The following is a 72,089-nucleotide window of genomic DNA, read 5'->3' on the forward strand; positions in this document are numbered from 1 at the left end:
CATATGATGAAATAACAGAAGTTCAATCTGTGGAACAGTTACGTGTGTGTGTGTGTGCACATGCACGTGCACATTCACACTTGTATGTGTGGTCCAGACATAAGTATTGAGTTTATGTTGATCTCCTTCTGAGAAATAGAATAGCATGCTCTGCTCTGATTCACATTTTGACAGGACCACTCTGTCTCTATACTGATACAAAAGAAGTGTGAGCTGAAGATGAAAGCAGGGAAATATTAATTACATAGATGGTTATAAGCTGGAGGAAAATGAATATTACCTGAATCAGGATGATTCAAAAACTATAAAATACAATTATCCTCTTGGCTTTACCATATCTTTAAAGGTGAAGCCAATAAGATTTGATGGCATTACTTGGAAGGAATGGAACACCCTATCCCAAGATTTGGCCTGAGCTATATTCTATTCATAAAAGAATTTCAAAATTTAAAAGAAACTTAGAAACCTTACAGTCAAGCCTTTGATTCTTCAAAAGAATTCTTTCTACCACAGCTTGCTCCTGCTTGAGCACTTCTGTGACAAAACACTCACTATCTCATCCAGCACGCATCCTGTTTTTAATGAGTTCTGCTCTTTTCTTTATTCTGAGCCAAAGCTTGTTCTGTGATGGACACGTATGCTATCATCACATATAAAAAGAAATACATACTTGGTCTTCACCCTCATTTCTGACATAAAGCTCCTAAAACCCTTGAAAATTCATAAGTGATAAAAGCAATAAATATGTGTTGACATCCATAACAAACCCCTTTCAAACACACCGAGTTTATGATAATAAAGTGACTTTTGTAAAGCTTCTAAGAATGGGGGCTGGTCATGAGAGGAACGAGCTATGTGTTAGAGGGTTGGAATTTTGAGTCTCCTTCCTCCAACCTCTGGAGGGGGGAGAAGGCTGAAAATTTAGTTCAGTCATCACTGATCAATGATTTAATCCGTCCTGCCTTATAAGGCATTAAAAATCCAAAAGGTTGGGGTTTTGGGAACTTCCAGGTTGGTGAGCCAGAACACATCCACATGCCACCTTGTTTGAGCTCAAAACTCCATGGGGACACAAGATCCTGCATTCAGAATTTGGCCCTAGGTATCCCTTCATCTGACTGTTGATTCATATTCTTTAATATCCTTTGTAATAAACTGGTAGCCTAATGCAGGTATCTCCAATCTCTGGGGAGGCTGGCTGGGACCTCCTATCAAATCAGCAGCAGCATTAGATTGGAAATGAATAATAAATATAATATTCTTAAATCATCTCAAACCCCCTCCTTGCCTGCCAGGTTTGTGGAAAATCTGTCTTCCACAAAATTTGTCCTTGGTGCCAAAAGGTTGGAGACCACTGGTCTAGTGAGTAAACTGGTTTCCTGAGTTCTGTTGAGACAATCGAACAAACTAACTAAACCCAAAGGGGGTGCTTCTCAGGTAGCCCTAGTGGCAAAGAACCTGCCTGTCAATATAGGAGATGTAAGACATGTGGGTTCGATTCCTGGGGTGGGACGATCCTCTGGAGGGAGAGATGGCAACCCACTCCAGTATTCTTGCCTGGAGAATCCCATGGATAGAGGAGCCTAGTGGGCTACAGTCCATAGAGTTGCAAAGAGTTGGACACTACTGAAGCGACTTAGCATGCATTCAAAGGTGGGGGTGGGTGGGTTATAGGAACATCTAGTTTATAGCCGGTTGTTTAGAGGCACAGTTAACAATCTGGACTTGCAACTGGCACCTAAGGGGGGTGGGTGGTGGAATCTTTTGGGATCTGATGCTATCTCTGAGTAAATAGTGTTGGAATTGTTGGAACTGAGTTGAATTGTAGGACACCCAGATGATGTTGGAGAACTGCTTCATGTGGAAAAAAAATCCCACATATGGGAATTGGAGTTGGAGTGTAATAAGTGAACGATAAGAGATGAAATACCTGGTAGGAAGGTGGAAGAGAAAATGGTGGAGGAACACAACTTGTTTCTTCATAGTATGTCCCCAACACATAACATGGTACGTGTCATTAGGAATATAACAAATATTTTTCAATGAATAATTTGGAAGACTAGTATTGGGTCATAATCACCATAGGATAATAAATCATTATTTCTTAAGATTTAAAAGTAACATTAGAAAGTTTTCTCTGTCCACTATGCATGTTTCTTGTTGATTCAGTTAGTTTGTATGTGATAATGTTGGTTTTAAAGAAATGAAAAATACCTAGTGTTCTACTTTATGACTCCTTGAAAGTGAAAATCTCTCAGTCGTGTCCCACTCTTTGCGACCCTATGGACTATGAAGTCCATGGAATTCTCCAGGCCAGAATACTGGGAGTGGGTAGCCTTTCCCTTCTCCAGGGGATCTTCCCAAACCAGGGATCAAACCCAGGTCTCCTGCATTGCAGTCGGTTCTTTACCAGCTGAGCCACAAGGGAAGCCTAAGAATACTGGAGTGGGTAGCCTATCCCTTCTCCAGTGGATGTTCCCGATCCAGGAATCGAATTGGGGTCTCCTGCATTGCAGGAGGATTCTTTACCAACTGAGCTATCAGGGAAGCCTCTATGACTCCTCGGTGTCCTAAATCTAAGTTATATTTAAGCATACATGCCCTTCAATAAGGTGGTGGTGGTGGTTTAGTCTCTAAGTTGTGTCTGACTCTTGCAGCCCCATGGACTGTAGCCTGCCAGGCTCCTCTGTCCATGGGATTCTCCAGGCAAGAATACTGGAGTGGGTTGCCATTTCCTTCTCTGAGTGATCTATAAAATATAACCAGATACAGTTTGGCCACCAACTAATCAGAATAGATTCCAGTTTGCTTATCCAGCTATCAGCTTGCTTCAAACTAGGGGAGAATGACGCTATTCCAGTGCTGGGTTTAAATACTACACATCTCTATTTTGTCTTTATTGTAATGAAGAAACCCCATCTTGAGCTCCTGCTGTGCACTTTTGGAAGGTCTTCCATATGGTTGCTGCTAAGTATTTTGGCATTTTCCCAACTGTTACAATTGGGTCAGTGGGGGGGATTGTGTAGGAGTAATAAAACAAGGGTGACTGCAGCAGGGAAGAACAGGATCACTACACACATAACAGCTTATTGCCTCTCAGGCATTCAAGCACTACTCAATGCCATTCATTACAACAGGCACCCAGGGTAAACTGCCTCTTTGCCATAGAGCTTACTCCAGGAAAGGCCAGGCCTTGGATGCACAGACTGTGTCCTGCTTACCTTTTTTCCCATTTCTTTACGATTATGCTTTTCCTGAGAAAAGAAAGTTTTCCTGAGCAGATTCTCAGCTAAATTTTAGTAGCAACGGCAGGAAGAACAGTTAGCCCTGAGGGCTTTGATGTATCTGCTGCTGCTGCTGCTGCTAAGTCGCTTCAGTCATGTCCGACTCTGTGCAACCCCATAGATGGCAGCCCACCTGCCTCCCCCATCCCTGGGATTCTACAGGGGAATAAATGAGGAGGGCTTCCCTTGTGACTCAGCTAGTAAAGAATCTGCCTTCAATGCAGGAGGCCTGGGTTCAGTCCCTGGGTTGGGAAGATCCCCTGGAGAAGGGAAAGGCTACCCACTCCAGTATTCTGGCCTAGAGAATTCCTTGGACTGTATAGACCATGGGGTTGCAAAGAGTCGGGGAAATCTGACTACCTCAAATACTTAAAAATCCTTGAGACATAATTCATAAAACCAGAGGTGATTGATAATACTGATACTGTTATTGAGGTGTCTTCCTATCAGAAATCACATCTTTGGAAAAAAGTACTATTATTTTCATCCTGTGGAAGGCAGTGTTACTTAAAGCACTAATAGATTGGGAGAAAAAGTGTTCAATGCAAAATTAAAATTATAAATAGCAAAGTAATATATTAAACAGAGATGTGTACAAATACAAACACACAGAGACTGAAAGCGGGGGAAGGAGGGAGAGGGACACATACACACACAAAAATGAACAATGAATTTAAGATCTCGATCCAAACATAATATTTCCCATATTTATGCTTATACACAGAAGGATTCTTTAAATAATTCTTTATGCTTTTCCTTGTACATAATATAAAGCTTTTGTTCCACAGTGAACACCAATATACAGGTATGAAACATTCTAATAGGTTCACAGTGTAGCCATAAATTTTTCTTGATCAACTGCAAGAACTGAGATATTAAAAAACAGAGTTGGAGACATTTAAACCGGTGTACAACAAATGTGTGTGGATTTCTTTTTGTTTCCAGTCAAGAGCACTAAACAAAAAACACTGCATTAAGAAAGCTGCTCCCCACCCTTCTCCCGGCCACTTCCAAGCCTAGAAACCGGATCCCTGGAGACCCACACCGGGTGATAGGAGCCCCGGGCCCAGGGCCGCAGTGAGCGCCTTGGGTCCGGCAGGGGGCTGCGCGGGTGGGCGTCGGGGAGATTGCTGAGCCAGTCACCGCGGAAAACTCCCAAGACAAACACCACCAGGGCACGGACCTCAGCATTATCATCAGCCCCTGCACTTATGAAAGGCTTGATACAGACAGCAAGGGGATGGTCATTAATCAACTGGTTCCAGGACGACCCACGCTTGTCCTAGGATTCTGGGGACCCCTACTTCCAGCTTCTTGGTGGGCACGGAGAGCGCTAAGGATCATCTCTGTCTGCATTCAGCGTGGAACCCGGACCTAGAAGCCACCTGACCCTGCCCGCGATCCCCCAAGTACTGCTAACATCGCTAGCGGCGCATCACTCCTGGCGCCAGGACCCCAGCAAGCTGGAGAGTGGGCAGCCGCTGAAGTGAGGGCAGCGGCCGCGGCTTCAGGCGCCGCAGTGCGCAGGCGCATGCGCAAACCGCGCAGGCGCCGCCTAGAAGTGACTTCTCCAAAAAGTGTCTTAGTTCGCGGTCACCTGAGCTCCGGGCAACTCGGCTGCGGCAGGCTTCGCGGATACCCGCTCTCCGCGGGTCCTGACTGCAGACCCCGCCCTCTTCAATTGTCCATCCGCTCCGCCATCCCGAACCTTTCGAGGGTCTGTCATATCCCTCCTTGTTCTTTCTAACTCGCGGGCCGGATTGGGCCGAGCCGGGCTGCCCGGGTGCGGTCCCTGACCATGGCGTCCCTCTTCAAGAAGAAAACCGTGGATGGTGAGTTCCGTGCCTGGCTGAAAAGGCCTAGCTCTGCGTTTCCCAGGCTTATTTGGGGGACTTCCGGCCTTGACTCTTGTTGCTGTCCCTGGGGGCGGGGCTGGATCAAGTGGCCCCACAGGTGACCGCCTTCGTGCGTCACTTTTCCACTTCCCTGCCTCTTCGGACTCGCCCTACCTCAATCTCACCTGGGCAGTCTGGCTTCCTCTCTCTGATAACACAATCCTTAACAGCCCCGCCCCGTCCCCAGGTTTCTCCTTCAGCTGTGTCCTGAGCATTTCCTGGAGGCAGGATGCGGTTGACCCTTGCCTGTCATTAGATTTGGTGATTTGATGAATTTCTTGTTGGTTTCCTCTGAGTGTTTACTGCGCCTTCAGTTTGGAGCTGTACTACTTGGGAGCATCCAAACCGGAAACCTGTGTTGACGTGGGGGGAGGGTGTAATAGGCTCCAGTTACAAATGAACTTGGTCTGGACCGGTCTTGCCCTGGGAACACACCATCAACAGAGATGTGAAATAAATGCTTCTTGACTGACACCAGTAGAAAAATAAAAGAAATCCAAGGGAGGTACCTGGATTTCGTTTTCATAGTTGACTTCTGTCTCGTATAAATATCTTGCTGTCTAAAGTAAGAAATGTGGTTTGCATTATCTGCATAGACACTTACGTTTTAATATGCTTGCATTGCCCCAGACATTTAACTCAATGTCATTTTAAGGGGAAAAAGTGAATACAGGAATATACAAATTGGTGTTTGTAAGCAATGATTGTCATAAATGCTTATATAGCTGTTTAGTTAGCCTTGATATTTTCATTGACTTTACCAGGAATCAAATTCATTCAAATTATTTAGAAATCGTGTTTCTCATTACATGTTGAGTCTAGGTTGTTGCTGGTTCAATCAAAGAATCACTTCTTTGTAAGGGTCTAACTGCCACAAAAGGAGCAGTGGTAGCTAGACAGTGATTGGTACAAACAGGGTACTCAATCCAGACGTGGGGTAACTCCTTCGTTCCTTTGTATTGACTGTTCCAGTGCTGCCACAGTTATTTTTTGGAGGATGACAGAGATAGGATCTTTACCCTCCGCACTACCTTTTACTTCAGCACATGTCTTTTTACCCCTAATTTGTCACACAGCATAATACTGTGTGATACATAATAATAATTTTTGGTTATTCTGAGTGGGTGAAATTGACTTTTTATTAACTGAGAAATACCACTTAAAATACTTGCAATAACTATCAAGTTTGGATAGGAAGTAATACAATTATGTGAAATGAGTTTTGTGTGTATTTTACCTGAGAATGTTAATCTTTAACATGACACTTTATTTTTTCAGTGTTCAGTACCAACATTATGGTTTTCAGTTATTGTATAGTACTCCGGGGGGGGGCGGGGGGAGGTTTTTTTTTTTTTTTGGTTATTTAAGTCTCATAGAGTGAGAATTGTACAGAGGTAAAGGGTTGCATCTTCTTACTATGATATTACAAATTAAAATTTTAAAATTAACATTAAAAGCGAAACGTCCTAGCTCTAATTGCTTGATGTCTGTCAAATTACAAAGACATAAAAATCAGTTCTATATTCTCAGTGCTGTGCTTCCTGGTGCTTTTGGCAATCCAGTGACAATTGTACTTGAAGTATAGAGCAGAAAAAAAAAAAAGACAATGAGGATGTGCAGTGAGCATGTTTAACTGTATACTTATTTGGAGCTGAGTTAATTCATCCAAGAAATGATGTTTTTGCTAAATAGACTTACTTGCAAGAAAAAAATCTTAAGGACTTTTGGAAGGAACTATCTACTGACTTAAAGATCTGAGTGTGAAATTTCTGAATATAAATTTGGCCACTATGTACATTTCACTATAACCAGCAAACTGCATACTTGATGTTTTCTTAAATTATCATGTCAATTGAGATCACTTAATGACATCTTAATTGTAGATCTGTACTTTCATTATTTTGATCTGGAGATTTGCTGATGCTTTTATTCTTTATTTTCTCAGAAAAAAAAAAAAAGATGTTTTGTTTAAAAGGTGACAGCATTCATTTTAGCAGTAATGAGGCTATATATTTTGAAAGTGAACGTATTCTTATGCATATCTGCCAGATCCTCAGAATCGTTGATTATTGATCATAAGATCTTTTACTATATGCTGTCTTTTTACCTGTTTCAGCAGTAATGAAATTCTGATATATAAGAAAAATATGTAACTACTTATAGAGCTGGAGAATAATTGAATCTTTCTTGTCTCTTTGGATTGGCTAGAAGAGTTGCATACAATATCATTAAAGAATACTGCATATGTAAATTAAAAGGGGAGAAAACATTACAGCACTTATTACTATTCAGAGTTATGTTTAATTCATTTTTGACACAAAGATGAACAAGTCTCTGCAGTGTATACTTTGTTACAGAAATTAATGAGAATTGTAGCTCAGTGCTAAGGAAGAGAAAGATTCTTTTGAATTTGAAATTACAGTTGACTACTTGGTTTTCCTTTTACTGATTTATAAGATATATATATATATGTATACACACACACACACACACACACACACACACACACACACACACACACACACATTATATAGGCCTTCCCCAGTAGCTCAGCGGTAAAGAATCCGCCTGCAATGCAGAAGATGTGAGAGATGTGGGTTCGATCCCTGGGTCAGGAAGATCATCTGGAAGAGGTCATGGCAACCCACTCTGGTATTCTTGCCTGGAGAGACTCCATCAACAGAGGAGCCTGGCGGACTATGGCCCATAGGGTCATGAAGAGTCAGACACAACTGAAACTACTTGTATATATATATGTATATATATGTACATATACATGCATATATGTTTTTGTTTTGTTTTCCTTTTGTATTTTTTCCCTAAGTGGACTAATGGTGACCTATTTTTTTAATCTAATTATGAACCTGTAAGTCAAGATGCCATGAGGACTTGTGAATGCACAGCTAAATATGCCTGTTAAAAAGTGAAGGTCTTTAAGCGCGATACACTTTTTGTCTGTTATCCTCAACAAAGACAAATTTGAGGTGCTAGTCTAAGCCAGCACACTGTGTTAGCATATTGTATCTGTATCTTATTTAATTCTTAACAAAACCTATAAGCACTATTGTCATCTCCATTTTATAGATGAGGAAACTGAGACGCAAAGGACTAAGTAACTTGCCCAGGATCATTCAGCTACTAGGTGACAGAGACATGACTTTCTCTCTTTGAGCATTATCATTGTTGTTTGTTTCTTATTGAAAAGCCTGCGGCACAATTTAATTTTGCTGTTCTTGCTAAGTACAAGGAATTCTCAGCATTTGGTAGATACCATGTAAGGCATACCTTTTGTCTATAAGCCAAAATTTTCTTAGTGGAAATATTTTCCCTTAACCCAACGTTTTCTTAGGAAGTATTTTCCAATTCATTTTACTCTTCATCTAAATCTCTCAAAGGAGTGGTGATGTCTCCTATCCCCACTTCTCTACTTCTCTGACGTCCCCCCACCCACCATTGTACAGCAGTTTGATTTACGTCTCATGTAATAAATGAGATCTTGCTAAGATCATCAGTGACTTCTAGATCACTGAATCCCATTTTTAGTGATCATCTCTTAGGCTATGTTTTGCATTTGATTTTGATAATAATTTTTTCCTTGAAATTCTCTTTTGGTTTGCATGACATAACACTGTCTTCATTTTCCACAAATTCTTCTGACTACTCCTTTTCCTTTTATGTTTTTCTTTTCTTTCTTCCTTCTTTTCTTATTTTAACCTTGCCTTTAAATGTTAGTGTTTTGCTTGGTTCCATCTTGGATTACCATTATTCTAACCGTACATTTTCTCCCTACATGATCTTATCTAAACTCTTATTTTAGTTATAACCTAAGTGCTGATGTATCCCAATTGTGTATCTTTAGATATATTTTTCTGAGTTTCAGATCAGTATATCTAATAGTTTCCTAAGTATCTGCACCTTGATGTCCCAGAGTACCTCAAATTAAAAGAGGTCCCCAAAAGAATTCATCACCATCTCCTTCAAGTCAGTTCTTTTCCTGGGTTTTCATCTTCCGATGTGTAGCAGTCCTTGATTTTGCCCTCTACCTTTAATTAATTACCAAGTCCTCCTTTTGTCTCTTAAATGTTTGTCACATATGATCTTTCTTTTTCTCATTCAGGTCCCATTTATCTTAAACTTTCTTACATCATTTTTCTGCATTTCCTTCTTGTAGCTTCATAGCCTGTAAATCATTCATCTGTAAAGTTGCCTATGTGATTGATATATATATATGAACTCCAAATCTTACTATGCTGCTGCTAAGTCACTTCAGTCGTGTCTGACTCTGTGCGACCCCATAGACAGCAACCCACCAGGCTCCCCCGTCCCTGGGATTCTCCAGGCAAGAACACTGGAGTGGGTTGCCATTTCCTTCTCCAGTGCATGAAAGTGAAAAGTGAAAGTGAAGTTGCTCAGTCGTGCCTGACCCTCAGTGACCCCACGGACTGCAGCCTACCAGGCTCCTCCGTCCATGGGATTTTCCAGGCAAGAGTACTGGAGTGGGGTGGCATTACCTTCTCCCTTACCATGCTACTCCTCACTATGCTGCTCCTCACTGTAAATCCATTTATTGAGTCTCTAGCATGAAAGGATCGAGTGAGTGCCATGCTTGATCTGTTCCTTGTCTTCCTTACTAGCCATGTCATTTCACTAAGAACCCTTCTCATATTCATCTGTATATATCATACTCTTTCTCACTCTGATGTTTTTTTAGTTATGATACCTTTATGTGTAGAGTTCTCTTTTTTTCTTCCTGTAGCTAATTTGAACAGGTTTTTTTCTTTCTCTAGAAATTCTTCTTCAGTGCCACCTCAGTTCAGTTCAGTTCAGTCACTCAATCGTGTCCGACTCTTTGTGACCCCATGAACCACAGCACGCCAGGCCTTCCTGTCCATCACCAACTCCGGAGTTCACTCAAACCCATGTCCATCGAGTCGGTGATGCAATCCAACCATCTCATCCCCTGTTGTCCCCTTCTCCTCCTGCCCTCAATCTTTTCTAGCATCAAGGTCTTTTCAAATGAGTCAGCTCTTCATATCAGGTGGCCAAAGTATTGGAGTTTCAGCTTCAACATCAGTCCTTCCAATGAACATCCAGGACTGATCTCCTTTAGGATGGACTGGTTGGATCTCCTTGCAGTCCAAGGGACTCTCAACAGTCTTCTCCAACACCACAGTTCAAAAGCATCAATTCTTCGGTGTTCAGCTTTCTTTATAGTCCAACTCTCACAACCATACATGACCACTGGAAAAACCATAGCCTTGACTAGATGGACCTTTGTTGGCAAAGTAATGTCTCTGTTTTTGAATATGCTGTCTAGGTTGGTCATAACTTTCCTTCCACGGAGTAAGCGTCTTTTAATTTCATGGCAGCAGTCACCATCTGCAGTGATTTTGGAGCCCAGAAAAATAAAGTCAGCCACTGTTTCCACTGTTTCCCCATCTATTTACCATGAAGTGATGTGACCAGATTCCATGATCTTCATTTTCTAAATGTTGAGCTTTAAGCCAGCTTTTTCACTCTCCTCTTTCACTTTCATCAAGAGGCCCTTTAGTTCTTCTTGCTTTCTTCCATAAGGGTGGTGTCATCTGCATATCTGAGGTTGTTGATATTTCTACCGGCAATCTTGATTCCAGCTTGTGCTTCCTCCAGCCCAGAGTTTCTCATGATGTACTCTGCATAGAAGTTAAATAAGTAGAGTGACAGTATACAGCCTTGATGTATTCCTTTTCCTATTTGGAACCAGTCTGTTGTTCCATGTCCAACTCTAACTGTTGCTTCCTGACCTGCATACAGGTTTCTCAAGAGGCAGGTCATGTGGTCTCTTATTCCCATCTCTTTCAGAATTTTCCACAGTTTGTTGTGATCCACACAGTCAAAGGGTTTGGCATAGTCAGTAAAGCAGAAATAGATGTTTTTCTGGAACTCTTGCAAACTGTGTTAAATACCTCACTCCTTGTGCCCCCTCCCACTTTTTTTTTTTTTTAACATCTTCTTGTTTGTATTTTCCTGAATGAAAGTAGATCTTCACGAACTTCCAAAGTTGGATTATGCTTTTCTTAAGTTTTTCCACATTCCACATTTGGATGGTTGCAGAGTCTTCAGCATTAATGAGAATGACTCTACAGCAGTTTAGAGTTTAGAGACTAAATGCCAAAATAGTGGCATTTACTAACCAAGAGCGGTGTTCCCAGTATCCATATCCAGAGCATCCTGTAGTCTACATCTATATTATCACACCAACCCTGAACCTTACTGCAAGTTTAGAGATAATTTGAGAACTGTTACTGACAGTAGAGGAACAAAGCTTCTTAGGCTTTGCCTTATTGGGTGCTGTTTATGTATGCTGATTTTCCAGAGTTCAAAATTTGTGAAATTTTGACTAAGCTGGATAAATCTGTCAAGAGTCAGTTGTGATGCCACATTTTTGATAGCACAAGAGGGGATAAAATTTATCATCTACATAAATTAGATCCCTTTCAGAAATATCCGTGCCTTCTTCCAGATAAACTACAGCATTCTCATGGTGCTACCTACAGTACCCAGATCTTTCTTTGCATGGTATGTGTTCCCAGAATGATTATTATCCTGAATATTTAAAAACTCAAATTTTGCTTTCTGATTGGTTCCTAAATTCTTGGCACACCAAAGAAAAATAATTGAATAAGGAATTCACGAACACAGTACTCTTCTGAGCATTTTTCTGAGCAAAAGTATTACAACATTTTATTTATAGGAAATAGAGACTGTTTCTTTTCTGTTTTTTTGAACAATTTCGGATCTGAAGAAAAGTTGAAACGACACTATTCAGTGAATACCCATTTTCTCATTGCCTCAATATACCAATTATTAACATTATGCCACATTTGTTTTCTCTCCCTTTCTATGTGTGTATGTCTTTATGAGTACATTTGTACGCGTATGTGGGTTTCTGTTGTTGAATTATTTAGGGTAAGTTATAGACATCATGCAACTGTGACAATCCAGCAGATATTTCCCAGAATAGGATATTCACCTGTACAAACACAATGCCATTATGACTCTCAAAAAAGTTAATAGTGTACAGAAGTGAAAGTGACAGTGTAAGTCTCTCAGTCGTGTCTGACTGTTTGCGACCCCGTGGACTATAGCCCACCTGGCTCCTCTGTCCATGGGATTCTTCAGGCAAGAATACTGGAGTGGGTTGCCACGTCCTGCTCCAAGGGATCTTCTGGACCCAGGGATTGAAACTGTGTCTCTTATGTCTCCTGCATTGGCAGGCGTTTTTTTTCCCACTAGCACCACCTGGGAACTCCCAATAGCATTATTTAATATGGAGTGAAATTCCAAATTTCCTTAATTGTCCACCCTCCCCCCCAATTCATTACTGCAGTTTTTGTTGCTGTTGTTTGTGAGGGAAGTGATTACCTGGGTGATGAAAAGACTTTCCTACTTATGTGGCATTTGAGAGAAAAACACAGTGTTGAGAAAGAAATAGTTATGTGATGACCAGGTACCTGAGCCTTCTAGGCATAGAGAACAGTAAAGTAGGAAGCCCTTTCAGAAGCCCAGGAACAGATATTTCTGTATGAAATGTCTTTCCTTTACATTTCTCCATTCCAAACATGATACCAAAGGCTGGTATTTCCTTTCATGCTACCATTTTCTACCTTCAAGTCCATCCTGTGAGACTGTTCTTTCAAAGGATCTTTCACTCATTCCTTTACTTATCTAAGCTGAAAAACGCCCTTGGCAGTTTTCTGAAGCTGTTATTGATGAGCATGCTAAAGGCTGTGTCTTTGAGACCCACATGAGACCCAAAGATCTGCTGACAGGTGACATCTCAAAACCTTCCTTAAATTCCTGAAAACACTGATATTTTAACAATCATGAACAAATTCATTTCAATGAGTTCCTCAGGGCTTGAGTTACTTTTGAGACTTTCCTGGTGGGGGAAAAGCATTCCTTGTTGCTTCTTTTTATGCTACCATAGGGCTAGACTCCTAGTCTCTTCATAGTGTTCCACCTTTTCCTATCAAGTGAGTCCCGCTGAGATTTTCAACTTCAGCCTGGTTTTTAAGCAAATCCCTGGCTGTCTGGACCAAGTACAGAGTGGCATGATTCTCTACTCTCCTTTCTGTTTCCCATAGTTGTTTATTTTTGTTTTTTCTTCATCATGTATTAAAACTGGTTACTTAGGTGATACGTTTTCTTTCAGATTTCTGATGTACTATGTCCAAAGCCTGAGAAACAAGTTTGCTTTGCCTATCAAATTTTGATTTCTTCTCACCCACTCTCTCACTGTTATTGTCCTTCTGCCTCTGTAAATTTGATTTTCAAAGCCAGTATTCTCTAGGTACTGACCTCTAATATTAATATTTCTTTCTTAGCCCTTAACCTTTGAGTTTGTAGCATTTTTGCAGTTTTTTTTTTTTTTTTTTTCCCTCATCAACCTAAGGAGATGGTATATCCTCACATGGCCAGTACCCCATCCCCCTTTATTGTTCATTGTGGAGCTCCACATGCCAGCTTTAGCTGAACTCATGCTCCCAGCTCTTCTGTTCATAGCCATGATCAGAGTTTATCTAATACTCCTTCACCCACTCTACCAGTGCCACAGTGCCACTATTTCCTCTGATACTAGCTTGCAGACCTTGCACATAAAATACAAAGAGGACACTTGCTCTCCTCTTGGATCTTAATCCCCAGAAGCCAGTTCATGGAGATGGTAAAGCAGGACGTGGAAGCATTTTGTGCTCCTTTTTCAATCCATGTGATCGTCAGATTCAGGATAGGCAATACAGTTGCATAAATCAAAATGATTTTTCTCTGAAGAAACACATTTAAAAGCAGACAATATGGTAATGTTAAAAAATCCATCATGACCTTACAGTAAAGTGGCAAACCCAGTACATGGTAGAGCCGGTGCTGTCTAGGAGACCAGCTTAAACACAGCTGAGTGGTATAGTCTGTGAGTTGTGCCTTAGTGCTCCTGAGGCACAGTAATCCTGACTGCAAGCTTGAGCTCCCTCCCTTCTCTCAAAACATAGGCACTTGAAAGGATGAAAAAAAAAAAGAAAAAAGTGGGCTTTCCTGATAGTTCAGTTGGTAAAAAAAAATCCGCCTACAGTGCAGGAGACCCTGGCTCAATTCCTGGATGGGGAAGATTCGCTGGAGAAGGGATAGGCTACCTCCTCCAGTATTTTTGGGCTTCGCTTGTGGCTCAGCAAGTAAAGAATCCGCCTGCAATGCGGGAGATCTGGGTTTGATCCCTAGGTTCGGAAGATCCCCTGGAGAAGGGAAAGACAACCCACTCCAGTATTCTGGCCTAGAGAATTCCATGGACTGGAATAGTCCATGTGTAGTCAGTCCATGGGGTCGCAAAGAGTAGGACACGACTGAGCGACTTTTACTTTTCATATTTGCAGCTTGTAATGAGCGACTTTCACTTTTCATATTTGCAGCTTGTAATTTAATCCTCAGATGTGCAAACAGTATGGAAATGAGCAGAATCTAGAAATAATAACTATGATTCAAGTTGAGGCTTAGCCTCAAACCCAGTAGAAAATTCTAGTGAGCTAGATCACATGGGAGACCCTTTTATATTTCACTTTTTATTTTGGCGCTCTCTGTTTTTCTTTTCTTTGGTAATCAGATAGACCTTATTGACTGGGAACCAAAGAATGACCTTAGGTCTGTTTGTATCTTCTTAAGTCCAAAATTTAAGTCAGTGATCTTATCACTCTTATACATATGTGTTACTTTGTTCAATAAGAAGAGCCTGAAAGGCTTTAATGCCCTGGATGGAGCTGGCCTGAGTGGCCTTTTCTCAGTGTTGTGCTGGATGTGGGTGAGGAGAAGATGGTGGGTGGGGCAGCCCCTGGAACCTTCTGACATGTCCAAGTACTAACAGAGAGAGCATACCGTAGGCACATCCCTGCATATTCACAGTTTGGAAGTTCAGTACTCCATTTTTCCTTTGTAGAAAATGTCATAAAATCTGTCATAGCTCAGATTTTGCCATTGTTAAATTGTCAACCATCTTTCTTGATAACTAGTAGATTTTATTGTTAAATTATTAGTCATCTTTCTTGATAACCAATAAATTTTATTACATATTTTTAAAGAACCTGTTAAATTATGGCTATAAGATAAATCCTTTCACATTTTGGTATATATATGTTTGTATTCCCTTAGATTATAGTTAACTACTATATTGGTATAGTTGTTGATATGAAGTAAAATGAGAATACAAATAGGTAAATAAATAAAATATACTTCTTGCTCTTAAAGAGCTTGTAACCTTAGGAAGAAATCAGACCTACTAAGAAATAAATTTAATGGGAAATAAACTTTGACTTCAGAACATTAAGAATGTCTCCGAACCTTTCTCATGTTATTCCTTCTGAATTATTTGAAGATTAAATTATTAACTATGAGTTTAGTACAGGAATTGTTTTTAAAGAAAATTTGTTTTATAGGATACACCCATTATCTCATATGAAAAAAATATTTTACTGTCTTTTCCCTCTTACCTTAATATATTTTAAAGTGTTACAGTTTTGTTTTATACAATCTAGTGTATAACATTAGATGCTCTTGGATTATAGCTTAGAACTCTTTAAATATTAATAGGTCATTAACAACAGGCTGTGAAATATGCGGTAGTTAATTTTCTTTATTTTTCCTTCTCTAATATACAGTGACAGTTATGGTACACATAGTTACATAAAATTAAGAAAAGTGAAGTCAAACAATTTCGATTAAATTGTTTTATTAATGTATCATGTCATTAAAGTATCATGTCATAATACTTGTATTTCAACAAAGATGGCTATATCTATTCTTTACTCTGATTCTCTGACACCAAGTGGGTGTCTCCAGCACTTTAGTTCAATCCTAAGCAACAACTGTTTGGAGTTAGTACAGACCCCACAGGTTAAGGGCTCTGTCCACAAAACTGTCCTCACTTAAGAGGCCAGTCACAAGTCTTAGATTGCCACCAGTACTTCTGACTGACCGGCTGTAAACACTAGTGTCACCCCAACTCCCTCTTCAGATCTGAAAACACACTAGAACAACTCTCAGAACTCAGGAAAGTTCTTAGTATTACCAGTTTATTTGTAAGAATGCAACTCAGGAACAGCTAAGTGGAAGCAAGGTACTGTGCAGGGGGATGGGGTGAGGGGTGGTGCTCAGAGTATCTATGCCCTCTCTGGACATGTTACCTTCCCAGAATATCAGTATGTTCACCAACCTGGAAACTCTTCCAGTCTCTTTATTTATTTTTTTTAATTTAATTTTATTTTTAAACTTACAATATTGTATTAGTTTTGCCAAATATCGAAATGAATCCACCACAGGTATACCCACGTTCCCCATCCTGAACCCAGTCTCTTTAAGAATATTTATAACCCTGTCTCTGGCTCTACTCCCCTCCCCTGAGAGATGGGGCTGAAAGGCCTCACCTTCTAATCAAGAATTTGGACTTTCTGGTAAGCAGCCTCATCCTGAACTCTCCAGAGGTACACTTCCTTAGATCAAAAGACATATCTATCACTCAGGAAATTCCAAGAGTTTTGGGAGCTCTGTGCCAGGAACTCAAGACAAAGACCAAATATAAATTTTTCATTACATGACCTTAGTAATGAAAAAATGTATATTGATAACATTTTAGATCCAACAGTCAGTGCTTTCAGCAGTTGCTTTACACTGTGTCAATTACCTAGTCACAATTCAACTTATCAATATGGTGGCTTCTCTCTCAGCTCAGTACTTTTGTAACGTTAGAAGACCATCATCATTATCTTAATATTTCATCTTATCCTAGTTGAATTCAGGGAGTTTTTAGTGTGCAAAAGGATTGTATTCCAAAAGTTCACTTGTAATACTATAGTGTTAAATTTAGGGCATATTTTCTTTTGAAATAGTAGAATAAGTGGTCAGTGTTTTCATACCAATCCATTGTCTTGGGCAAGATAGGGGAACTATGTCCAAAAAATGGAAATTGAAAGGGTTTAAGTAGTGAAGATGAAAAAGCTGATGATTGTTTTGAAAGATGGGGAAATGAAAGCTTTCTTTGCTCTTTTGTTTAGTGTCAGTCTGTAGATTTCAGAGGAAAAAATCATGTGTGTAGACCTAATTAAATTTATGTCCACCTAAAATTCATATGTAGATGCCCCAACCCCTAATGTGACTGTATTTGGAGACAGGGTCTTTATAGAGATAACAGGTTAACTGAGGTCATGAAGGTGGAGCCCTAATCCAATAGGACCAGTGTTATCATAAGAAGAAGAAAAGATACAGAGAAAAGGCCATGTGAGGACACAAGAAGAAGGTGGCTATCTCATGTCAAGGGAGAGGGCTCAGAAAAAACCAACCCTGCCAGCACCTTAAAATTCTGTTGTTTCTGCCACCCAGTCTATGGTGTTTGTTGTAATAGCCCTAGCAAACTAACAAGTCATGTTTTTTAAGAATAGGATCCCAGCCAGTGCTCCATGAAACATTGCTACCCAAGAAATGCTAATAGAGGTTTCTTTAAAAGGATTCCTGGTTTAATGACTTCGGAGAATAACCGACCACATATTCTTCCCTTAAAGGTTAACAATGTACTTTTGTATATTAAATGTTCTTAGAAGCCTTGAAGCAAATAAATTGGTTTAAAATTTTTTCAACTTGAACATTTCCCAAATATATTTGCCTACAGACTATCCCCTTCTTTTTTAAGTGAAACATGTTTCCCATCTAGAAGAAAGTGAGTGAGGGGAGAGAGCTCCCTCTCTTCTCATCTCCTATATAGATATTGTATGGTTTCCTATTCCTGTGTGTAAGGAACATATAGAATGTATCTTTAGTAAATCCTGAGTGTGAGATGTCCACCAATATAACTTAATTGAGAAACAGAGTAAGTAAAGGAGGAGAAATAGATGTTTTGTAAGTAGGATATAGGAGCTCTGACATCTTATTTTTAACTTTTATTCAGTCATTGTAGTTGATTTTATATAATGACGTGAAATGTTGTTCATTCTGTTTAACAGTACTATTTGTTGATATCTGTCTCTATTTGTAAGGATTATGTCTCTGATAACTTTATTTTTTGTTTTCCTACAAGCTTCACAGTCAGAGGCTATTGAATCAGAGTGCCTGTGGGGTGAAGCCTAGCACTTTTTTCTCCCTTGTGCAGATTACCTCACCAAATACCAATTCCGGCCTCTGAAACAAGTGAAATAATAGTACCTACCTTTGGGGGTTGTTGTGAAGCACTTAATATACCTATTACTCAGTATAATTAGTTCTTTTTATTCTGAGTAAAGTTTCATTATAGTAAGAAATGTGTAGAATATAAGTTGTGATGCTCCATCACTACAAAAGATAATGGCTGCTGGCTTTGCTGTTATTTTAATGGAGTTGAAATTCACTTAACATTAATCACTTTAAAGTGAACAGGTCAGGAGCATTTAGTACATTCACAATGGTGTATAACCACCATCTCTAGTTCCAAAACATTTTCATCACCGTAAAATAAAGCCCTGTATCCATTAAGCAATGACTCACCAGTCCCCCGTCTCTCCAGTTCATGGACATTTGGGTTGTTTCCACCTTTTGACTATTTTAAATAGTGCTGAATTTGTGTAGAATAATGGTTTAGGTACTTTTTTTTTCAGTTCTTTTGGGTAAATAGGAGGGAAATTGTGAGATGAGTTGGTAATTTTATGTTCAACTTTTGAGGAACCACTGAACTTTTATCCACAATGGCTGAAATAATTTACATTCCTACTCACAAGAAGAACTAAAGAGCCTCTTGATGAAAGTGAAAGAGGAGAGTGAAAAAGTTGGCTTAAAACTCAACATTCAAAAAATTAAGAACATGGCATCCAGTCCCATCACTTCATGGCAAATAGATGGGGAAACATTGGAAACAGTGACAGACTTTATTTTGGGGGGCTCCAAAATCACTGCAGATGGTGACTGCAGCCATGAAATTAAAAGACGCTTGCTCCTTGGAAGAAAAGTTATGACCAACCTAGACAGCATATTAAAAAGCAGACACATTACTTTACCAACAGAGGTCCATCTAGTCAAAGCTATGGTTTTTCCAGTAGTCATGTATGGATGTGAGAGTTGGACTATAAAGAAAGCTGAGCACTGAAGAAGAGATGCTTTTGAGCTGTGGTGTTGAAGAAGACTCTTGGTTATAGCCATTTTGGCAGATGAGAAATGGTTTCTGATTTCCCTAATGAGTACTTTGTATCTTTTCCAAATATTTGTTGGCCGTTTATGTATTTTCTTTGGCAAAATGTCTGTGCAAGGTGTTCACTCATTTGTTGAGTTGTCCTTTGTTTTTGAATTGTAAGAGGTTTATACATACATACATACATATATATATATGTGTGTATATATATATATTCTGGCTTCTGACTCATATGTAATTGGCGAATATATTCTCCCATTTTCTACATTGTCTTTTCACTTGATAATTCCCTTTAGTCACAGTTTCTAGTTTTCATGGAGTCTGCTTTATCTATTTTTTTCTCTTGTTGCTTGTGCTTTTAGTGTCATATCTAAGAATCGATTGCCAAAACCCAAATCATGTAGATTTACTCCTATGTATTCTTCTAAGTCTTTTATGATTTTAGCTCTTATATTTGAGTCATTCTTCTCTTTTGAGTTAATTTTTATATATGGTGTGAGGCAGGAGTCCAATTTCTTTCTTTCTTTCTTTTTTCTCATGTAGCTGACTAGTTTTCCCAGTGCCATCTGATGAGGAGACTCTTCTATCTGTTGTAGTGGTGGTAGTTTTAAATTCTACCTCTTTACTGAAAAGGTACTCTAGTAAAATGATTAAGACCACTGATTCAGGAGACAAAACTTGCATCCAAATCTGGCATTACTACTTACTACCTTGTGACCTTGGGCACGTTATTTAAACTTATTAACACATATTTTCGGATACGTATAAAATAATAGAAAAACCAATTCCATGGCATTATTGCGAATGTTATACTGAATTGTTGTTTTTCAGTTACTAAGTCATGTCTGACTTTTTGCGACCCCATGGACTGGAGCACCCCAGGATCCTCTGTACTCCACTATCTCCCAGACTTTGCTCAAATTCATGTCCATTGAATCTGTGATGCTATCTAACCATCTCACCCTCTGTCGCCCTCTTCTCCTTTTGCCTTCCATCTTTTCCAGCATCAGGGTCTTTTCCAGTGAGTTGTCTCTTCATTTCAGGAGGCCAAAGTATTGGAGCTTCAGCTTCGGTAACAGTCCTTCCAATGAATATTCAGAGTTGATTTCCTTTAGGATTGACTGGTTTGATCTTCTTGCAATGCAAGGGAATCTGAAGACTCTTCTCCAGCACCACAACTCAAAAGCATCAATTCTTCGGTGCTCAGCCTTCATTATGGTCCAACTCTCACATCCATAAATGACTACTGGAAAAACCATAGCTTTGACTATATAGACCTTTGTCAGCAAAGTGATGTCTCTGCTTTTTAATGCACTGACTATGTTTGTCATAGTTTTCCTTTCAAGGAGCAAGTGTCTTTAATTTCATGGTTGCAGTCACTGCTTCCACTTTTTCCCCTTCTATTTGCCATGAAGTGATGAGACCAGATGTCATGACCTTAGTTTTTTGAATGTTGAGTTTTAAGCCAGCTTTTCACTCTTCTTTCACCCTTATCAAGAGGCTCTTTAGTTCCTTTTCACTTTCTGCCATTCAGTATCATCCTCATATATGGGGTTGTTATTTCCTCTTGCAGTCTTGATTCTAGCTTGTGATTCATGCAGCCCAGCATTTCTATTGATGATACTCTGTATAGAAGTTAAATAAGCAGGGTGACAATACATAGCCTTGTCATACTTCTTTCTCAGTTTTGAACCAGTCAGTTCCATGTAAGTTTCTAACTGTTGCTTCTTGACCTTCATACAGGTTTCTCAGGAGACAGGTAAGATGGTGTGGTACTCCATTTTCCACAGTTTGCTGTGATTCACACAGTCAAAGGCTCTAGTTTAGTCATTTAAGCAGAAGTACATGTTTTTCTGGAATCCCTTTGTTTTCTCTGATCCAATAGAATGTTGAGAATTTGATCTCTGGTTCCTCTGCCTTTCCTAAGTCCAGCTTTTACATCTGAAATTATTGGTTCACATACTATTGAAGCCTAGCTTGAAGGATTTTGAGCACAACCTTGCTAGGATGTAAAGTGAGTGCGATTGTGTGGTAGTTTGAACATTCTTTGGCTTTGGGATGAAGACATGTTTTCCAGTTGTGGCCACTGCTGAGTTTTCCAATTTTGCTGACATGCTGATTGTAGCACTTTAATAGCATCACCTTTTAGGATTTTAAATAGCTGACCACATTTCGTCAGAACTCTTCACTATGACTTGTCCCTCTTGGGTAGCCCAGCATGGCATTGTTCATAGCTTTATTGAGTTACACAAGCCCCTTTGCCATGACAAGGCTGTGTTCCATGAAGGGATCACATACATGTAAAGTACTTCGCAAGTTTCCTCACAGTGAGGAAACAGTTTGGCAAACATTACCATCCATATCTGTGATCTTTTGAAGTAATCACTATTTAGTAACAATTAATCTAAATTATAGTCAGTCAGTTAGACTAATACTTTAATTCTTCAAAAGGTAAGACTGATGGATCCTCATGAATTGAGATAAATGAGAAAGACATTAACAATGAATGGACACTTACAATATATCAGGTCATTGTGAATGTTATTTGCACCTTCATGATAATTTTTATAAGAAACTGAGGTTTAGAGTATTAACTGACTTTACAAGAAACCATCATATAATGATCCAGTAGCAGAGGTGTGATTCAAATCCCTGTCTGCTTCATTGGAAGTCTGGATGCTTCTCTTACTCTTTATGATGATGATGACATAGTGTAAAAAAAAGATTTAATAAACACATTGCCTGTCTTCCTTTTTGGAATTTCGTGTAATATTGAAGTAGGGAAGAGATGAAAAAGGTTGTGTGTGTGTGTGTGTGTGTGTGTGTGTGTGTTTGCTCAGTCACTCACATATATGTGACATATAATATATATGTCATAAAAGCAATGTATAATAATCAGTTCTCTAAGGGAGTATTTTAGTGTGATTTATATATTCTTTTGACTAAACCTCAGACTATATAGTGTATTTGTACTTCAGTGTTTTTTTATATAATCAATATTTATAATTCATTCTAACATTTGATTAATTTTTAGTATATTGAAACAAAAAAATTTAACATCTTGTAAAATTTTTTTAATTGAGGTTTCTAATTCCAGTATTTTAAGTGGTATTAAAGAAGATCTTACAATTCATACATTTAGGTTTCTTTTGTGATTCTCTTAGATGTAATAAAGGAACAGAATCGAGAGTTACGAGGTACACAGAGGGCTATAATCAGAGATCGGGCAGCTTTAGAGAAACAAGAAAAACAGCTGGTAAGTAGAACATTAAATTTCAGTTTAACTTTTCTAACAAATTTAGAAGTCAGTGTTGGAGTAATTAGCTAACTAGGAAAAAGACACATGGCAGGTGGTAAGTGATTTACTTTACTAAGAAATGGCATTTAATACCTTCCTGCAATTTCTGGTTACCTTTGTTTACTGTGTCATTCTCTTGATTTTTATCAGGAGTCTTTATTCTGCTGAATATAAAATCAAATTATTCTTCTGTTTGTGAAAGACATAAATGCCTAGGAAGAAATATTGCTCAAAACAGCCATCTTCTTCTCAATCAACAGCAAAGATAAAATAGTCCTAGAAAACAAGAGCCCTTCACAGTATTGTAAAGCAATTATCCTCCAGTTGAAAATAAGTAAATAAATTAAAAAAGAACAAAACAAGAGAGGGTTGCAAGAAAATAACTATGTTAACCAATGGGGTGTCTTACTTTATATTTTAACTGTTATTGACAATGTCTGTGATAATGAATATACTTTTAAAATAGATTGGCTATCTTTAAGTATTTTTCTGTTACGTTTTTAAATGTATATTGCTTAAAACATTTTTAAAAACCAACATGCTTGAGGTATAGTTGACATGCAATTGATTGTCCATGTTTAAAGCAAATAATTTTAACACATTTTGACATATGTATTAACTCATGAAACGATTACTACAGTCAAGGTAATGAACGTATCCATCATCCCCACAAGTTTTCTTATTCCCTTTATAATCGCTTCTACCCATTCCCTTTCTCCCTGTTTCCTCCTCAGTTAGGCAAACACTGGTCTGTCATTGTAGATTTTACATTTGCAAGAGTTTTATATAGATGAAATCGTAAAGTGATTTCATGTTTATATGGCTTCTTTCATTCATAATTATTTTGAGCTTAATCAGTGTCATTACATGTATCATCATTTTTACTGATAACTGTTATTCCATGTGTGGACATTGCAAAATTTGACTATCCGTTTACCAGCTAATGAACATTAGGGTCATTTCCCAGGTCATTTCAGGGTTATACTGATCCTGTGCTACTTTCATCATATTTCTGATACTTTTTGTTGCTGGTATATAGAAATACATTCATTTTTTTTTGGTACATTGATCTTTTATTCTGTAACCTTCCTAAACTCAGTCTAGTAGCCTTTTTGTAGATTCTATTAGATTTCTACATAGACAATCATGTCATCTGTGTAAATAAAATTTTTCTTCCTTTTGTCATTGTTTATTAGCTATAGGCTTTTTGTAGAGGCCCTTTCTCAGGTTGAAGTTCCTTTATCTAGTTGTTGAGAGTTTTTATCAGGAACTTATTTTGTCAAGTGCTGTCTTTTTTTGCATCTATTGAGATTATAATTATGTAGTTTTTCTTCTTTAGTCTGTTAGTATAGTGAATTACATAACTGATGATTTTCCAAAGTTGAATCAAACTTTTGCTATTGGGATAACTTCATTAGTAATGATGAACTTTTAAAAAAATATTTTATTTCAATTTGTTGAAATTTTCATAAGAATATTAGTATCTCTGATCATAAAAACTGTTAATTTGTAGTTATCTTTTTGTGTGGTGTCCTTATGTAGTTTAACATCAGAGTACTGCTGACCTTAAAGCATGAGTTGGCTAGTGTCCCTTTCTGTTTCATTGACTGGAAGGGTCTGTATATTTCTTTTTTAAATGTTTGATCGTTTTCATCAGTAAAGTGAAGTTTTCTTTGTGGATAGATGTTTGAACTAAACAAAAATCTCTTTATGGCTAGATTTTTAAATTCTAAAATTTTCAATTTTTAGAAAATAGGTATAGAATGGATCAAGCTTTCTACGTTTTGAATGAGGTTTTGGTAGTGCACATCTGTCAAATAATTTGTTCATCTCTACTAAATTTTAAAATGTAATAACATTGTGTTTATAATATTTTCTTACTATTCTTTAACATCTTTTGGTTGTTAAGTGATGCCCTCCTCTGCATTTTCAGTATTTGTCATTTGTGTATTCTCTGTTTTTTTCTTTCTCCTAATTGGCAGTAGTTTATCAATTTGATCAATTTCTTGTAAAAGAAAAAGCTTTTGATCTCATTAATTTTCTGTATTTTTTTCCTTCCTAGTTTATAGATTTCTTCTCTTTATATATTTCTTTCTTTCTATATACTTTGTGTTTTATTTTCTCTGCTTTTTTCTACTTTCTCTATTTTGAAGCCTACTAGATACTCAGTTTTTCGAAATGTAAGCTCTAACACTTTAAATTTCTAAGAACTGTTTTTACTGCAACTCACACATTTTGATATGTGCATTTTTATTTTATTAAGTTCAAAATATTATCTCATTTCCCCTGTGATTTTTTTTTCTATGTTGTTATTGTTGTTGTCACAGCCCCGTGTACTGCAGCACGCCAGGCTTGCCTGTCCTCCACTATCTCCCAGAGTTGGCTCAAACTTATGTCCATTTAGTTAGTGATGCCATCCAACCAACTCATCCTCTGTCTCCCCCTTCTCCTCATTCCCTCCATCTTGACCAGCATCAGGGTCTTTTCTAATGAGTTGACTCTTTGCATCATGTGGCCAAAGTATTGGAGCTTCAGCCTCAGCATCAGTCCTTCCAATGAATGTTCAGAGTTGATTTCCTTTAGAATTAAGTGGTTTGATCTCCTTGTTGTCCAAGGGACTCTCCAGAGTCTTCTCCAGTACTACAATTGGAAAGCATCAATTCTTGCATGACTTATTTCGAACCATGTTGCCTAATTTCTGCTTGTTATTTTCCTTTCTTATTTTTCTTACTGCTTTCTAAGTTTAATTTCGCTCCAGTTAGAAACCATACCTGTAGGATTCCAATCCTTTTATTTTTGTTGAACCTTGTTTTCTGATCCAGAATGTGGTATATTTTTGGTAATTCCTTTTTTTTTTTTTAATGTGCACTTGCAAAGAGTATTCTGCTCTTGGTGATGGAGTTTTTAGTGAATGTTGGTTAGGTCAGGTTGGTGATAGTGCTTTTGTAAATCTGTACACTCGTCCTAAAATACACTTTTGTAAATTTGTAAATTTACACCTTTGTAAATCTGTCCACTCGTCCTAAAATACAGCAATATACTTAAGAAAGGAGTTGCTGATGTCCCTTATGCTACTTGTGTCTTTGTCTGTTTCTCCTTTCAGTTGTATCAGTTGCACTTCGTAAATCTGGAAGCACTGTTTTAGGTGCATACACATTTAGGATTGGTTTGACATCTTTATGTATTAATTCTTTTGTTATGAAATGCCCCCTTTATTCTGGTAATATTCCCTTTTTTTTTTTTTTAATCTAGTTAATGTAACCACTCCAAATTTCCAGATTTTACTAAGTATTTATATAGAATATATTTGTTCTATCCTTTTACTTAGCTTTATATAGCTTTGTTTTGCTAATCAAAGTTGTTTTCTTGAGATAGCATATATTTTTATGTTCTGAGAAGGAAATGGCAACCCACTCCAGTATTCTTGCATGGAGAATCCCATGGACAGAGGAGCCTGGCAGGCTACAGTCCACAGGGTCACAAAGAATCAGACATGACTTAGCAACTAAACAACATCTAAGTTGCCAATCTATCTCTTACTTAAGATAGTAAATGGACCTTTTCATTAAAGATAGTTGTCTGTATTACTAGCTTCAAATCTACCACTGTACTCTTTTTTTTTTCTTTGCTATCTTCTACCAATTCCTCCTTTGATTTTTTGTTTTTTCCTACCTACTTTTGGATTGAGTTTTTAAATTTTCTTTTCGGCTTTATGTGAGTACTGTTTTGTAGACTTGCTTTCTTTGTGTAGAACACAGTGCTAGTTCCGTCTTATCCATATAAACATGTAAAACAGTTTGCCCTCTCAAATGACTATTTGTATGACTTTGTTAAAGCCTCTTTCTTCATAATCAGGGTGAAAGGATATAATGTATATGTTCAGTCTATTCTTCTCAAATCACTGAGGACTCCCCCTTTAATGATCTTACTCCTTCTTTTTATTTCCTCTGATAGGAATTAGAAATTAAGAAAATGGCCAAGATTGGTAATAAAGAAGCTTGCAGAGTTTTAGCCAAACAGCTTGTACATCTACGGAAACAAAAAACAAGAACTTTTGCTGTAAGTTCAAAAGTCACTTCCATGTCCACACAAACAAAAGTGATGAATTCTCAGATGAAGATGGCAGGAGCCATGTCTACTACAGCAAAAGTAAGTGGAAACCTTTATATCCATAGCTTTGTGATTTCATCTGAGATGTTTAAATATCAGCATTCAAATTAGATTTAAAGCTCCCTCTTTTATATGTGTGTGTGTGTGTATGTGTATGATAACATATATATGGTATAGAATCTTTGTAATTTTTAATCAAATGAGTTATAATTAAACATAATTAAGATAAATATTTCTAGGCTTTTTATCAATTTGTTTTAATATGAAATTTTTGTTTTAGGCACTTCCACTCTTCCAGGATTACATGTAACTTCTAAAGTTTTTAAATTGACTTAAAACATTATTTAGTTTTTTTCCCTTAAATTTTAAAAAAGATTTTAGGGCTTCTTATTTCATATGCTATATATTTTGATGTAATAATTTGAATTATAGTTTCCTCTTGATTCATTTTCATGAATGTGTCAGAAAGATGCATGAGTATTTTCAGAAGAATTTATCAGTTCATTTTATCAAGAATGTAAGTTTAACTTACAGCCCTTATATTAAAAAAACTTATTGATTTTACTGTAGAACTTAAAAGACTGTGAGCCTTTCAGACATTTAATAAATAGTGAGCTCTTTGCTGTGTATTAAGAACTGTGAGAGACCAGAAGTTCAAGACAAAGGCTCTGCTCTCACATATATTACATAGTTCATTTTGGCGGTGGGAGAAGGTTGAGATGTGCTAAAAAGGAAGCTTTACACTCTACAACATTCTGTTCTCCATGTTTCAGTGAACTGCACAGATCCTTGAATAGATTGATGTGAAAGACTTTCTGGAAGACCAAAATTATCAGTAGGCTTTAAATAAAGGGAAGAAAGAGTATGAATATAAAGAGCAAAAAGAAAAGATTAACCACAGAGGAGAGAAAGTGCAGGGTTATATATATTAGGAAAATAGTCCATAACCATTAATTCTCATTATTTGCAGTAATTGCATTCTATAAAGTTTGAGGAACACTGAATTAGGGAATATCGAACCATTGTTCCTAGGGGAAATGGAGGGTTAGGTGCCTGTGAGCCTTTGATCACAGTTGTTGTTAACTTGTCTAGACCATAATTCAGTCCTATGCTTAGAGGAGCATTTTAAACAGTGATATCACCAACCAAAAGGAAAAAAATAGTCCACAAAGATGACACTAATTTACATTATTAGTGCTGAGTCAAGACGGCAGGGTGTCATCTGGGAGATCTAAGCTGGAATTGTGCTTGTTGGGCCACTCAAACTTTGTGCTACTCTGTGCATGTCCACAAACGAGCATAAAAGTACTGCAAGTATTGACTTGAGGTTACAAATACATTTTAGTGAGTAGACAAATTCACAAATAAGGAATTCAGAAATAATGAGGATTAACTAAAATTGCCTTTTAGACCACAGAACACATGAAATAGAAGTGTCCATTTTATGTACAGTAAGTACAGTGGCACATTGTGTTCCTTAAAAAACAGATTGTTTCAAAGCTGTTTATTCTGAATAAAGGTTATTCTGTCAGTTTACTTACTTTTGATGGATCTTAGTCATTTACAGTGGAAATGCATGGTTAAGAGCAAAAAAACTTTGTTTTCCTTTTTTGGTTTTACAAATCGATAGAACTAAATATCTATCTAATTTTAAGATAAGGTCCTATCTGAAGATCACACACCAGAGCTGGATAACCTTTCAATAATGTTGAAGAAGAAGACAACTCATTTTGCAATTTTCTGCAAGTGATAGGGGAAGAAAGCATACCTAATGTGGTCCTGCCATATAGCAATGTACGAATTAGAATTTTCACTTAAATTTCTTAAAAATTTGTTGATTCAAGAAATATTTGTTTAGGTCCTCTAAGTAGGAACTATAATAAGTGATGGGGATGGAATGGGAAACACAACCAGGCAAGTGCTGATTAAAGTCTATTTACAAAGCAGCGCATTTGAGAGGTAGTTTTAGTTTAGTGATTGGGCTTCCCTGGTGGCTCAGATGGTAAAGAATCTGTCTATAATGCAAGAGACCCGGGTTCAGTCCTGGGTCAAGAAGATTACCTGGAGAAGGGAATGGCTACCCACTCCAGTATTCTTGCCTGGAAAATTCAATGGAGAGAGGAGCCTGGCGGGCCACAGTCCATGGGATCGTAAAGAGTTGGACATGACTGAATGACTAACACTTACTTTTTTCCCTTTAATTCAATGCTTAGAAACATGGGCTTTGGAGTCAGATTACTTAGATTCATATCTTGCTTGATAGCTGTGTGATCTCGACAGGTTCTTCATTCTTCATTTGTAATAGAGAGGAAATGGTAATACATTTTCACTTTTCACTTTCATGCATTGGAAAAGGAAATGGCAACCCACTCCAGTGTTCTCTCCTGGAGAATCCCAGGGATGGACGAGCCTGGTAGGCTGCCGTCTACGGGGTCGCATAGAGTTGTACACAACTGAAGCGACTTAGCAGCAGCAGCACATAAAGACTTGTTAGGTTTAAATGTATTTAACTTTAAATATTATTATATTTTATACATATAGTGCTTAGAACAGTGCCTGGCACACAGAAATAATATATATCAGCATTAGCTGCTCTTTTATCACTGTCAGCATTGTAGTTGTTATTAGTATATTTTTGTAACAGTACTGTAATTTGCAAATAAAGTCATATAATTTACACCAATACATAAACTTTTATCTGTACTGAGTAGGATTTAACAGGATTATCTGTTTTAACCTAGGGTGTCAGAAACTGCTGCCCTAAGGTGAGAAACTGAGATCTGAAGTATTTATAGTGAAAGCAAGTAAAGAAGAGCATTCCAGCAGAGGGACAGTATATGCAGAGGTCCTGTGGTGGGAGGGAACACAGTACATTTAAGGAAATAGAAGATCAGTGTACCCAGAGGGCAGTGGTGCAGAATGAGACTGGCTTGTTAGGCAGGGTTAGGATGTTTGGTCTCACAAGTCAATTTATGGAATTGAATTTTCAGTGCTAAGAACAACTCAAAGCCTCTAGAGAATTAGGTATGTGTGAGCTGGTGGGGGATGGGAGAGTACAGTGTTGTATTTGAAAAAATTACTTTGGCTGCAGCATGCATAAAAGACTGTGTTTGCTTCCTATCTTTGAACTGACATATTTTATATAACACACATACAATAAACACATATACCCATATACATATATGATAATAATATATAAAATATTTTGGCCATACTTGATATCATTAATTTGTTTTAATTAAATTAGTTGTGAATATAAAATATTCACATATTTTTTGCAAAGCTAAGTGTTTTTATCATTTCTTGAAATCATGGTTTTAAGTGAATAAATAGGTTAAATAAGTGTCCTGTAATTCAGACATGAAAATTTTTGGAAAAAAATTAATATTTTTTTTTAAATGTAGCCATTACCTGCTTGCCACATAACAGGCAAATGTAGTTTTCCTATATGAGTAACAATGGATTTTGTTAGCAGTATTTTTTTATTACATAATGTTTTGCCTACTGTTCAGATGAGTTTTTTCACAGTGGCCTTTATTATATAGATGTTAAGCAGATGGTTTCCAAATGAGTAGTTTAATTTTTTTTTATAATATTAACACTTTCATGTTTGATAATGGCAGAATGTTTATCTTTTAAAAAAATCTACCTTTACTGATGTGTTCCCTTTGGACTTATTCCATAGTAAAATTTTCATAATTATGTATGTAACATGAATCTTTTCATATGTTTAAAGACAATGCAGGCAGTAAACAAGAAGATGGATCCACAAAAGACATTACAAACAATGCAGAATTTCCAGAAGGAAAACATGAAAATGGAAATGACTGAAGAAATGAGTAAGTTTAATCACTTGTAATGAAATTTTCAGTTGTTTCATCTTTCAATTAGCAAGTTTATTTACTAACAACCTCATATTGTCACCCATGAAGACACAAATGAGAAATAATGTAGCTCTCTTCTAAATAGATGACTGTATTGGAATTTCATCAAGTTTTTGTGTAAGGCTCAAAATTCTATTAACATTTAGCTGAAAGAAAAATGTAAAATATGTGATGCCTTATTTCTGTGCTATTTGGCCTTGGCAATTTTACTTTATAGATTAGAGAATCAAAACCAACTTGTGAATAAAACAGTGCTTCTTAGTATAAGTTAGATAATCTAAGAGTTGTGTTGATTATTTCATACTGTAGAAGATCTGTAAATATACAGAAGATATATTTATATTTTTTCATATTATAGAAGATCTTATATATTTCATACTCTAGAAGATCTATTTATATTAGAGGTAGAGATAATGGAGCTCTTTCATTCTTTTTTCTTTTTCCCCTTCCAGAGTCTAAATTTAATATTTAATTTTCTTCTTGTTGAGTATAAACTACATACTGTGGTAGAAATATGAGGGATAAGAGGAATAAGGCTATAGACAAATTTATCATTATACCACCTATAGTGTTAATATTATTTATTTCTTTCCTATATTTTTCTATATCTTATAAAATGAGATAACATAGATGATTTTGAATCTTATCTTGCCTTTAAAAAACATAGTAGTATAACATAAAGATGTCCTCATAACCTTGAATTTTCTGTTTTTTTTAATGGCTTTAATATTATATAACATCAATATATCCTAATTTATTGAACAATTCTTATATTGGTTGGTAAGATTGTTTTAACAGAGAAGGCAGTGGCATCCCACTCCAGTACTCTTGCCTGGAAAATCCCATGGATGGAGGAGCCTGGTAGACTGTAGTCCATGGGGTCGCTGAGGGTCAGACATGACTGAGCAACTTCACTTTCACTTTTCACTTTCATGCATTGGAGATGGAAATGGCAACCCACTCCAGTGTTCTTGCCTGGAGAATCCCAGGGACGGGGGAGCCTGGTGGGCTGCCATCTATGGGGTCGCACAGAGTCGGACACGACTGAAGTGACTTAGCAGCAGCAACAGCAAGATTGTTTTAAAATGTTCAGTTTATTTGACAGTCCTTTGATAAATATGTTTCTGTAATATCTGTCTGAATTTCTTCAGTGTTCTTAGACTATTAACTTTTATAAGACTTTTGGTTCATCAGTTCAGTTCAGTCACTCAGTCATGTCCGACTCTTTGTGACCCCATGGACTGCAGCATGCCAAGCCTCCCTGTCCATCACCAACTCCCAGAGTTTACTCAAACTTACATCCATCGAGTCAGTGATGCCATCCAAACATCTTGTCCTCTGTCGTCCCCTTCTCCTCCCACCTTCAGTCATTTCCAGCATCAGGGTGTTTTCAAATGAGTCAGTTCTTCACATCAGGTGGCCAAAGTATTGGAGTTTCAGCTTCAGCATCAGTCCTTCCAATGAATATTCAGGACTGATTTCCTTTAGGATGGACTGGTTAGATTTCCTTGCTGTCCAAGGGACTCTCAATTTGGTTCAAACTACCAGATTATTTCAGAAGGACTATGTAATCTTTATTTCATCGATAACAAATGAGTGACCCTTCACAGCACCCTGGTCAACATTGCATTCTTACTTGTAAAATACATTGAATTGTTACTTGTATAATATGTCAAAACTGGCATCATTGTTTCACAAAGATATTGTCTAACTATTTTACAACTATATAGGGATATGTCAGTTTAGCTGTTGTTTATCTCCTAGCATTTTAATTTGACAGCATTTATTGTATAAAGCACTATCTAAATTACTAGGATTACTAAATTCATGAAAGTCCTAGTATTTTATTTCAGAGTATCTGTTTTTCTTCTGATGAACTATGGAATGAGGTTAGTGACATTGTAAAGGAGACAGGGATCAAGACCATTCCCATAGAAAAGAAATGCAAAAAAGCAAAATGGCTGTCTGGGGAGGCCTTACAAATAGCTGGGAAAAGAAGAGAAGCGAAAAGCAAAGGAGAAAAGGAAAGATATAAACATCTGAATGCAGAGTTCCAAAGAATTGCAAGAAGAGATAAGAAAGCCTTCTTTAGCGATCAGTGCAAAGAAACAGAGGAAAACAACAGAATGGGAAAGACTAGGGATCTCTTCAAGAAAATCAGAGATACCAAAGGAACATTTCATGCAAAGATGAGCTCGATAAAGGACAGAAATGGTATAGACCTAACAGAAGCAGAAGATATTAAGAAGAGATGGCAAGAATACACAGAAGAACTGTACAAAAAAGATCTTCACGACCCAGATAATCACGATGGTGTGATCACTGACCTAGAGCCAGACATCCTGGAATGTGAAGTCAAGTGGGCCTTAGAAAGCATCACTATGAACAAAGCTAGTGGAGGTGATGGAATTCCAGTTGAGCTATTCCAAATCCTTAAAGATGATGCTGTGAAAGTGCTGCCCTCAATATGCCAGCAAATTTGGAAAACTCAGCAGTGGCCACAGGACTGGAAAAGGTCAGTTTTCATTCCAATCCCAGAGAAAGGCAATGCCAAAGAATGCTCAAACTACCGCACAATTGTGCTCATCTCACATGCTAGTAAAGTAATGCTCAAAATTCTCCAAGCCGGGCTTCAGCAGTACTTGAACCGTGAACTTCCAGATGTTCAAGCTGGTTTTAGAAAAGGCAGGGGAACCAGAGATCAAATTGCCAACATCCGCTGGATCATGGAAAAAGCAAGAGAGTTCCAGAAAAACATCTATTTCTGCTTTATTGACTATGCCAAAGCCTTTGACTGTGTGGATCAGAATAAACTGGAAAATTCTGAAAGAGATGGGAATACCAGACCACCTGATCTGCCTCTTGAGAAACTTGTATGCAGGTCAGGAAGCAACAGTTAGAACTGGACATGGAACAACAGACTGGTTCCAAATAGGAAAAGGAGTTTGTCAAGGCTATATATTGTCACCCTGTTTATTTAACCTATATGCAGAGTACATCATGAAAAATGCTGGACTGGAAGAAACACAAACTGGAATCAAGATTGCCGGGAGAATTATCAATCACCTCAGATATGCAGATGACACTACCCTTATGGCAGAAAGTGAAAAGGAACTCAAAAGCCTCTTGATGAAAGCAAAAGTGGAGAGTGAAAAAGTTGGCTTAAAGCTCAACATTCAGAAAAGGAAGATCATGGCATTGGGTCCCATCACTTCATGGGAAATAGATGGGGAAACAGTGGCAACAGTGTCAGACTTTATTTTTCTGGGCTCCAAAATCACTGCAGATGGTGACTGCAGCCATGAAATTAAAAGGCACTTACTCCTTGGAACGAAAGTTATGACCAACCTAGATAGCATATTCAAAAGCAGAGACATTACTTTGCCAACAAAGGTTCGTCTAGTCAAGGCTATAGTTTTTCCTGTGGTCATGTATGGATGTGAGAGTTGGACTGTGAAGAAGGCTGAGCGCCGAAGAATTGATGCTTTTGACCTGTGGTGTTGGAGAAGACTCTTGAGAGTCCCTTGGACTGTAAGGAGATTCACCCAGTCCATTCTGAAGGAGATCAGCCCTGGGATTTCTTTGGAAGGAATGATGCTAAAGCTGAAACTCCAGTACTTTGGCCACCTCATGCGAAGAGTTGACTCATTGGAAAAGACTCTGATGCTGGGAGGGATTGGGGGCAGGAGGAGAAGGGGACGACAGAGGATAAGATGGCTGGATGGCATCACTGACTCGATGGACGTGAGTCTGAGTGAACTCCGGGAGTTGATGATGGACAGGGAGACCTGGCGTGCTGCGATTCATGGGGTCGCAAAGAGTCGGACACGACTGAGCGACTGATCTGATCTGATTTTTTTTCTGTGATTTAACGACACTGTGCTTCCTTGGTGGGTCAGATGGTAAAGAATCTGCTTGCAATGCAGGAGACCCGGGTTCAATCCCTGGGTCAGTAAGATTCCCTGGAGAAGGGAATGGATACCCTATCCAATATTCTTGGGGCTTCCATGATGGCTCAAATGGTAAAGAATCTAATCTGCCTGCAATACAGGCGACCTGGGTTTGATCCCTGGGTTGGGAAGACTCTGGAGAAGAGGGAGATGGCCACCCACTCCAGTATTCTTACCTGGAGAATTCTCTGGATAGAGGAACCTCATGGGCTGTCTTTCATGGGGATACAAAGTGTCCATCATGACTGAGCACACATGCATATGTCTTTGAGAGTTTCAAAAACTCTTTAGTTTTTATTTTAACCTTTACTTTTAAAAATATAATTTTTCAAAAACATCATTAGTGAATGTTTAGTGACTGAGAGAATTGCCATTTATATAATTATCATAGTATCTAAATGTTTGTGTGGATTCCAATGATGGCACAGGTGTGAGCAGATCTTAGTGGAGGAATTAAATATTCCATTAAGCCATAGTGAAGAGAATCAGTAAGCCTGTATTTAAAATTCGTATCTATCACTTGTTCTCATTTGTAATTTAGTAATTTGCAAGTCTGAAAGAATAGTAGTTATTGGTGGTTACTCATTTTTTCAGTAAAGTGTATTAACATTAGTATTTTCATCCAAAGATAAATACAAGCTTTAGATGGACATATCTTTTTCAAATTAGAATTTATATTTTACAGTGTTGTTCCAATGCTTGTTCACATTCAGGTTTTGGAAACAAGATCTTTGGGGAATTTGTATTATATCTTTAATTTTGTTAACACTTTTCCTGAAAACATTTTTCTCTGCTAATCCTGACTACACCATTCTGGTGCTGCTTCTCTGTCCTCTTCTTTCATTTTTTTCTGTGAGTAGTTTTTCATTCAGGCCCTTATTAACTCTAACCTGCAGGACTCCCTGCAGCCCTTGTTACTTCACTACCATCTGAGTATCACTGCTAAATAATTTTTCTGGAGGCTTACTTCTGAGCATGCTGATCAGATTCCCATAGTGGCACTTTTCTGACTACAAAAATAAAGTCCCACATCATAAATCAAACACAATTTTCAGGTCAAGCCCTTTTCTTTTCTCAACGCAAATATTGAGGCCCAGAGTGGTAAAGTGACTTCCCGTAAAGTTGGCCAGTTACTAAGTGTAAGAACTGAGATTCTAAATAAAAATTTAGCATTAACTTTACTTCTTCAGAGATGGTGTTCCTTTTTTTTTTTGGTCTTAAGCTCTTTAGCTTTTTCCAGTTGATTTTATACTATTAAACTAACACAAAAAATCAAAATTATCAAACAATGCTCAGTAGAGATCTTAACCAATATCAAGCTTTATTAGCAATGTCAAGGATACAAGCTATTAAGATACTCTTGCAGAACAGGGAGAGGGGCGGGGCCGTCTGAAATGACTCTCCAAATCTTTTTCTTCCCATAACAGACATAAGCATCATAGATGATATGTCTAATCTGTTTGCTTATTTCATGTTGAACAGAACATTCACAAAGTGTAGGAAATATATTAAATTTATACCTCAGATGGTCACCTATCTTATGTGTTATTTTCAAGGGACTTATAGATATAAACCCATAGGTTGTAGCTACAACAATCCTAAAATGAAAACAGCCTGCTAAGTTCATAAACAGGGACTCTCTTGCTGGCAAGTATTAGTCTGTTTATCAGACAACCAATTAGCAGGGTACTTACAGTGAGATCAGGCTAGGTTACTTGTCTTTCTTCCTCTGGGACCTTCCCCAGTGATCATGTTAATAACAATCATAGGCCAGTTTTTTAAATTCTTTCCTTCCCAACCACTTCCCATTTATACATCTTACATAGTCAAACAGAAGAGCTTCCTCTTCCTTACATGTATCCCTGCTGCTTCCCACTGTGTCTTTGCTCATGCTACTGTATATCTATGTGTCCTTCAGTGACCATCTCAAGTATTTCTTCCTTCCAGATGGGTGTCATCTCTTCCATTTGAAACTTTTATAATCATTTACCTTTCCATTTATCAGAGTCTGTTTTTTTTTTTTTTTTTTCCTGTTCTTAAGTGTAAACTAAGGTATTTACTTTTCTCCATCTATTCATAGATTTTATTTGCACTGTGTAAATTACATTGCTGGCCTTTTTCTGAAAATATAAACCTAACCTGAAATCTGTTTGAAAGTGACTGCTTTGTTTCCTCTTCTCCCCTCAAGTCAATGACACACTTGATGACATCTTTGATGGCTCTGATGATGAAGAAGAAAGCCAAGATATTGTGAATCAAGTTCTTGATGAAATTGGAATTGAAATCTCTGGAAAGGTATGAACGAATGTCCTATTCTCTCAGATGGAAGTACTTTCTCTTCATGTCATTGTTTTAAGTTTTCCTTTATGTTAGGTGTATGTTTTTTAATATCTATTTGAAAAGTAAATTACACCTCTTGCAGCATATCCTTTATGTCCTAACCCGAAAGTTTGTTAATACATTTTTTTTTTTCCTCTTTTTCTCTCTTTAATATAGATGGCCAAAGCTCCATCAGCTGCCCGAAGCTTACCATCTGCCTCTACTTCAAAGTCTACAATCTCCGATGAAGAGATTGAACGGCAACTCAAAGCTTTAGGAGTAGATTAATTTAAAAAGCCATTATATTTTGCCTATTATAATTATTTAGTATAAACCAGGCACAGTGAAGATTCCTTTTACAAAGCACATTTATTTTGCAAAAATGAAGACTATGAGTAAACAGTTTTTCCTAACCCATGGCTATTTTGAATCTTTTGCCAAAGAATGACAATGATGCAAAAATGGGAACAGTTTGGATTTTAATTAGAACTCTTTGAGAGTGATGATGTGTAAAATGTTGACTTCTTTTCTGCATGGCATAGAGAAATTATATTCATTCCTTAGTGTATTTATGTTCTGAATCTTTTTACACAGAATACAAATCTTGTTAAAGCCACGAGGCACCAACTTAAAGAGACTTGTAAGAATATTAAAAGTATACCATTAATTTTGTGTCTGTTACTTGTCCTTTGTAAGTGATATGTATTATGACCATAGGCGGTTCAGCTGTCAAATTATTTTTAAATCACCTAAAAGAAGAGTGCTATTTGAACATCTGTCTTAAACAAAAACTGTTATGAGCTTTTCTTTTCTTTTCCTTTGGGAGAACATTCTACTTGGTAAGTTTATTACCTTTGAAAATGTGCTTGGCACCTGCCTTAAACAGTACAAACATATTGTGCACATCTTTAAATTATTTTAACTGACAGAAAAGAACTACCTTTTAAACTCAAATTGAAGCCTCTTGCAAAAATTAGCCAGGTACTTTTTTTTTAAGCTTATAAAGTGAATTAAATACAATTAGCAAAAACAGACACTGAATAACATTTTATATTAATAAAACAATATATTTTGGTCTTTCTTCCCAGAACTGAGGAAATTTCCTCCATATGAATTATAATTTAATCTCTTTAATTTTGAATTGTATTAATGTGTATATCAAACCCTCACTAGGGTTTGATGAAGCCATCATTCTCAATTAAGTAACATTACTAAGACAGTACTCAAATTAATTTTAAAAATTAACATTTTTTTCTTGGTAAATAAACTACAACTTTGTCAGAAATTGCTGCCTGAATGTGTATTAATGTATTAACTGCATTTTTTAAGGTAAAGTTGCTATGGTATTTAATGTATGTATAGAAAGTGAGAAGAAATGAAGACATGGCAGATTAGTTAGATAGAATTTAGAATTAGGTTAGCTTTGAAAAATGATGTTGTCATATATGGATTTTAGCACATCCCACCCTTTAAAAACTCTTCTGGAAGAGATCAAATAACTGTAACCTGGTTAATTTGGGACAATGGATGTTTTGGACTAATATGAACAACATAAATACATTTTAGGACTAGTGAACATATGGCATAAGGATTGATGAGAAAAATGAAAACCTAAACTTTATAATCCATAAACCATATTATAATGTTCAAAGATAAGATTTCATTATTGATGACATTAAATATAGGTACCCTTGGAACATTGATGGGTCAAAACATTTTACTTGATTATGGAATGTTAACATAGGACTTGTTTTGATTCTTGGATGTACATAATAATGCCAACTAACTTTATTTACTTTCTTGTTTACATGTGGGGGTTTTTGTTGTTAAAATTATTTTGTTAAAAAAAAACCTCAATAAAGATTTATTGCTGTTATGTTTCTTTTCCCCTTATCTCTTATACTCTGTTTTTGATTTCTGCTAAAGTTATATGCATATCTGATAATTTTTCAAAAGAATGATTTTTATTACTTTCTTGGAAGGAAAAATTAGATAACGATGCTGTTTATATGTCTGTTTAAGAACTAGCAGTTGGTATAGAACTGATGCTTGTGAATGGAATGTCTAATAATTGGTGGTTTCACATGAAATTTATCTGATAATTTCTTTCCTGGAACTTGCAGGGGATAACCATTTTTAAATCTTTAAACAGATAAGTCTTAGAGATTTTTTAAAACAATTTCAGTCAAACATGAATGCCACAAAAGACTTTGGGACCCAAAGGAAAGAATAGAGTCATTTTGATTTGGCCATATTTATAAAATGCTCTAGTTTTCATGAGCATTGTCTGTAAATTTGTAAGTTATGCTGCTGCTTTGTTCAGTCAATAAGTCGTGTTTGACTCTGCGACCCCATGGACTGCAGTACGCCAGGCTTCCCTGTCTTTCACTATCTCTTAGAGTTGGCTCAAACTCATGTCCATTGAGTCAGTAATGCTCTCTAACCATCTCATCCTCTGCCGCCCTCTTCTCTTTCTGCTCTCTCTCTTTCCCAGCGTCAGGATCCTTTCCAGTGAGTCAGGTGTTCACATCAGGTGGCCAAAATATTGGAGCACCTTCAGCATCAGTCCTTCCAATGAATATTCAGGGTTGGTTTCCTTTAGGATTGACTGATTCGATCTCCTTGCAGTCCAAGGGACTCTCAAGAGTGTTCTCCAGCACCACAGTTGGAAAGCATCAATTCTTCGGTGCTCAGCCTTCTTTACGGTCCACCTCACATCTGTACTTGACTACTGGAGAAACCATAGCTTTGACTATATGGACCTTTGTCAGCGAAAAACAAAACTTCCTTTTAGACCCTTAAAATCAGTAAACAAGGATTCTCACACACTGAGTTTAATGAAACAACTGATTTATATGTTTACTTGATTTTCCTCATTTCCTACTTTTGGCAAAAGGATTTCTTTAGCAACTGACATGTTTGCTAATAGAACGTGAGCGGAGGAGGATAGCAATTTCTCTTACTGAAGAATGCAGCCCAATGTCATATTCTATTACTGAATGTTAATGTCATGGATGGAGATCACTGAGTTTGAGAGAAGTAGAATTTGGTACAAAAATGTCCATCAATACTCATCTTAGAAAACATAAAATGACCATCCGTCAGCTGATTGTGTTGCACAGACTATGTTTGGAGGGGGAGTGCCTGGTTGTGGCAGAGGTAGTGGAAATGAGTTCAAGAAATTAACACAACCTTGTAAATCAACTATACTTCAATAAAATAAATTTTAAAGCAATTGTGCTTATGTAAACCAGAGTGGGAAATCTGGTGACCTGTGAGCTTCAGGTTACCACCTGCACAGTGAGGTGTATAATTTGTAATGAATGCCTTTAGGAGAAGCCCGCCCTCACCCCATGGACATTCCTTATCAGCCCAGTAGCCACACTCCTAGCCTGGTCCTGGTTGGCCCAATTTAAATCTGTACCCCTGTTTCAGACATTCCCATGTTTAAACTGTATATGTGCAAATCTGAAAAAGAGACCTGTGATGACTTTCTCTTTTGATGCCACTACCCTACATGAATAGGGTTTTGCAGTTACAGAAGAATAGATTAACTTTTCAATTTCTATAGGACCTGAGTCCATAAGTGTGTTTAAGACAATTCCTATTACTTAGTTCTTTTAAGAGTCACTGGATTGAGTTCCCCTTCAAGGAAGCCTGAGGATCCTGAAGTCTGATTTCAGGTACCCAGCTATAGGAACAGCATACACACCCCCTCCCCACAAGCCATCCTCCCAAGAACCTGAAAATATGCATGGGTACATACACACATCTCTGTCCCAAACACTGAAAATATTTCTTTCAACTATTTTTACCATTAGATATGGAAAGTGAAAGTGTTAGCCGTGCAGTTGTGTCCGACTGCAACCCCGTGGACCATAGCTTGCCAGGCTCCTCTGGCTATGGGATTTTCCAGGCAAGAATACTGGGGCGGGTTGCCATTTCATTCTTCAGGGGATCTTCCCGACACGGATTGAAACTGGGTCTTCGCTTTGCAGGCAGATTCTTTATTTTTACCATTAGATATGGAAAGGTAAGTTAAGTGAATTTCTCAGCCACCTCTACAGGTTAAAACTGAGTGTACCAATAGGTATAAGTGACAAACAGATCCTTCCATTTTAATGGAACTCTATGGAATTCTTGAAGATTTCCCACGGAAGAGCTCATAAAAACAAGAAATGGAAAGACTGTGTGGCTAATGTCAGCTTTGGATGTATTCCCAAATGTTAAACACAGACACTGCACAGTAAGTCACATTTGTCACGTGTTTAATTGCAGTTTAGAATTCTAAATAACATTCACCATTTTCTATTTTTAAGGAAGCCAATATCTATTAAAATACTATCTAAATAGAAAATAAGTCTCAAAACTCATTTATACAAATGAGTTAATAGCAAATACCAGTACATTTACAACTAGTAAATAGCTAGTAATAGTATTATTATTACTCATAATAAATAGTAAATAAGGGATTGCTAGTTCAATATTAAATACCACCTCAAAATGTTTCTTAGGGAGAAAAACTGGTTTCCAATGCTAACTATCTAAAGTTGGAAAGAATGACCTTATAGAAGAATGTCTGATGATAATCTAAATTTAACATCTGTAATGATGACTGAGACACATATCCGTGCTTGTTTTTGCTATATAGAGTCAGATTAAACATTCCCAGTCATATTTAAGTGCAAAGAGTCACTATTCTAGATTTATAATGCATTAAATTTGCTTTTATTTGCAAGTTTCAACAGCACGCATACATGTATTTTTAGGAGGGTCTGTATGTATAAATTTGCTCTGCCTTTTACAAACTAATGAATCACTTCCCTAACTAATGTATGTTTTAAGCAAATGAATTATCAAGAGAAAAGTTATAAATCCACACAGCTGAGTAATTTGGAATTTACTCTCAAGAAAAGTCTTTATATATACATACATATATATGTGTGTGTGTGTGTGTGTGTGTGTATGTATCTGTATAGTATTTAACACCTCCTGGGTCCTAGATGTGTACTTAAGCATGGATTATCAGGCCACTGAAAACTGATCTTTTTTTGTTTGCTTTTAATAATATATCAATGTTTCCAGCTATCCAATTGATGTTGATTATGTGTGCACACACATATATATATATAATCTACATAGATTATGATCTGCATAATCCTTAGTCTTTATTAATATTACAAAAAGCAGAAGACAGGACAGTATAGTTTATTTAGTAAGTATTCTAAATAAATTTAGTCTAACTGTTCCTATTTTTTGTTACATAAAATAAGTTAGGTAAACATTGCCAGCAGATTGACATTCAAAACGCAAAACAAAGTCACTATTTGATAGTGGTAACACATTACAGTTTGCTTCTACCTACAAGTTTTAAAGAAGTGCATTCTTTTTTAAATTGAAGTATAGTTGATTTACAATATTATGTTAATTTCAGGTATACAACAGTGATTCAATATTTCTATAGATTATCCTCCATTTAAAGGTACTATATAATATTGGCTATATTCCATATGCTGTACAGTGGTGCACAGTCTTATTAATTAAATACATGTTCCTTAAGGTGCGACTCCCTGAATTGAAAAGCTCAATACAGCAAATTTTTTCATTAACAATAAATCGTATTCTAACTAATTAAACCAAAAATAATCCTCTTTTCTGATGGGACCCCAGATGATTTTCTAGGTTGTGAGATTTCAAAAATGAGCTATGGTATTAAATTTGACTCTCTTCAAGTTTGTGGCCACTGTTAAGAATAAACTCCCTTGTTCATTTAACAAAGATTTCTTTCCACTGTGAGCAAAGGCTTTCCCAGGCACTGAGGAAATAGCAAGTAAGCCAGACATCTTCCTTGTACTTTTATAGCTTATAGAAACAGTAGTGTGGGGCTCAAGATTCCATAAAGCATATTTTCCATAGCTAAACATCAAAAAGCTAATGTCTGGGAAGAATAAAAAGATCATAAATTAATATTTCTACAAATTTCTTTTGAAACACTTCTTTGGGCTCTGTGCCCTAATTGTTACTTCAAAGGCGTCACTTCTGATTAAGATTTATTCCTAAATGCAATAATAAAATTCTAACTTTTAGTTCAAACAAACTATTAAAGCTGATGGCAAGCAGGACATCAGGTAAGGAATTTTCTAATTGGATCTTCTCTGGTGATATTCTTTATGGGACATACTGACTAAAATATTAAAAAGCAGATATACAGCCTTTGGGAAAAGAATCTTTAAACTAAAAGAGCACATGTGCATACTCCTGTGTGTGTGTGTGTGTGTGTGTGTGTGTTAGGGAGAGATAGAGGGAAAGATATAGTGAAAGGGACAGAATCATTGTTTGAATCCTATTAGTCTTTGGCTTAAAATGTACAATGTGCCTTCTGAGAATAATTCATCAACATAATTTAAATTGTATTTATTTTTAAAGTAGAAAAGAAACACTTCTGCAAAAATTACTGATGTGATTTTTTGAAGCTAACCAAATAACTAATTTCTATTTTGGCTGGAGAAGAGAAAGGAATGAAAAGTAGAAACACTCGCTATTACACAATAGGAGAGCCTATCTGCATTCGAGATGCTCCTTAGAAATAGTAAATAAACTCTGATTCAGGCTTGTCTTCACCCGTTTTTCTCTCTGCCTTCGGTTACAAAACCAAACCCTCACCACTTCTTTCTCCAGGTTTAGTTCTTCAGCCATCCGCAGGATCTCCTGAGAGGAAGGCTTATTCTGTTCTCCAAAGTGTCTCTCCAGGGCGTCTTTAGCAGCAATACTGGGAGGTGGGGAGTTGGCAGGAAAGAAGGGAGATGATGGTTTAGGCCCATCAAAATCAAGTTAGGTTACATTTCCTAAATATTAGTACTAACATTAACGTAAAAAGGAAACCTAAAGACGCTGAAAACACCTTCAAAGCTTTTCAACAATAATAAATGTGAAGTTTTTTTGAACATTTAGATGCTTGTCTCATGTAGGCTCCTTTTACCAGAGTCACAGGAAGAAATTAAGGAGGGAACCCCGACATTGTTTATCCACTTTCTGCCACAAGAGGGCACTGACTTACTGAGAAGAAAATAATTCTGTATGCATTTCTAAATGTCCCCCAGAACTCAGGTTATTGAAATGTTTAGTGTACAACTAACCAACCAAAACAAAACCTGTATATTAGCAATTCCTCCATGAGCCTCACGGAAACTACAAAAAGATAAATGAACAATCTGGCTTGAAATGCTAGAAGTCATTTTGAACTTTAAGCAACTAAAATACTAGTGACCAGTTTTGTTAATTTGAAATAATATAGATAGATGACTTCCCTTGTGGCTCAGATGGTAAAGCATCTGCCTACAATGTAGGAGATCCGGGTTCAATCCCTGGGTCGGGAAGATCTCCTGGAGAAGGAAATGGCAACCCACTCCATTATTCTTGCCTGGAAAATCCCATGGACAGAGGAACCTGTAGGCTACAGTCCATGGGGTCTTTCCCGGAGCAAGATTTATGTCTAAACATAAATCAACACATTATGACACAGTAGAAACAGTCATTCTTTTTAGCTGTGATTGTACAGCTTCTGTTTTATCCAAAACTTGCAGAGCAAAACTGTTCTTGAATCAAACAATACATATTTTTCCATCAAATTTTAAATTTCCAGCTGTTTCTCAGAAGTAATTTATTGAATGTTGTGCTTTTTCACCTATTTTCTCAATTGGCTCTATTCATTTTTATGTTATATTGAAACTATATTATACTCAAATGTTCATTCCATTTGTAAAATATCATTTTCTTCTCCACTAACTCTTAATATCTCAAAAGTATACCTGATTGTTGTTCTCCGTTTCCTTTTTCTTTCATTTGCACCAACTTTCTCATTGTATAAAGCTGTGATGCGAAAACAATGAATAATTACAAAAACAAACCAGGTTTTTTTTTTAACTATCAGATTTGGATTTAAAGTTTCTTTATAAAACAATACAAAATAGAATTACCATACATTTTTGTTTTAAATATTTGCAGTATACATCATTTTAGATTACAAGCCCTATATTAAAATGTTAACACAGAAAAAAATATTAACTTTATAAATATTAACAGTTGTCTTTAAATCATACCCTATCTTTGTTGAAACAGTTGCTCTAAATGCTATCAAATCTTGCTCTTTAGCCAGCCTTGACATTAATATAAGTAGATAATTTTTATCACATTAAATTGTTCATCTAGCAATTGCTTGCTATTCACTAGAAAGAACGGTGTGTGTGAATGCTCTGGCTACACTTATATTAGGTTGTAAAAATGATTCATGAATAATTACTACAGTATATAGCACAGCAGGAAAAAATCTGGATACATTAAAAAGAATCATTTCACCACTTCACACCTATGCCACATTGTGTAGAAACTTTCCCTATATATTTTATTCTCTCATTATTTACCTTCTCAATAAATTTATTTCTACACTTTCACTGGCCTTGCTTTTCTTCATAGTGTGATGAAACAAGATACTTATTTTTCATGTCAAAGAGAAAAATCAAACCAAACTTCAAACCTCTTGCTTTAGTACAAATTCAACTGAGGGAAACCATTGTTTTTAGGTTAAAACATCACTGTTTCCAGAAACACAGCTTTTGTACCTCCTACTTGCTCGGCTTCCTCCAGCCATTTGGATAATATTGCTTTTAGTTTGCATGCATTTTTGAAGCTGAGCTGCAGGTTTTCAAATCGGCAGATAGTTGTTTGACTGAATTCAGAGCCATGCACAGCTGCCAGAGCTTCCCCAACATTTGTCTGGGTGTATCCTGTGAAAGAATAACAAAGGCCATGAGCTTCAGTTTTGCAAGAAACACTGATTTGGGTCCACTATTGTATAAATTTGTGTAGTATTTTTGTCAACTATTAAATATTGCTTTTAACGATATATTTGTTAGCAATTTAGAATAACAGTAAGGTTATGCAGTGTAGAATTGTCTAGTATTTTAAAAAATTCCTTCTAGTTAATAAGTTAATATTTTAGAAGCCAAAAGAATTCAGATAGGAACATCTGCCATTCATATTTAGCCAAACTGGATAAATGTGTTAAACACACTTTGCAAAAATATATAAGAAAAGTTTCTAGACAATGTAGCATAGGTATAAAGTAGTGAAATGATTCTTTTTAATGTATCCAGATTTATTTTTTTGCCACTGTGCTATATACTGTAGTAATTATACATGAATCATTTTTATAACCTAATATAAGTGTAGTCAGACTATTCTTTGCAACCCCATGGACTATACAGTACATGGAATTCTCCAGGCCAGAATACTGGAGTGGGTAGCTGTTCCCATCTCCAGGGGATCTTCCCAACCCAGGGACTGAATCCAGATCTCCCTCATAGCAGGCAGATTCTTTAACAGCTGAGCCACTGGGAAGCCGAAGAATACTGGAATGGGTAGCCTATCCCTTCTCCAACTGATCTTCCTGACCCAGGAATTGAACTGGGGTGTCCTGCATTGCAGGTGGATTCTTTACCAGCTGTTCTACCGGGGAATCCTTAATACACACTTTAGAAGACATTTAAAAATTCTCTCTAATCATTATTATTAGGCATCTGTTGAAATATGCTCAAAATCTATAGATATTAAAATATAATATGTAAACTATATGGTGATATATCACAAATATTTTTATCTCAGCTGTAAGAGTGAAAAATTCAACATGTTGAAGTTAACAAATAAAACTAAGAACTGTGTTTACTTTCCCTAAAAGCATGCTTATTATGAGACTTTGGTCACACAACATTTTATGTATATCACCAAGCATTTATTATATCATTTGGTAATGCTTCTATCTCCAGGCAAAAAGTTTTCATAGATTGTCTCAAACATTCTCAGAATATAAGTTGACAAATGTCATCAATGTAGAATTTGAAACATTCACAGTCATATAAAAAGTAAATTGAAAATGAATGTCATAAAGATGCCTACTGCTGTGTTTATGACAAACAGTAACTACATATTAATTCAGGGCCCAAGGCTATATACCTGTATGCATAAAATGATTACATATGATGCCCATCAATTGATATCATTAAAAGTTACCAATGGCTCAGTCCACAAATGCAGAAGTTTGTACTATCAGTTCAATCCATTAAAAATATATTTCATGCATTTAAATCAAGGTTAATTATTATGATTATTTACATTAAAAACACTTCACCCTAGAAAGTGAGCAAAGGCTATGAACAGATCGCTCACAGAAAAGGAATTACAAATGACTGTCCAACACATGAAAAACTTCTTTCACTCTTCACTCATAAGGGAAATTTAAAATGAAACTGCTACTTTCACCTAACTGATTTGCAAAGGTCCAAAAGATTAATAGCATCTTTTCCCTTCAATAACTATTTTTTATTCTACATGCCAGTCACTGTTCCAAGTGCTGAGGATATGCCATTAAGGAGAAAGCAAAGGAAATAAACAAAAAACAAAAAACTTCTGCCTTAACAGAATTCATATTCTGAAGAGTGGCAAAGGAGATACTCATGGTGGCAATAAGATTTGTTAGAATTTACATAGAGACCAATTTGACATCTACTGAAATTACAAATACACATGCTCTTCAATCAAACAATTTTGCTTTTAACACTTTCCCTGCACATATATTTTTATCGGTGCAAAATGCTATTTATGAAGTTAATCATTGCATCATTGTCTTCAGTAACATAAGATTGAAGACCATCTAAATTCCATCAGTAGGAGACTGGTAATATATTCATAAAATGGAATTGAGAGATGCATTAAAAAGAAGAGCTCTCTAAAAAACTAATACTGAAAGCTCTCCAAAATAGTCAAATGAAAAATGTCTATATGAAGAAATACATGAATTTGCTTATATGAATATGCATAGAATAGAAGGATTCACAGAAACTAATAACACTGATAAACAGGAAGGATAAGCAGAGGGATACAATTCTCACAGCTTTTTAGCTTTTGAATCACACAAAGGTATTAATTCAAATAAAACAAAGGTATTTCTAAACTTATGTTTGAAAAGGAGACCATTAATTTAGAAATCTATATATTTTTGCTGCTAAGAATTTACAAGGAAATGAAGGTTGCTATAGGTTTTCATAATTCAACTTACATCCACAGTAGAGATGTAGAATGAGAACTGTCTTAGACTTCTGAGCAGCATGTAAGAGATTAAACAGTAATAGAGTAAGACTTTGCAGACGGAGTTGTGTGTCCCACAGCTGTTAACAAGCACCTACCTAGCTTAATTCTTCTCACTTTAAACTCATTGGCAAACTTTTCAAGTTCTCGGATTTCTGGAGAATCCATGTCTATTGGCTCTTCAACCAATTTGCTTTTCCGCCTGAGCTCCTGCTTGAAATCAGCGGCAGTGGGGTCCTCTGAAAGGAGAGGCTGATGCATGGGAGGAAAACCATGACTCAACGTGTGGTCAGGAAACTTATAAAGACAAGGGGTTAAGCTCCCTGTAACAACAAGAAAAGGATCATTTGTAATTATCCCTCATTTTGATACATGGAAAATTTTGGCCCATCAGATTGTTCTGTGACAGCCAGTCTCAGTTCTAAAAGGTTACCTGACATTTGCTTTTCTGAAGTAGAAGTCAGTGTAGCTTAGTATAAATAGGATCTTTTTTTTCCACCTTCCTGGGAGCAGTGGAAACAAAGATAATGCAAAGCCAAAGGAAAGAACCAGGGACTTGCAAATAATTTAAATAGAAATAAGCAAATTTCAAAAAAGTGTGAGTTTTCCATCATTGTTTTTCTCTTAAAAGACTTCCATAGCAGTCCAGTGGTTAAGACTTCATCCTTCCAGTATAGAGGGCATGGGTTTGATTCCTGGTTATGGAATTCAGCATGGCTCCCCAAAAACAAACAAAAATCTTTTCATTTGTTATTGTGAATCTGAGGTTCAACTCTACCAGAATGTATATTTTCTTAATTATAATCAAGGTGTATGTTAAGTGCTATTCTGGGAAATTTTCATAGCATTGAAAAATTGATTTTACAGCATTAAGAAATCCAATGTTTTATCAGTAAATGCTTAATTTAGTAAAGGCAAGTAAAACGAAAATTATGAGAACAAAAAATACATTAATAAGGTTTAAATAGATTTAATGGTAATGATGGATGTCGACAAAAAGTAACTTTTAAAGATCTATTAGAAGGTCAGCAACAAGATTCTTGCAAAATATACTATGATGGAATCATTTCTTGATTACTATTTAAGAAGAAAAAGTTAAGTGTCAAGGAAGGGTGCAATTCTAGATATGATACATGCTGCTGCTGCTGCTAAGTCGCTTCAGTCGTGTCCGACTCTGTGCGACCCCATGGACAGCAGCCCAACAGGCTCCTCTGTCCCTGGGATTCTCCAGGCAAGAATACTGGAGTTGCCATTTCCTTCTCTGAGATACAATACATAATCCCTCATAAATGATGAAGCACTGAATCCATTGAGTTAGTTAAATGAGAAATCTCAAAAAACTACATGATTTAATTGTTTAATTGCTTCTAGATTTCATTCTTCATTTGGAAAGAAGAGAGAATCTCAGTCAGGGAGTATTGGTGACAGGATGGTATAAGCCAAATTCCCACACATTTTATTTCTGTTTTCTTCAGCAGTATATTACATTTTTATTCATAAGGATTTCACTTTATATTAAATGACATGGGTATAACCAAGACATTTTGATATAAATAAAATATTCAATAATTAATCATTTTTCTTATGAGTATAAATTAAATATAAATGACTATAGAAAATAGGCAGTAATCATTCTTAGAAACTTACTAAAAAATACATCAGTTTTATGCTATTTATAATTTCTCTATAAATACAGTCAGAAATCAGACATGAGTAATAGTGTATTTTGCCAGAATATATAAATCTTAAATTAATATATCAATATGTAATGAGCAAAGAATATTGCAAGTCAGTAAGTTGTTGGCTCATATTATTTATATGAGAAAATATAATTTTGAAGTGTACCCCTATCCAGTAGACTATTATGTTTCTGAAACAAAATACATACAAGTGAGAAATTAAGCAAAATATCATAAAATAAGTATAGCTGTTTCATGGATATAAAAAATGTACAAAAGAAACTATTTCTGTCTAAAGCAATTCATATTACTTTCAAAAATCAAAACTATCCAGTTTTTTGTTGTTATTGTTAATCATCCACTTTTTGCTTTAGTGGGTGGTACATTGAATAGACCAGATACAATTTTAAAAAGCAATTTTATCAATTTTTAATTTATTACAAAATTCAATTTTTTTAATGTTTGTTACATTTTAACAAAGCTCATTTTTGGCCTAATGTTAGTTTTAGATTTCTACTAGTTAAGTAAAATACTAATATATAAAAAAATTTATCACCTTTATGTTAACATTTACTTAATATTTATCTAAGGACTTTTGTTTTATTTTCAGAGAAAAAAGTGTGTATTTTTTTATCCACAATTTAAAATTCATATAAAAACAAATAACGTTCCTTGAGTGCTAAGATGAATTCACTATACAATTGAAACTAGAAGTGAAGCCCTGTGAATACCGCAATAGGCCACATCAATAATCAGTTCATTTTTCAGGTAATCTGTACTCAGGGAAATCAGATGACTCAAAGATTCTGCATCTTAAATATATTTGGTCACATTAAACAAATGCTTTCAAACAAAAGTTTTATAAATATTTACAAAAATATTGGAAGTGTGCCATCTCTATTTATGGAAAAATTTAAAGCTAGTGTATACTTTATAAATACTCTGGAGAAATGGACATTTAGAAAATAAATTTGAACATGAGTTCATAAAGAGTGCACAAGAAATACCATGTTCAAAAGTTTGGCATCTAGAGGAGGAAGGAAAACACGATGTGTGCTGTGTTATTTTTCATTAACTGAAAGTATCCACAATTATCCACAGGGACACAGTTTTCCTGAAACTAATGTTAAACAGAAATTTGGGACAGTCACAAGCATGGTCAGACAAACTGATTTCTATTATATGATCCTGTATTTGGGAGAAAATGGGGATTGATTGGTATGGTATATGTGACAAGGTATTTTAAAAGGTTTTTCTAAAGCCTGGAATATTAAGAAGTCGGGGTTTGAGCACGGAGAGAAAAGATGCAGGAAGTTGTGTGCCACAGAAGTTTCATGAATATTTTCCAAAACACTGATAAACCAAACTTGTCTATAAGCCTAGAACAAGTGCACACCTAAATAGCTTGGAAAGGTTTGTACATTCTTTACGGTCCAAGATGGATTTTCACCCTGCAGATTAATCCACCATAGCCTCTCTGAACTGCTCTGCATGGACTTCTGGACGGCAGAGGAGGGAGAGGAACAGAGATTAAATCTTTAAAAGCAGAAGATGGGAAGCTGAGGTCCAGCATGCCTTACGGGCACCTGATTCAAGGTCCCATGATACAGGGCACACTGCTTTTCTGCAGCACGTGGCTCAGACAGCTGCTAACTGACAACATCTCTGAGGTTGTGAGCTAGAAGCTTTAAAAGAACAAACAGGGGAAGAAGGATATAGTAAAATACCCCCACCTTGCTGTAGAGATGCACAGCACAGTTCATTTAAATATTTCCATTTATTTTCTTTTTTTACGTTCATGCATGACAATGTGAAACAAATCATAAATTTGAATTGTGATTTTTTTTCTCTTTTGTGCATTGCTACATCCTATCCACATATAAACAGGTCTTCTGCCTAGTTCTGTAAATTAGGTTGATTTGGAGCACAGCCATGGCCATTTGTTTACAGATTGCCTGTAGCTGCTTTTGAGTTGTGAAGTTGAGACAGATGCTACATAATTTAAGGAATAATACACAGTGTCCATGCTACTGCAGGCGCCTTTCATGATCCAGAGGCAAAAGATGGTCAGAATTACTCCTTCCCTTAGTGTCAACACATCCAGAATAAGTGAGGCAAAAATAAAACTAAATAAAACAAAAAAGAAAAAAAGGAAATAGAAAAAAGACAATTTAAGAATGAAGAGATGGCCTCCAAAGTAGACTGTTTTCCTATGTAAATGTGAAACATATTTCTGGTACCTCTTGTCCTAGCCCAGGTGGAAAAGACACTTTTTAGCTATATTCATCTTTTATTCTTATTATTCACATCTCATTTAAAAAGAGCATTCATCTCCTTGAATAATTTTCCAACATCAGCTATTTTGCTTTCCTCTTAAGATCAATTTTTAATCAAGGACTCTTACTGCACACCTTGGGTGGCCATTAAAACACATAACCTTGCTGGGTTTAGCAATCATTACCATGTAGCTGATTAGCCCAGTTCACACAGGACGGTGGGCAAGGTACACAGCTCATTAAGTTTGTTTTCCAACTTTCACCCAGCTTTACAAATGAGAACAGACACCACCTTGTATACCCAGAAATCAGAATTTTGAAAGGTTTTTGTTATTAGTTTTCTTTCGTGTTTATCTAGAAGAGATTTTTGAATAGTATTTGTAATTCCCTGTTTCCTATTATCCATCCTGCAGGCTGTTGAATTATTTAAGTACTTAGGAGAGAAGAAACAGAAGAAGAAATTTAACTATGAATGTATCTGAAGAGAAGATCAAGGAGAAAACCAGGCTAAGTTGGTAGAAAGCTGCCACAACTCAACTCAGATAGAGCTATGTATGGTACCCATCACAACTTGGATGTGAAGAGACTAACACTTTGAGATGCTAACTTGAACGAGGTTTGTAATTAGTTCCTGGTGTGGCTAATTCATTTCACCCCACCAATCATTCTCTTTGATATCCCCACACCTGGACTATGAGGTACAGAGGATTCATCTGATGATTAGAATCCTTCCTACCAACCTTAGCTTAAAATATGAGCTGTAGCTCTTGCTTTCCAGTGAGTTATTAATTTAATGAAATGCTCAGACTACATATAAGCATCAGAGTATAGGGATAAAATAACCATATTCAAATAAAGCAATTTCACACCCTTTGAAATATTGCTCTTTGTGCAGCTTCACTTTTATATGGAGTATGTGACAATGAACCTTCGTTGTTGGTGATTAGACGCTTCTGTGGATTGTGTGGAAGTGGCTGATTTGATGAACGCCTGAGACTTCTCAGAAAATTCAAATGACATTATCAGGTTTCTCTTGTGTATTTTAAACCTTTTGTGAATTCCTGAATATTCTGAATCCCTGTGTTTTATGACTCAATTTGTGTAGCTTCTCTGGGGATGACAGCAGAAAGGTTCAGATTCTCTGAGATTAAATCTGCCGTGATGCAAAGGCTAATACTGAATATATGTCAAAATAGTGACATTGTAACAAATTACAAAGCACATCACATTTTAATGATCTCCCTCTCAAAAATATTCAAATATAATCTCTATGCTTGACATGGTGAATTTTTCTTTCAGCGACAAAATATATGTAATTTTGCTTTAAGACTACAGCAATACCTCCAAAGCTTAGGACATCCATTTTTTTCATTATTATCACCAACCTGGGCTTTGAATCATTTTAAAAGGTTTTTCCAAAGACCTCTCCTTTTTAACTTCTAATGGAGATGAAAGTTTGCTGAGGGCCTGCTGAGGAAACTTGGACCAGCACAACCTGAGTTGCCTGTGGACTCTCAGTGTGAACCTGGGCTTGTTACCTGCAACCCTGGAAACAGGAAGGAAGTCAGGTTTCTCAGGCCAGCTGTGAACTCAGCAGCTTCTACCTAGATCTGGTGGGAGGGAGGTAGTAGTAAAAATCATCTCACAGTGTTTGGTCTGAGCACTAACCTCCACTCATTGCTGCCCCTTGCTGGGTGCAGAGATGACTTAAGTTGCATGTGGGTTCCTGGGAACTACTGTGAAGGAACAGCAAGGACTCTCTCCTCCAAGAAAGAGTAGCACATGTCTATAAACTCATCATTTCTTGTCTCTGTAATCCAAGTGTGGTGGAGGCCACAGAAAGCATTTGAGCGGCACCGCTAGTGGCTAAATGCACATTGTTCTACTATTTCTATAATGAAAGTAGTTCATCTTCAACGAGAGATCCTCTCATTAACCATGGATACTGATTAACAGCTAAGTACACGAATCATAAACGGTCCGTTTTCACAGAGGAAGAAAAATATGACTTTCCTTATTTTTTAATTATTGAAGAGAGACATTAAGATTTAAAGGTAACCATTAAGAACATCAGTTTTCACTTCATCATAAAGGTGAGGATATAAGTTTATTCAGAATGCTCTCTAACAGAATGTAGGAAAAGCTAATTTGTTCTAGAATATATTATTTTAAAGTTTTAATGTTTTATTTAGTGTAAATTTGAGAAATTTTTAGAAATTAAAGGTTGGTGAACTAAATTCTTTGTTCAATTTAATTTCAAATTTATAGGCATAAATCTATGTTTGATTTTTTAATTACCTACTTGGATAACAACTATTACACGAGCATGCACACACACACGTTTATATTTTTCACATAGAATATTAGTAGTTTATTGTCACTGAAATTATTTCTTGCTGCAGAAATAAATATAAAAGATTGAGATTTCTAAATAATTTCTGTGCACAAAAAAATTACTGTATAGCCATGGTCTAAAATTAAGTCATAAATTTTGTGATGAGTGGATCTCTTAGGTCAGATTTTCTTTCCCTTAAGAAAGTTGCTAACAATACTTTCATTTAAGTGTCAGCAAACAAGATAGTTTATCTTGATATAGTGATGCTTTCTTTATCCAGAGGGAAATAAGTATGTAACTTATACTATTTCAATCTTATCCAAGACTCAGAGCATCTCAGACAGGGCTGCCAAGGATTCAACTATGGTTAAAGTTGCTGCAAATCTCTCTTAGCCTTCAATGTCTTATTTATCTTTACAGACCAAATGGCCAAAAGAAATACTGTGATGAGGAATATGCTCTATAAGTTAGTCTATCTGCTTTGGTAGCCACAAAAGATTATTAAGCACTTTCCTGTTTTATTTTAAATTCAGGAACTGAAGGAACAGCCAAAATCTCAAGGGAAATGATGACTATTAAGTTCCGTACCTCATAATCATTAACCCTGTTGGTATGGAGGCGGGCAATGAAGTCATTTAAAGCTTTTGCTGACTTGCTCACTGTTGGCAACTGAGGAATTTTAAATCTGACCTTATTTTAGTTAATTTACTTTTAAATTTAAATAGTTACATAAGGCTAGCAGCTACCTTATTATTACTGGAGGCAAGCCCACCAATGGCATAAGCAAGTGACAATTAGCAGTTTGGCAACAGAGAATTAGAATAAAAATCATACAAAGCAAACACAGGCGTTAAGAAGCATAGCAGTTCATTTCAGGCATGTGGAGAACAGCAGTGATCAGGTATAACTATTATGATCTCTGAAGGCGTTACAGATCAGGGACCATTATAGTAAGTGGTGGATTTAGCAGCAATTTCTAAGGTTAGGAGATCTGAATTTCATGATACACTCTGGTCAAGATTCCCTTCGACCCAGAAAATGCATCCAAGCGTCCCCAAACTCAATCTTACATGTAAAGACAATTTTTCTTACCTGCCATCACGCCATAGGTTGATGACTGGTTTCCATAATGACAGGAAGGAACAGAATAATGAAGTCCTGTTGCTGTGTTTCCCAGCATTGTCACCACAAAACATGTGCACAAACATTTAGGAGTTTGGATCAAAGACAAAATAGACGGGACTGGTAAGAAAATGTATGAGGATTCAAGACACATTCGTTTCATTTCAAATGTACACATTTATGCTATTCTTAAAGTTATATGCTAATAATTTGTTCTCATTTGGGGGCAGTTCTCTGATGAGTATGCTAAAACTAGGGGTTGACATTTTTCCCAAGTTCATGAATCATCACAGTGGACTAGAGCCTTCATTAATTATATCCAGTGTTCTGGGTTGGTGTGACTGACCAGTTTTAACCTTGGTGGGCTACAGTCCATGAGGTTGCCAAGTGTCAGACATGACTGAGTGACTGAGCACACGCACACAACTGGAAGCTGCAGTTTTCTTGCAGGTTTCACCCAATGTAGACTTTGCAAAGAACTGACCAGAGAATAGTCTCTTAAAATTCTCGTATAACATGGTACTATAAAATTGTCTTTTGCTGGAGCAATGAATACAGAAATCAACTCTTCATGGGTCTTTACTTTTACTTCTGCTCATTCACCTAACAAATTTCTTCCATCAAAGAGGAAGTGGCAGAGCCACTAGCCTTTTATTGGGTATGATCATAAAACTCCATTAAATTCAGAGGCTTACAAAAACTCTGTGACAATGTGCAATGTATTTAGGCTGGTATTGAAACCATGAGCTTGTAGATTTTCTGCATGCACACAATTAATTGAACAATTCTAATGATGAAGCTGGTCAAAAAATAAATTCATTGATCACTGAGTAACTAGAGGTTTATAAAGGTTGAGTCCAGCATATAACTTAACTTCATTTATAAATAGCTACAAGTATCATTGAATTAAGGTGTATTTTGAAATTAAATTTGAATTACTTAACTTCTATCAAGCTTTCAACATGAATCACAATGAACTACTAACAATAAAATCACTAATCAATGTTTTCTTTTATATCTTATTTTCTACTTTTTCCCATTATGTCCTGAATAGAGTGGTGGATTTTCAAAAATATAATTGTATCTTCTTGAATAATATGAGATATTAGAAGAGATTTATAGTCCTTTTTGAAAATATGTGGTCTATCAATTAAAGACATAAAGTAAAACATTTTCTCTAACTATAACTCATTTTTAATATTTTAAAGTATCTGTATAAATTTTCATTTTACAACTGACACATAGAACTGAAATAATTTTGTGTTATAATAATTTCTATGCATTCCAAAATTAAAGAAACATGAAACGCATTGAATATCCAACTGCTCCTCTCATTATGCTGCTGCTGTTGCTAAGTCGCTTCAGTCGTGTCCAACTCTGTGTGACCCCATAGACAGCAGCCCACCAGGCTCCCCCGTCCCTGGGATTCTCCAGGCAAAAACACTGGAGTGGGTTGCCATTTCCCTCTCATTATAATCATTTCTAATTCTTTACCTAGACAATTAGATATATACGGTTACAATTTGATGGAGAAATTATAGAATCAATGCTATTGCTATTTAAAACAATAACAATAGCCATTTAGGACATTGTTACTAATTATGAATTTTTTTACCTCCAAGGTTTAAATCCTTTTGTTTTGCTGATTTGGGGAAGTCATATAAATGACAAGCTAATTTACTAGATACATTATTTATTTACTTTTATTTTTTTTAAATAAATAGGGTTTTGAGCTTAAACCTGCTTAATTTTAACCTCAATTCCAATTTTTATTCTAGCCAAATACTATCCACATACAGTATATTATGCAAAAATGCACTATCCTTCTCATTCTCAATCTATTTAAATGTCCATTATTTAAAATACACAATTAGCTATGTGATAATTGTATGGGAAGAGTCCAGGAGATAGTGAAGGACAGGGAAGTCTGGCATGCTGCAGTCCATGGGGTTGCAAAGAGTTGCAGAGTTCAGACTTAGCGACTGAACAATACAACAATATGTGATAATTGTTTAAATTTATTTATACCACACCTCTTCATAAAAATACTTTATTACTTTTTTTTAAAACCATGTTTGAGGATATTTGCATCAGCATATGTTTAATTAAATTCTGAGACTCTTCAGTAGATAAAAAACATCTCTACATTAATAATTTTCCCCAAATCTAGATAATATGATCTTCAGATATTTGAAAATTCTGTTAAAGATTAATACCAAACTTACATATAACTTTCAAAGCTGCTTAATTTTAACAAAATATAAGGCTAAAATATTTTAAATTGGCATATAAATGTGTCAACTCAAATTGATTTTTAAATTTATAAAATTTAGCTCATATTTAGATTGCTTCACTTGTAAAGTGAAAAGTGCTATTAAACAGACATTTACCCAAGACATTGTTTATTAATCAAAACCCTTTGTTACTGAGTAAAAATTAGACACATTAACAAAACATATTTATTTACTTGGTTGTGTTTGAGACAATATATTTGAATTAATTTTAATTTTCATCTAAGAAAGTTATATAAGAAAATATAAAAACTTGATTAAAGGTTGAAATCTCTTCAGAACTAAATCTTGAAAAGATTCAAATCAGTTCATGGATTCTAAATATTATATTGCCTCTAGCCTAGATGGGAGGGGAGTTTGGGTAAAAAAGGATATAGTGTATGTATGGCTGAATTCCTCTGCTGTCCATCTGAAAATATCACAACATTGTTAACCGGCTATACTCCAATATAAAATAAAAAGTTTTAAAAATAAACAAATAAATATTATATTGCCTCTAGACTTGGTTTCTGAGTTTTTAATTATTCTAAAGAAGTTAAGTGTATTTAAAGTGAAAGTGTTAGTCGTTCAGTTGTGTCCGACTCTTTGCAACCCCATGGACTGTAACCTGCCAGGCTCCTCTGTCCTTGGACTTCGCCAGGCAAAAATAGTGGAGTGGGTTGCCATTCCCTTCTCCATGGGATCTTCCTGACCCAGGGATCAGACCTGGGTCTCCTGCATTGTAGGGAGATTCTTTACCATCTGAATAAAGTGTATTTAAACATCTAATTATTTTATTCTTTGAAACCCACTGTTGTTGGTATCAGGAATCATTCAGTTGTGTTTACTCATTTTTAGTACGGCATTTTTTAGACATGGTAGTAAATGTAATCTAAAAACCAAATAAATCTCTAAGAGGAAAAAAAATCACCTTTTAAATTATTTTACACTATTTTTTTGGTTTTACTCTTTATGCATACATGTTTGCATAGAGTGGTTTTCAGACTCACTGTTTACTTGTATAGAAGACAGGTTTTATAATAAAATCAACAATACTTGAAATTACTACACTTACTAATATTTCTTGAATATTTTCTTAGGCATTTTGTCTTCTTTAATATCCTGAATATTTAACTTAATACACATTAAAATTTTTTTAAAAATGAGATTCTAAACTAGCAAGATTCAAAGCACCCATCCTGATATCTTAAGGTGCAGCCGCATGTAGACTGTTATTGAAGTTAGTACCTGTGGACATCACGTTGGTGGCGTGGTTGGAGACCGGTAGGCACTCCGCAGCACTGGGATGCATTATCAGAGGCAGAGTTGCAGAAGACTCAGAATTCAGAGGTATAAAGGTATCAGTCGAAGTAAAAGGTTGGCAACTCATTCCCACAAAAGAATAGAAACGGAGAAGAGGTGCCACTCCTCAAGTCAGTTTTATTATATTACAATCTCAAAGGGCCGTTTCAAATCTCACTACCTGCATATATACATCAGGGAGGCTCTGAAGCACCAAGAGAGCGCATGCTGGTATTTATACTGCAGGGAAATCCCTTTATACATGTTAATCATCTTTTCCCAGGGGTATTGCTTTATCAATCTGGACAGTCTTCCTTCTTACCCAAACACAATCCATGCCCAAGAGGGGAAGCTGGTTCTTGGGTAGGGAATGAAGGCAAAGGAGAAATCTGAAACTCAATTTGACAACTTCAGTGATTCAGATCTTTTAGAAAGGAATCAAGAATTTAATAAAAAACTGTCCCTCAAAGAAATAATGCTGCAATGAATTGAAAGATACTGGGTGCCTCTTTGCTATGAACACAATGACAAATTTATATGTATGAGATTTTTTTTCCTTTTTTCTGATAACTTCATTAAATCTGAAAAATAATATAAAAGTACAGGACACAATTTTAAGAAGCAGACTCCTTAAAAAGAAGCATAGAAGACTAAATGTGAGAATGACTATATTACTGACTACTGATTCATATGCAGTGCAATCCTGAAAAACTGTAAGAAGAATTGAACTTTTCCTATAAAATAAATAGGAAATGATAAAATATTACAGTTGGAGTCATTTGTAGACAAGATGAACATAAGTGACAGTATCTCTTCCTTGATTTCAATTTGCTCAACCGGATGTACCCACTTAGTGAGCTCTTACTAGATGGCAACACTGTTCTAGTCACTTTCCACAGTTATGTCAGCAAATTTCACAGCATCTTTGTGAGATCTGTACCATTCTCACTAAGCTTAATTCTGCCAGATACTCTGATCTTGGCCATTCTGCTCCAGAACCTTCACTGGGCATAAACTTTCCACACAAAATATATTGACATTATAAGACTATGAAAAAAAATACTATAAATAATTATTTTGATGATAATTATCTGTGTGACAATTTCACAACGATCATGGTTTCTACATATAAATAAATGAATGCAATACTATCTTTAGAATGTATACTAGGGACGATATAGGGATGAGATGTAACCTGACAAACATAGATATTATTGACATTAGCAGGAACTTATGCTCCATTTGACTTTTTTTGAAATTTTATATCATGGAATGTTTAACTTGGAATTGGTTGCTTTGTGCCAAATTTATATTAATGTTGATGAGAATATGCTTTCAAAAATTGAAATTTGAATGCTTTGTCATTAACCAATTATTTTGTAGAAAAAAAGTTCATTAGATATTGTGTGAAAAATATTTATTCTAAAAATGACATATTTTTCATTCTGAATTCTCTTTTAAGTTCCATTAGTCTTCACTAATGAGAGAAGAAGATTACAAGTAATCAAGTATTTATTTTACTTGATTTATTTAAGTAAATAAATATCAAGTATTTATTTTCTTGAAGGTTACAAGTATTTATTTTACTCTTGCAGAATTCTTGTAATTTTTAGACTTCACATTTACAAAAATGTATTTGAAATACATTTTAATTTTTTAAAATTTAAGAAAAATTTTATAAAGAGAATTTGCTAAGAAAATTTAGTTAAAAATTAAAGTAAATGGTATTTAGAAAGAATAGCACTTCAAAATTTCTCCTAACAATTTTTCTATAGTTTAGGTCATTGGAATATGTCAGTAAATTATATCAACCCAATAATAAAGAGGGTTACTGTAAAGCTTGCCTGGAACAGCAACAAAGAACTTCACCAGTATTTGCCATGCTACCTAATATTCTAAAATTGCAATTTTACACATCATTTATTTAATAATGATTTATTAATTTTTGACTATTTGTGCTGTGAAGTGGAACCACACTGTTAGAGTTAAAATTGTGTATAGCCAGGATATAGATGTTCCTGTTGTAATCTTTATTTAGCACTGTAAATTATTAATTTATCAGATTTTAAAATCAGCTTTTGTAAATAGTTTTCCTTTTGCTGATTCTTGAACTGTATAAATCTATTACAATTTAGCCCAGTTGTCTACATCTTTATTATTTCTTTGTTGTTTGTATTGCTTTTTGCTTTTCACTTCTATATGTGTGTGTCAAGTCGCTTCAGTCATGTCCAACTCTTTGCGATCCTACGGACTGTAGCCCACCAGGCTCCTCTGTCCATGGGATTCTCCAGGCAAGAATACTGGAGTGGGCTGCCATGCCCTCCTCCAAGGGATATTCCCAACCCAGGGATCGAACCTACATCTCTTATGTCTCCTGCATTGGCAGGCAGGTCTTTACCACTAGTGATATACACACACACACACACACACACACACACAACAATGCAATTAACTCTTTGTCCAAAATACTTTTTTTACACAATGCATTTTTATAATTTATCTGTAGGCTTGTTTTGAATATCCCTCCTTTAGGATGGGTTCTTAGAAATGGAATTATGAGTTTGCCTTATGATATTTTTAAAGTTCTTGAAAACAGTCTCAAATTGCTATAAAGACAAAAGATTTTTTAAAGGATACTTTTAGGTTCACAGCAAAGTGGAGCAGAAAGTACTAAAGGTTCTTGTATGCACTCTGCAGCCACATATGTACTGCTGCTGCTGCTGCTGCTAAGTCGATTCAGTCGTGTCCGACTCTGTGCGACCCCATAGACGGCAGCCCCCCAGGCTCCCCCGTCCCTGGGATTCTCCAGGCAAGAACACTGGAGTGGGTTGCCATTTCCTTCTCCAATGCATGAAAGTGAAAAGTGAAAGTGAAGTCTCTCAGTCGTGTCCGACTCTTCGCGACCCCATGGACTGCAGCCTACCAGGCTCCTCCATCCATGGGATTTTCCAGGCAAGAGTACTGGAGTGGGGTGCCATTGCACATATGTACAGTCCTCCTCAATATCAATATCTTGCACCAGAGTGATGTATTTGTTACAACTGATGAACTGATTTATTGTAACTGATTTTTTACAACTGATAATGATACACCATTATCACCCAAAGTCCACAGTTTATACAAACATTCACCCCTGTGTCTTCTACTAGCTTGAACAAATGTTTAATGACGTGTATCAACTATTGCAGAATAATACAGAATAATTTCACTGCTCTAAAAATCCTCCCCTTGCTCGGCCTATCATTCTTCCCTTCCTCCTAACCCCTGGACCCACTGATCTGCATAGTTCTGTCTTTTCAGAATGACAGGTGTTTGGATTCATACAGTATGTAGATTTTTCACATTGGCTTCTTTCACTTGGTAATATGCATTTATGTTTCCCCTAGATCTTTTTAGGGTTTATAGATCCTTTCTTTTTAGCTCTGAATAATATTCCATTGTTTGGATGTACCGCAGTTTATCCGTTAACCTACTGAAGGACATCTCGTTACTTCCAAGTTTTGATGATTATGAATGTGTATGCTCAGTTGCTTCAGTTGTGTCCGACTCTTTGCTATCCTGTGGGCTATAGCCCACCAGGCCCCTTTGTCCATGGAATTCTCCAGGCAAGAATACTGGACAGTGGGTTGCCATGACCCTCCTCTAGGGGATCTTCCTGACCCAGAGATCGAACCTTCATCTCCAGTATTTCTTTCATTGCAGGCGGGTTCTTTACCCGCTGAGCCACGTGGGAAGCCTGACGATTATAAATATAGCTACTATAGACACCGGGCTTCCCTTGTGGCTCAGCGGGTAAAGAATCTGTCCGCAATGCGAAAGACCTGGGCTCGATCCCTGTGTTGGGAAGATCCTCTGGAAAAGGGAAAGGCTACCCACTCCAGTATTTTCGCCTGGAGAATTCCATGGACTGTACAGTACATGAGGTCGCAGAGTCGGACACGACTGAGAGACTTTCACTTTTGGAAACGACTGAGAGACTTTCACTTTCACTATAAACACCTGTGTGCAAGATTTTGTGTGGACCTAAGTTTTCAGCTCTTTAGTGTACATACCAAGGAGCAAGATTGCTGGATTGTATGGTAAGAATATGTGTAATTTTGTTAGAAACTGACAAACTGTTTTCCAAAATGGCTGTACCATTTTTTTATTTCCACCAGCAATGATGAGAGTTCTTGTTGCTTTACATCCTCACCAGCATTCAGTGTTGCCAGTATTTTGGATTTTGACCATTCTTATAGATATGCAGTGGTATTTCATTGTTTTCTTAATTTACTATTCCTTTCGTTGAATTTTAAGGATTCTTTATATATTTTGGATAACAATCCATTATCAGGTATGTCTTTTCTCAGCCTGTGGCTTGTCTTTCAAGCTGCTTTTCAAACAATTTGTTCTATTATGATTTGGTTTCTTTCAAATATCAGAATCAAGTTGAACAAAAAATAGTTGTTTGTTATTAAGTAACACAGAAGTTTCTTAGAACTCACAAAGGCTGGGCCATAAGGGGAGACTGAAGAGGAAATGAAAGTCATCTGCCATTTCTCTCTGATGCGCCTCTTTCCTTTACTGTGTGTCTCTCACGTTCTCACTCTTTAAACCACAGCCCAGGTGTGGTTTCTCACTCTTTAAACCACAGCCCGTGTGTGGCCACCACACAGATCTCCAGATCATACCTTAAACTTTTAACCAAAGAGATTACTCTTCTATTCCTCAGTCTACATTACTCAGAAACAGTCTGACTGGCCATGGCTTTTGTTGTGTTCCAAAAGAACAACATGGTTCCCTCTGTTCACACTTGTGAGTGGATTGGTTTGCCCTGAAAACTTTCAGGCGTTTTAGACAATGGGGGATGGAAGGATTGTTAACTGGGAAGACATCCTCAAAATGTGACTGATGCTGCTCAGCAACTTCAAAATAGCGTTAGTAAAATAAAACTTACACTTTTGCTGCATTCTCAGTGGTATTAATAAACTAAAGTTTAATCACTTAGCTCTATTTGTCTCTTAAGACAGTAGCATTTTATTAATTTAATTTGTATTTTATTGCTAATATGCCATTTTTGCATATTTACATTAGCTACATGTATTTATTGTTTTGTTAACAATGTTAGGTTTGCCTTTTTACTTAATATTTATTTTATTATAAATTTGTGATTTTAATATATATTAAGAATATTAATTTTCATTGTTTCCATCATTTTACGGTTAAATTTTTAAAAATTTACTGTCCTTTACATTTGTTTTGGGCATTGGCATAAACAATGTTTTGCATGTGAACTAAATATGTTGACCATTTCCTTTGTGCATTTCTTATTGATTTTAAGTTTTAAAATTCATTTTTTGTCTTGAGGTTTTGTTTTTGTTCTTGTCACTTTTTTTTATTATTTTGAAGGCTTAAAAAATTCTTCTAACATTTTAAGCTGGCACATGCATTATGTTTCTAGAGTTGATTGATTTAAAATCTTTTTCTTCCACTTTTACTGAGATACAATTGATATATAGCACTGTATAAGTTTAAGGTGTACAACATTATGATTTGACTTAAATATCAATACATAATGAAATGTTTACCACAATAGGTTTACTGAACATCCATCATCCCATGCTGCTGCTGCTGCTGCTAAGTCGCTTCAGTCGTGTCCAACTCAGTGCGACTCCATAGATGTCAGCCCACCAGGCCCCACCGTCCCTGGGATTCTCCAGGCAAGAACACGGGAGTGGGTTGCCATTTCCTCCTCCAATGCATGAAAGTGAAAAGTGAAAAGTGAAAGTAAAGTCGCTCAGTCGTGTTCGACTCTTAGCGACCCCATGGACTACAGCCCACCAGGCTCCTCCGTCCATGGGATTTTCCAGGCAAGAGTACTGGAGTGGGGTGCCATTGCCTTCTCCACCATCATCCCATAAAGATATAATATTAAAGAAATAGAAAAAATTTCCCTTGTGATGAGAACTCTTTAGATTTACATTTTTAACAACTTTCATATATAACAAATAATAGTGTGAATTATCTTTATCATGTTGTACATTATGCTCCTACTATTTATTTATTTTATAACTGGAAGTTTGTACATTTTAACTGTGTTGGGCTGTGCTCAGTCACTCAGTGATGTCTCTTTGCAACCTCTTGGAGTGTAGCTCACCAGGCTTCTTTGCCCATGGGGATTCTCCAGGCAAGAGTAATAGAGGGGGCTGCCATTCCCTCTTCTAGGGGATCTTCCCAACCCAGGGATAGAAGCCAGGTCTCCAGCATTGCAAACAGATTCTTTACTGTCTGAGGCACCAGGGAAGCCCTACCTTTAACCAGTTTCTCTTTCCCCTAACCCCCACCTCTAGTATCCTCAAATCTGATCTCTTTTACTATGTTTTGTTTGCTTTTGAAGTATAATTGACCTACAACACTATGTTAGTTCCTGGTATACAACATAGTGATTTGATATTTCTATGCATTTCAAAATGATCACATTGATAAATCTGGTTGTCATCTGTTACCATACAAAATATTACATAATATTGACTATATTTCCCATACTATATATTAAATACCCATGACTTACTTTGTAACTGAACTTTGTACCTCCTAATCTCCCTCACCTATTTCTCTCCTCCCTCCACTCACCTCCCTTCTGGTAACCACTTGTTTGTTTTCTGTATTATGACTCTGTTTCTGCTTAGTTCTGTTCATATGTTTTGTTTTTTAACTTTCACATATAAATGAAATCATACAGTATGTGTCTCTCTCTGCATGTCTTATTTCACTTAGAATAATACAGTCTTGGTCCATTCATGTCACAGATGACAAGATTTCATTCTTTCTTATGGCTGAGTAGTATTTGACTATATACAGATACCATACATTATTCATTCATCTAATTATGTACACGCAAGTTGCTTCCATATCTTGGCCATTGTAAATAATGTTGCCATAGAGTTCATTTATAATTGCTTAGATACAAATGAAAACTACAACACAGTTTGAAAACTATCAGGTAGATAAGAAAAATTCACTTCAAATTAAGGTAATAAAATAGAGTAGATACTTAGGTCAGGCATATTTTTTAGTTTGGGTCATTCTGTGGCTTCTCTTCAATTAAGTAAACAGTTATTTTTAAAAATACATTAAGTTTTGACAAAATAATCACATTTTGACAAAAATATATAAACCTAGAAAAAATGCTATTAGGAAATAATATTTAAATCTATTTACTTCCAGGTAATAGAATTTAAATAAATTTTTTCTGGTTTCACATCTTTGTTTTCTTACTTCTCTACATTTTTGCATGAGTTGAGAAATGTAGTAGTCATTCAGCATGAATTGGGTTGGCCAAAATTTCTTTCGATTAGTAAATATGTTGTTCAGTAAAGTTCTTCATTTTTCTCCACACCCTCTCGCCAGTCATCGTTTGTAGATTTTTTGATGATGGCCATTCTGACCAGTGTGAGGTGATATCTCATGTAGTTTTGATTTGCATCTCTCTAATAATGAGCCATGTTGAGCATCTTTTCATGTGTTTATTAGCCATCTGTATGTCTTCTTTGGAGAAATGTCAGTTTAGGTCTTCTCACTTTTTGTTTGGTTGTTTGTTTTTCTGGTATTGAGTTGAATGAGGTGCTTGTGTATTTTGGAAAGTAGTTCTTTGTCAGTTGTTTCATTTGCTATTATTTTCTTCCATTCTGAGGACTGTCTTATCACCTTGTTTATAGTTTTCTTTGCTGTGCAAAAGTTCTTAAGTTTAATTAGGTCCCACTTGTTTATTTTTGTTTTTGTTTCCATTACTCTAGGAGGTGGGTCATATAGGATTTTGCTGTGATTTATGGCATACAGTATTCTGCCTATGTTTTCCTGTAAGAGTTTCTGATCTTAAATTTAGGCTTTTAATTCATTTTATCTTTGTGTATGGTGTTAAGAATTGTTCTAATTTCATTATTTTACACATAGCTGTCCAGTTTTCACAACACCATAATATTGAAAATATTATCTTTTCTCCATTGTATATCTTTCCTCCTTTGTCAAAGATAAGGTGCCCATAGGGCATGGGTTTATCTATGTGCTTTCTATCTTGTTCCATTGGTCTAGACCTCCTTTTTTGTGCTAGTACCATACTGTATTGATGACTGTAGCTTTGCAGTATAGTCCGAAGTCAGGAAGGTTGTTTCCACCTGCTCCATTCTTCTTTCTCAAGATTGCTTTGGCTATTCATGGTCTTTTGTATTTCCAAATGAATTGTGAAATTTTTTGTTCTAGTTCTGTGAAAAATACCATTGGAAAGCTATGACAAATTTAGACAGCATATTAAAAACCACAGACATCATTTTTTATTCCTTTTTCCCAAAAGCAGAGACATCAATTTGCTAACAAAGGCCTGTACGGTCAGAGCTATGGTTTTTCCAGCAGTCACGTATGGATGTAAGAGTTAGATCATAAAAAAGGCTGAATGCCAAAGAACTGATGCTTTCAAACTCTGGTGATGGGGAAGACACCTGAGAGTCCCTTGGACTGCAAGGAGATCAAACGAATCAGTCATAAAGGATATCAACCCTGAATATTCATTGGAAGGACTGATGCTGAATCTGAAGCTCCAGTACTTGGCCACCTGATGTGAAGAGCTGACTCACTGGAAAAGACTCTGATTCTGGGAAAGATTGAGGACAGGAGGATAAAGGGGCAACAGAGGATGAGATTGTTGGATGTCATCACCAACTCAATGGACATGAGTTTGAGAAAACTCCAGTAAATAGTGAAGGACAGGGAAACCTCATGTACTGCAGTTCATGGAATAACAAAGAATTGGACATGACCTAATGACCTTTGTATTTGGTAGTATAGTCATTTTCACAATATTCATTCTTCCAACCCAGGAACATGGAATGTCTCCATCTATTTATGTCATCTTTGATGTCCTGCAATGTTGGTGGGAATGTAAATTGAAACAGACACTATGGAAGACAGTATGGAGTTTCCTTTAAAAAGCTAGGGGAAAAAATATCATATGATCCAACAATCCCACTATTGGGCATAAACACCGAGAAAATAATAAGTTAAAGTGACACATGTACCCCAGTGTTCATTCCAGCACTATTTACAATAGCCAGGACATGGAAGCAACCTAGATGTCCACTGACAGATGAATAGATAAAGAAGCTATAAAGAAGCCATACATGATGGAATATTACTCAACCACAACAAGGAACACATTTGAGTCAGTTCTAATGAGGTAGATGAACCTAGAATCTATTATACAGAGTGAAGTAAGTTAGAAAGGGAAAAACAATATTGTATATTAATGTATGTATATAGAATCTAGAAATATGATACTGATGAACTTATTTGCGGGGCATAAACATAGAAAACAGACTTTTGGGCACAGGTAGGGAAAGAGAGGGTGGGATGAATGGAAAGAATAGCATGAAAACATATAGATTAACTCATGTAAAATAGATAGCCAGTGGGAATTTGCTGTATGACTCAAGGAATTCAAACCAGAGCTCTGTGACAACCTAGAGGGGTGGAATAGGGTGTGAGGAAGGTTCAAGAGGGAAGAGATGTATTTATATCTATGACTGATTCATGCTGATGTATGGCAGAAACCAACACAATATTTTAAAGCAATTATCCTTCAATTTGGAGAAGGAAATGGCAACCCACTCCAGTATTCTTGCCTGGAGAATTCCATGGACAGAGGAGCCTGGCAGGCTGCAGCCCATGGGGTCACAGAGAGTTGGACACAACTGAGCGAATTTCACTATCCTTCAATCAAAAATAAATCAATTTAAAAATAATAAAGTTCTAAAAAAAAAAAATAATAATAAAGTTCTTCATGAAAATGAAAAATGCCTTTTATTTTTATTTAAAAACCAAAGGAACTTTTTGGCCAACTCAGTAGATATATATTAGAGGCAAACTCTTTGGCCTTGAACTCAAGATTGACACCTTAATATCTGTTTAATGACAGGAAGTAACATCACCTTACAGTGTCTCAGTTTACCTTTTCTGCAAAATGGAAATTATACTAATATTCATTTTACTTAAGACAATGCCAGGCAGGTAATAAGTTCTCAATAAATGTTAATAATCATTAACCAATGAATTTTAAAGTAATAAATATTTATGTGTATTAAGCCTATGTGCTGTATGGATATTACTTCATTTGATTCTCACATTAATGCAGTTAGCTAGGCAACATTTTACAGACTGGGAAATGAGGAATAGAGAGGGTGAAGACTTACCAAAAGTCATACTATAAGTAGTAGAGCTGATATAGAAATCCAAGCCCTTCATTTGAAGCTATATAATACTGCCTTTCGGAGAAGGCAATGGCACCTCACTCCAGTACTCTTGCCTGGAAAATCCCATGGATGGAGGAGCCTGGTAGGCTGCAGTCCATGGGGTCACTAAGAGTCAGACACGACTGAGTGACTTCACTTTCACTTTTCACTTTCATGCATTGGAGAAGGAAATGGCAACCCACTCCAGTGTTCTTGCCTGGAGGATCCCAGGGACGGGGGAGCCTGGCGGACTGCCGTCTATGGGGTCGCACAGAGTCGGAGACGACTGAAGCGACTTAGCAGCAGAAGCAATACTGCCTTTTATTGTATAAGGAAAAGGTATAATGATTTTGAGACTTATCGAACTCTAGTTCCATATCTCTAGTTGTGTATCTCTATATTCAGATTTTTACTTGTCACATGACTTCAGGGAGAAAACATTGAAAAAGAGCTAATTCTCTATAAGATGCAGTGTTCTCATCTTTTTAATATGTGGATCTCTCCTATATTGGGTTTATTATTATAGTATATTACCAGCATGTGCATGTGTGCATGCTAAGTCATGTCTGACTCTGTGTGACCCTGTGGACTGAAGCCTACCAGCCTCCTCTGTCCATGAGATTCTCTAGGCAAGAGTACTGGAGTGGGTTCCCATACCCTCCTCCAGGGGATCTTCCTGACCCAGGGATCAAACCCATGTCTCTTATGTCTCCTGCATTGGCAGGTGGGTTTTCTACAACTAGCGCCACCTGGGAAGTCCCATATTACCAGTATACTACATGACTAATATAAATATTATTTCTTGTTGGATAAGGACTGGCACTGCTAAATAAGTTAACCCTATTCAATAATGTGTTCAATTGGTGTTAATATTCATTCTTTACCAACTTGTAATTTAAGTCACTTTGAACTAATTAGAATTTGTAAATATATGTTATATACATATATATATGTATGTATAAATACACATACGTGTATATATATATATAATATATACAGAGGGAGATTTATTGAGAGCAGAGATAAAAAGGAGTTAAGACAGGGGATTCCCATCAGGATATGAAAATGAATCTAAATTAATTTATTCAGTTGGTCTAAGTGACAATAAAGTATAGTATTCCCACAACTCAAAAAGATGATAAATTTTACTCAAAGCAGTTTTTAAAGAAAAGATTATACAGCCATATGGCTTGAAAAGAAACTCTGTTACATTGGAAGCAGACATTATTCAAAACATGCATCCATCATGCATGTCATATTTAGCTCTTTATTGATAGTGAAAGCAGCAACAAATGTGTGCATTATGCAGTTTATTCTCACTTAAATCCTTTCATATCTAGAAATCAAGGTTCTTTATTGCCCAAGGAAGAGATAATGTCAATGACTTGCAGCCTTGCTGAAGATGAATGCTTTCTTAATGCTGTCTAAAGGGTAAACTGGGTACTTAAGGAAAATAAACGTCAAGGTGAGACACTGACTTAGGAATGATGCTCACCCACAAGGGTAGTATCCCTGTTGTACTACGGCTTATGGGTAGATTTATTATTTGCCTCACTCACTTAAACCAGAGGAAGTCTAGTCTCAACAACGGACTGCTGTGCTTGAATTAATTTAGTTGAAAAAAATCTCTTTGCTCTGAGTTTAATTATACTGCATTAACACACGATGCTTGTGCATTTTAGAGTGAGTAAATCTTTCATGAGACATGTTTGCTATTTGAACCTAAAGTAGAAGTTATATTATTATTCCTTATACTCACGGTGTTAAAAAAAAAAAAAAAAAAAAGATTAGCTCCTTAGTAGCCTTATTGGGTGACACAAGGATATCATGTGGTGTAACAAGAAATGTATATAGAGCACAACAAATTAATTGATACTGTGCCGAGTAAGTCTGACTCCTTTTTTTCATTTAGGCATCTCTGAAGATGAAAGAAGCAAATGCTTCCCTTAGTTACTGCAGTGAGATTATTGAATTATCATCATCTGGCTGCGGCTTAGTTCATGACACAAGATAATCTATTGTAGGGATTGTAAAGGGAGGACAAGGTAAACAGGAGTGCAAAGTAGCAGAGGGCAAGGTGTTTCATTTCCTCTGATAGAGATCAAAGGCTCCCTTTGATTATTTGGGATAACCTCAGTGTTCTGTGCTGTTTTTGAGGGGGGCTGACATATGTCAACTGAAAAATCCAGTCATTTATGTGTAATTCACAACATTTGCTAAAAAAATGCTTCCGTAATGTCAATGTGGTAATTATTTAACAGTGCATATAAATAGTAAAATCATTATACTGTACACCTTAAACTTAAAAAGTGCTGTATGTCAATTATATTTCAATAAAACTGGAAGAAAAATGTTCGTAAAAGTGAATGTAAGCAAGATATTACAGATCATAGTGAAAAATTAGAAGGCTTTCAAAAAATAAATTCATACTATGTGCTGCTTTAAGACTGCCTGGCCTGAAATGTCAACTATACCATCTCCTCTTATGCTTATCCTTGTTTTTTTATTTTTTTTTTACTACCATGTTTATGCTGCTTTTATATTTTCTATTTATCAGATAGTGGAGGACAGTGAAGCCTGGCATGCTGCAGTTCATGGGGTCGCAAAGAGTCATACATGACTTAGCAACTGAAAAATAAAAACAACTTATCAGGCAGTAATGTCATGAGCAGATAAAGTGTTTTCAAAACTTTCATAAATCTGTACTATTCTAAATCAGATGTGGCTAAATCTTTCAATTAATGATTAAAATGGGGGAAAACTGAATGGCTTGGTGAATGTGGGAGAACTAAGTAAATTT

General features: G+C 36.3%; 2 protein-coding genes across 3 annotated transcripts; one reads left to right on the forward strand and one right to left on the reverse strand.

Annotated features, from left to right (window-relative positions):
• The first annotated feature begins 4,838 nt into the window (after positions 1–4,838).
• Positions 4,839–38,783, forward strand: CHMP2B (charged multivesicular body protein 2B). The gene is made up of 6 exons (XM_019964993.2): positions 4,839–5,116; positions 22,511–22,602; positions 26,599–26,793; positions 30,491–30,593; positions 36,777–36,883; positions 37,085–38,783. The coding sequence occupies exons 1-6, from the start codon at positions 5,083–5,085 to the stop codon at positions 37,193–37,195; spliced, it is 642 nt and encodes a 213-aa protein (XP_019820552.1). The 5' UTR covers positions 4,839–5,082; the 3' UTR covers positions 37,196–38,783.
• A 4,517-nt stretch (positions 38,784–43,300) lies between these two features.
• On the reverse strand, positions 43,301–59,242 carry POU1F1 (POU class 1 homeobox 1). 2 transcript variants are annotated; one of them, XM_019967324.2, is made up of 6 exons: positions 58,977–59,242; positions 55,429–55,500; positions 48,145–48,369; positions 45,526–45,690; positions 44,716–44,776; positions 43,301–43,676 (listed from the first exon to the last, which is right to left on the reverse strand). In XM_019967324.2, exons 1-6 carry the CDS (start codon positions 59,116–59,118, stop codon positions 43,466–43,468), a joined length of 876 nt encoding a protein of 291 aa, XP_019822883.2. In that variant the 5' UTR covers positions 59,119–59,242; the 3' UTR covers positions 43,301–43,465. The 2 variants fall into 2 exon arrangements, with proteins under 2 accessions (XP_019822883.2, XP_019822873.2); XM_019967314.2 differs by having other exon boundaries at positions 55,429–55,578.
• Between the last annotated feature and the right edge of the window lie 12,847 nt (positions 59,243–72,089).

This window comes from Bos indicus, chromosome 1 (assembly GCF_029378745.1).
Source record: "Bos indicus isolate NIAB-ARS_2022 breed Sahiwal x Tharparkar chromosome 1, NIAB-ARS_B.indTharparkar_mat_pri_1.0, whole genome shotgun sequence".
Lineage (NCBI taxonomy): Eukaryota > Metazoa > Chordata > Mammalia > Artiodactyla > Bovidae > Bos > Bos indicus.

Bases quoted from the DNA above. Each gene is read 5' to 3' on its own strand.
- CHMP2B (XM_019964993.2), top strand. From the start codon at position 5,083: ATGGCGTCCCTCTTCAAGAAGAAAACCGTGGATG. The intron at 22,603-26,598 runs GTAAGTAGAACA...TTCCTCTGATAG, and splicing joins AGAAACAAGAAAAACAGCTG to GAATTAGAAATTAAGAAAAT. The intron at 30,594-36,776 runs GTAAGTTTAATC...TCTCCCCTCAAG, and splicing joins GGAAATGACTGAAGAAATGA to TCAATGACACACTTGATGAC.
- POU1F1 (XM_019967314.2), bottom strand. From the start codon at position 59,118: ATGAGTTGCCAACCTTTTACTTCGACTGATACCTTTATACCTCTGAAT. The intron at 55,579-58,976 runs GTACTAACTTCA...TTTTCTTACCAG, and splicing joins CACCAACGTGATGTCCACAG to TCCCGTCTATTTTGTCTTTG. The intron at 45,691-48,144 runs GTAGGTGCTTGT...ATTCTTTCACAG, and splicing joins AGTGAGAAGAATTAAGCTAG to GATACACCCAGACAAATGTT.